This window comes from Choloepus didactylus, chromosome 4 (assembly GCF_015220235.1).
Source record: "Choloepus didactylus isolate mChoDid1 chromosome 4, mChoDid1.pri, whole genome shotgun sequence".
Taxonomy (NCBI): Eukaryota; Metazoa; Chordata; class Mammalia; order Pilosa; family Megalonychidae; genus Choloepus; species Choloepus didactylus.
In genome coordinates, this window is record NC_051310.1 from 190,181,146 (window position 1) to 190,253,234 (window position 72,089).

The 72,089-nt window shown below is 38.9% G+C and overlaps 2 long non-coding RNA genes and 1 pseudogene across 2 annotated transcripts; 1 reads left to right on the plus strand and 2 right to left on the minus strand.

Moving 5' to 3' along the window:
- Window positions 1-28,434: 28,434 nt before the first annotated feature.
- Window positions 28,435-33,161, minus strand: LOC119530823. The gene is made up of 4 exons (XR_005216147.1): window positions 33,095-33,161; window positions 31,915-31,985; window positions 28,618-31,548; window positions 28,435-28,528 (listed from the first exon to the last, which is right to left on the minus strand). It is a non-coding gene; the product is annotated as an uncharacterized LOC119530823 (long non-coding RNA).
- A 6,884-nt stretch (window positions 33,162-40,045) lies between these two features.
- LOC119531740 lies at window positions 40,046-58,004 on the minus strand. The gene is made up of 4 exons (XR_005216400.1): window positions 57,901-58,004; window positions 57,438-57,604; window positions 40,569-40,639; window positions 40,046-40,104 (listed from the first exon to the last, which is right to left on the minus strand). It is a non-coding gene; the product is annotated as an uncharacterized LOC119531740 (long non-coding RNA).
- An 8,920-nt stretch (window positions 58,005-66,924) lies between these two features.
- On the plus strand, window positions 66,925-71,509 carry LOC119533054 (annotated as a pseudogene).
- Window positions 71,510-72,089: the final 580 nt, after the last annotated feature.

Sequence of the window (72,089 nt, forward strand, 5' to 3'; positions counted from 1 at the left end):
GATCTGTGCCTGCTGCTGGCAGCCCCTCACCCCAGAAGATGCTTTTGAAACAAGAATGCTGGGCCAAGCACAGCACACTCCAAACAGAATTGATCCAAATAGAACTACTCCAAGACACTAAACAGATTTTCAGATGTCAAAGACAGAGAATTCTGAAGGCAGCAAGAGAAAAGCAATACATCACATACAAGGGAAGCTCTTTATGACTAAGTGCGGATCTCTCAGTAGAAAACCGAGGTAAGAAGGCAGTGGCATGACATATTCAAGATACTGAAAGAGAAAAACCATCAACCAAGAATCCTATATCCAGCAAAACTGCCGTTCAAAAATGAGGGCAAATTAAAAATATTTACAAATATTTTACAGACACTGAGAGAGTTTGTGAACAGGAGACCTCCTATACAGGAAATACTAAAGGTAGGAAAAGGCAGGAGAGAGAGAAGTTTGGAGAAGAGTGTAGAAATGAAGGTATCAGGAAATAGACGGTAGAAATCAGACTTTTGATGTTGAAGGAGTATGGAATATTCTAGACGGTTGATTGTGTAGATCTAGAAATCGATAGCACAATACTGGGTGATAGGACAAAATTGTAAGTGCACTGAACAAACATGACTGTGGATATGGTTGAAAGAGGAAGGTTAGGGGTCTGTATGACACCAATAGGAAAGATGAAAGATAAAGACTGGGAATGTACAACTTAGTGAACCCTAGAGTGGTCAATGAGTGTGATTAAATGTACTAATATAAGAATGATTTTGCATGAGGGAGCAGCAAGAAAGAATAAAGTTATAAGGTAGGCAACAAAGTGAATGGACCATGAGGACAGTAGGTTGAGTGAAATAAACCAGAAATGAAAAGACAAACATAATGCCTCACTAAAATGAACTAAAAACAATGTGTAAATTCTGAGAATTGAATTTGGGAGCATGGGCTAGAAGGGGAAGGCCTATGTAAAGGTTCCTAGATTGTAAGCTCTTACAGCAGTCACATGTATTCATGAGTTATAGTTATTTCTAAATTTTGAGATTCTGACATGTTTGTGTGTGACATGGTCAGTCCCTGGAGCTTCGGGTGTCTGTGTGGCACCTGGAACTCAGAGCCAGAGTTTGGCAGCTGGGAGTGTCAGCATTGCCCCATGAATCAACTGCTAAAGAGGCTGAAAAGGAGATCAGACTTCGATTGAAGATATAAATGCAATGGAATTGGTTGAGATTGGGGTAGATCTGACTAAAGGGTCCAGGATGATACTAATCATTTTTTAAAACATTGACTTCTGCATGCAACCAAAGGAAGAGATATTTATTTGGTGCAAAATCTATATTTTCTGTAGCATACTATATAATTTAACTTGTATGTTCAGTTTACTCAAATGGAAACTTGACTAGGGAGTGAGACCTTGTTGTTTGTACAGGTTAGCATGAAGCCCCAATAAAACTCAGAGTACTCTGGGCAGAGAATAACAAGTATTTCAAGCCCCCTTGAGAGACTATGAAAAAATGTGGAAATATTAAACTTTCCCAGCTGGGGAATTCCTGATATTCTCACAAGCATTGGGACCTACCAGCTTTGTAGGCCAAGTCCTTGGTCTCAGGGCTTTCCCTTATGAAGTTTGATACTGCAAAGGAGAGGCTAATCCTACTCATAATTGTGCTTAGGAGTCATGCCCAGAGGTCCTCTTCTGTTGCCGAGATATGGCTTCTCTCTCTAAGCCAACTCAGCAGATAAACTCACCACCCTCTCCCCTATGTGGGACATAACTCCCAGGGGTATAAATCTCCCTGGCAATGTGGAATGTGACTCCTGGGGATGAGCCTGGACCCTACCTGCTGTGATTGAGAAAAACTTTTGGGCCAAAGGGGTGGGGGAGAATTGAAAGAAAATAAAGTTTCAATGGCGGAGAGATTTCAAATGGAGTTGAGAGGTCATTGTGGAGGCAACTCTTATGCATTATATAGAGAGCTCTTTGAAATTTTTAGTTTATTAGAATAGTTAGGAGGAAATATCTGAAATTGTTGAATTGTAATCCAGTATCCCTTATTCTTGAAGGTGATCATATAACTATATAGCTTATATGGTGTGACCATGTGATTGTGAAAATCTTATGGTTCAAAACCTCTTTACTCATTTGTGTATGAACAAATGAGTAGAAGAAATGGAGATTAAAAGTAAATGAGGGAGGCGGGGCAAGATGGCAGACTGGTGAGCTGTATGTTTTAGTTACTCCTCCAGGAAAGTAGGTAGAAAGCCAGGAACTGCGTGGACTGGACACCACAGAGCAATCTGACTTTGGGCATACTTCATACAACACTCATGAAAACATGGAACTGCTGAGATCAGTGAAATCTGTAAGTTTTTGCGGCCAGGGAACCCGCGCCCCTCCCTGCCAGGCTCAGTCCCTTGGGAGGAGGGGCTGTCAGCTCCGGGAAGGAGAAGGGAGAACTGCAGTGGCAGCGCTTATCGGAAACTCATTCTGCTGATCCAAACTCCAACCATAGATAGACGGAGACCAGACACCAGAGAATCTGAGAGCAGCCAGCCCAGCAGACAGGAGACAGGCATAGAAAAAAAAACAACACGAAAAACTCCAAAATAAAAGCGGAGAATTTTTGGAGTTCTGGTGAACATAGAAAGGGGAAGGGCAGAGCTCAGGCCTGAGCTAAGGTCCTGAGGCGCATATGCAAATCCTGAAGAAAAGCTGATCTCTCTGCCCTGTGGACCTTTCCTTAATGGCCCTGGTTGCTTTGTCTCTTAGCATTTCAATAACCCATTAGATCTCTGAGGAGGGCCCTTTTTTTTTTTTTTTTTTTTTTAAATCCTTTTTTCTTTTTCTAAAACAATTACTCTAAGAAGCCCAATACAGAAAGCTTCAAAGACTTACAGTTTGGGCAGGTCAAGTCAAGAGCAGAACTAGGAGAGCTCTGAGACAAAAGGCAATAATCCAGTGGCTGAGAAAATTCACTAAACACCACAACTTCCCAAGAAAAGGGGGGTGTCTGCTCACAGCCATCATCCTGGTGGACAGGAAACACCCCTGCCCATCGCCAGCCCCATAGCCCAGAACTGCCCCAGACAACCCAATGTGACGGAAGTGCTTCAAATAACAGGCACACACCACAAAACTGGGCGTGGACATTAGCCTTCCCTGCAACCTCAGATGATTGTCCCAGAGTTGGGAAGGTAGAGCAGTGTGAATTAACAAAGCCCAATTCAGCCATCATTTCAGCAGACTGGGAGCCTCCCTACACAGCCCAGCAGCCCAGAACTGCCCTGGGGGGATGGCACTCACCTGTGACATAGCACAGTCATCCTTCAACAGAGGACCCGGGGTGCACGGCCTGGAAGAGGGGCCCACTTGCAAGTCTCAGGAGCCATACGCCAATACCAAGGACTTGTGGGTCAGTGGCAGAGACAAACTGTGGCAGGACTGAACTGAAAGATTAGACTATTGCAGCAGCTTTAAAAATCTAGGATCACCAGGGAGATTTGATTGTTAGAGCCACCCCCCCTTCCCTGACTGCCCAGAAACACGCCCCATATACAGGGCAGGCAACACCAACTACACATGCAAGCTTGGTACACCAATTGGACCCCACAAGACTCACTCCCCCACTCACCAAAAAGGCTAAGCAGGGGAGAACTGGCTTGTGGAGAACAGGTGGCTCGTGGATGCCACCTGCTGGTTAGTTAGAGAAAGTGTACTCCACGAAGCTGTAGATCTGATAAATTAGAGATAAGGACTTCAATTGGTCTACAAATCCTAAAAGAACCCTATCAAGTTCAGCAAATGCCACGAGGCCAAAAACAACAGAAAATTATAAAGCATATGAAAAAACCAGATGATATGGATAACCCAAGCCCAAGCACCCAAATCAAAAGATCAGAAGAGACACAGCACCTAGAGCAGCTACACAAAGAACTAAAGATGAACAATGAGAACATAGTACGGGAGACAAAGGAAATCAAGAAGACCCTAGAAGAGCATAAAGAAGACATTGCAAGACTAAATAAAAAAATGGATGATCTTATGGAAATTAAAGAAACTGTTGACCAAATTAAAAAAATTCTGGACACTCATAGTACAAGACTAGAAGAAGTTGAACAACGAATCAGTGACCTTGAAGATGACAGAATGGAAAATGAAAGCATAAAAGAAAGAATGGGGAAAAAAATTGAAAAAATTGAAATGGACCTCAGGGATATGATAGATAATATGAAACGTCCAAATATAAGACTCATTGGTGTCCCAGAAGGGGAAGAAAAGGGTAAAGGTCTAGGAAGAGTATTCAAAGAAATTGTTGGGGGAAAACTTCCCAAATCTTCTAAACAACATAAATACACAAATCATAAATTCTCAGCGAACCCCAAATAGAATAAATCCAAATAAACCCACTCCAAGACATATACTGATCACACTGTCAAACACAGAAGAGAAGGAGCAAGTTCTGAAAGCAGCAAGAGAAAAGCAATTCACCACATAAAAAGGAAACAGCGTAAGACTAAGTAGTGACTACTCAGCAGCCACCATGGAGGCAAGAAGGCAGTGGCACGATATATTTAAAATTCTGAGTGAGAAACATTTCCAGCCAAGAATACTTTATCCAGCAAAGCTCTCCTTCAAATTTGAGGGAGAGCTTAAATTTTTCACAGACAAACAAATGCTGAGAGAATTTGCTAACAAGAGACCTGCCCTACTGGAGATACTAAATTGATCTCTACAGACAGAGAAACAAAGAAAGGACAGAGAGACTTGGAGAAAGGTTCAGTACTAAAGAGATTCAGTATGGGCACAATAAAGGATATTAATAGACAGAGGGGGAAAATATGACAAACATAAACCAAAGGATAAGATGGCTGATTCAAGAAATGCCTTCACGGTTATAATGTTGAATGTAAATGGATTAAACTCCCCAATTAAAAGATATAGATTCGCAGAATGGATCAAAAAAAATGAACCATCAATATGTTGCATACAAGAGACTCATCTTAGACACAGGGACACAAAGAAACTGAAAGTGAAAGGATGGAAAAAAATATTTCATGCAAGCTACAGCCAAAAGAAAGCAGGTGTAGCAATATTAATCTCAGATAAAATAGACTTCAAATGCAGGGATGTTTTGAGAGACAAAGAAGGCCACTACATACTAATAAAAGGGGCAATTCAGCAAGAAGAAATAACAATCATAAATGTCTATGCACCCAGTCAAGGTGCCACAAAATACATGAGAGAAACACTGGCAAAACTAAAGGAAGCAATTGATGTTTCCACAATAATTGTGCGAGACTTCAACACATCACTCTCTCCTATAGATAGATCAACCAGACAGAAGACCAATAAGGAAATTGAAAACCTAAACAATCTGATAAATGAATTAGATTTAACAGACATATACAGGACATTACATCCCAAATCACCAGAATACACATACTTTTCTAGTGCTCATGGAACTTTCTCCAGAATAGATCATATGCTGGGACATAAAACAAGCCTCAATAAATTTAAAAAGATTGAAATTATTCAAAGCACATTCTCTGACCACAATGGAATACAATTAGAAGTCAATAACCATCAGAGACTTAGAAAATTCACAAATACCTGGAGGTTAAACAACACACTCCTAAACAATCAGTGGGTTAAAGAAGAAATAGCAAGAGAAATTGCTAAATATATAGAGACAAATGAAAATGAGAACACAACATACCAAAACCTATGGGATGCAGCAAAAGCAGTGCTAAGGGGGAAATTTATATCACTAAACGCATATATTAAAAAGGAAGTGTTCTAGTTTGCTAATGCTGCAGAATGCAAAACGCCAGAGATGGATAGGCTTTTATAAAACAAGGGTTTATTTCACTACACAGTTACAGTCTTAAGGCCATAAAGCATCCAAGGTAACACCTCAGCAATCAGGTACCTTCACCGGAGGATGGCCAATGGTGTCCGGAAAACGTCTGCTAGCTAGGAAGGCAGCCGGCGTCTGCTCCAAAGCTCCGGCCTCAAAACGGCTTTCTCCCAGGACGTTCCTTTCTAGCAAGCTTGCTTCTCTTCAAAACATCACTCCCAGCTGCACTCTCTTTCCTCCCCCGAGTCAGCTCATTTATATAGCTCCACCAATCAAGGCCCACCCCGAATGGGTGGGGCCACACCTCCATGGGAACATCTCATCAAAATTATCTCCCACAGCTGGGTGGGGCACACTCCAAGCAAATCTAACCAGCACCAAAACTTCTGCCCCACACAAGACTACAAAGATAATGGCATTTGGGGGACACAATACACTCAAACCAGCACAGGAAGAAAGAGCCAAAATCAAAGAACTAATGGATCAACTGAAGAAGCTAGAAAATGAACAGCAAACCAATCCTAAACCAAGTAGAAGAAAAGAAATAACAAGGATTAAAGCAGAAATAAATGACATAGAGAACAAAAAAAACAATAGAGGATAAATATCACCAAAAGTTGGTTCTTTGAGAAGATCAACAAGATTGACAAGCCCCTAGCTAGACTGACAAAATCAAAAAGAGAGAAGACCCATATAAACAAAATAATGAATGAAAAAGGTGACATAACTGCAGATCCTGAAGAAATTAAAAAAATTATAAGAGGATACTATGAACAACTGTATGGCAACAAACTGGATAATCTAGAGGAAATGGACAATTTCCTGGAAACATATGAACAACCTAGACTGACCAGAGAAGAAATAGAAGACCTCAACCAACCCATCACAAGCAAAGAGATCCAATTAGTCATCAAAAGTCTTCCCACAAATAAATGCCCAGGGTCAGATGGCTTCACAGGGGAATTCTACCAAACTTTCCAGAAAGAACTGACAGCAATCTTACTCAAACTCTTTCAAAACATTGAAGAAAATTGAACACTACCTAACTCATTTTATGAAGCTAACATCAATCTAATACCAAAACCAGGCAAAGATGCTACAAAAAAGGAAAACTACCGGCCAATCTCCCTAATGAATATAGATGCAAAAATCCTCAACAAAATACTTGCAAATCGAATCCAAAGACACATTTAAAAAAATCATACACCATGACCAAGTGGGGTTCATTCCAGGCATGCAAGGATGGTTCAACATAAGAAAATCAATCAATGTATTACAACACATTAACAATTCGAAAGGGAAAAATCAAATGATCATCTCAATAGATGCTGAAAAAGCATTTGACAAAATCCAACATCCCTTTTTGATAAAAACACTTCAAAAGGTAGGAATTGAAGGAAACTTCCTCAACATGATAAACAGCATATATGAAAAACCCACAGCCAGCATAGTACTCAATGGTGAGAGACTGAAAGCCTTCCCTCTAAGATCAGGAACAAGACAAGGATGCCCGCTGTCACCACTGTTATTCAACATTGTGCTGGAAGTGCTAGCCAGGGCAATCCGGCAAGACAAAGAAATAAAAGGCATCCAAATTGGAAAAGAAGAAGTAAAACTGTCATTGTTTGCAGATGATATGATCTTATATCTAGAAAACCCTGAGAAATCGATGATACAGCTACTAGAGCTAATAAACAAATTTAGCAAAGTAGTGGGATACAAGGTTAATGCACATAAGTCAGTAATGTTTCTATATGCTAGAAATGAACAAACTGAAGAGACACTCAAGAGAAAGATACCATTTTCAATAGCAACTAAAAAAATCAAGTACGTAGGAATAAACTTAACCAAAGATGTAAAAGACCTATACAAAGAAAACTACATAACTCTACTAAAAGAAATAGAAGGGGACCTTAAAAGATGGAAAAATATTCCATGTTCATGGATAAGAAGACTAAATGTCATTAAGATGTCAATTCTACCCAAACTCATCTACAGATTCAATGCAATCCCAATCAAAATTCCAACAACCTACTTTGCAGTCTTGGAAAAGCTAGTTATCAAATTTATTTGGAAAGGGAAGATGCCTCAAATTGCTAAAGACACTCTAAAAAAGAAAAACGAAGTGGGAGGACTTACACTCCCTGACTTTGAAGCGTATTATAAAGCCACAGTTGCCAAAACAGCATGGTACTGGCACAAAGACAGACATATAAATCAATGGAATTGAATTGAGAATTCGGAGATAGACCCTCAGATCTATGGCCGACTGATCTTTGATAAGGCCCCCAAAGTCACTGAACTGAGTCATAATGGTCTTTTCAACAAATGGGGCTGGGAGAGTTGGATATCCATATCCAAAAGAATGAAAGAGGACCCCTACCTCACACCCTACACAAAAATTAACTCAAAATGGACCAAAGATCTCAATATAAAAGAAAGTACCATAAAACTCCTAGAAGATAATGTAGGAAAACATCTTCAAGACCTTGTATTAGGCGGCCACTTCCTAGACTTTACACCCAAAGCACAAGCAACAAAAGAGAAAATAGATAAATGGGAACTCCTCAAGCTTAGAACTTTCTGCACCGCAAAGGAATTTCTCAAAAAGGTAAAGAGGCAGCCAACTCAATGGGAAAAAATTTTTGGAAACCATGTATCTGACAAAAGACTGATATCTTGCATATATAAAGAAATCCTACAACTGAATGACAATAGTACAGTCGGCCCAATTATAAAATGGGCAAAAGATATGAAAAGAGAGTTCTCTGAAGAGGAAATACGAATGGCCAAGAAACACATGAAAAAATGTTCAGCTTCACTAGCTATTAGAGAGATGCAAATTAAGACCACAATGAGATACCATCTAACACCGGTTAGAATGGCTGCCATTAAACAAACAGGAAACTACAAATGCTGGAAGGGATGTGGAGAAATTGGAACTCTTATTCATTGTTGGTGGGACTGTATAATGGTTCAGCCACTCTGGAAGTCAGTCTGGCAGTTCCTTAGAAAACTAGATATAGAGTTACCATTCGATCCAGCGATTGCACTTCTCGGTATATACCCGGAAGATCGGAAAGCAGTGACACGAACAGATATCTGCACGCCAATGTTCATAGCAGCATTATTCACAATTGCCAAGAGATGGAAACAACCCAAATGTCCTTCAACACATGAGTGGATAAATAAAATGTGGTATATACACACAATGGAATACTACGCAGCAGTAAGAAGGAACGATCTCGTGAAACATATGACAACATGGATGAACCTTGAAGACATAATGCTGAGTGAAATAAGCCAGGCACAAAAAGAGAAATATTATATGCTATCACTAATGTGAACTTTGAAAAATGTAAAACAAATGGTTTATAATGTAGAATATAGGGGAACTAGCAATAGAGAGCAATTAAGGAAGGGGGAACAATAATCCAAGAAGAGCAGATGGGCTGTTTGGCGTTCTGGGGATGCCCAGGAATGACTATGGTCTGTTGATTTCTGATGGATATAGTAGGAGCAAGTTCACAGATATGTTGCTATATTAGGTAACTTTCTTGGGTTAAAGTAGGAACATGTTGGAAGTTAAGCAGTTATCTTAGGTTAGTTGTCTTTTTCTTACTCCCTTGTTATGGTCTCTTTGAAATGTTCTTTTATTGTATGTTTGTTTTCTTTTCAACTTTTTTTTCATACAGTTTATTTAAAAAAGAAGGGAAAGTTAAAAAAAAAAAAAGAAAGAAAAGAAAAACAAGGAAAAAAAAAGATGTAGTGCCCCCTTGAAGAGCCTGTGGAGAATGCAGGGGTATTCGCCTACCCCACCTCCATGGTTGCTAACATGACCACAGACATAGGGGACTGCTGGTTTGATGGGTTGAGCCCTCTACCACAGGTTTTACCCTTGGGAAGACGGTTGCTGCAAAGGAGAGGCTAGGCCTCCCTATATTTGTGCCTAAGAGTCTCCTCCTGAATGCCTCTTTGTTGCTCAGATGTGGCCCTGTCTCTCTAGCTAAGCCAACTTGAAAGGTGAAATCCCTGCCCTCCCCCCTACGTGGGATCAGACACCCAGGGGAGTGAATCTCCCTGGCAACGTGGAGTATGACTCCCGGAGAGGAATGTAGACCTGGCATCGTGGGACGGAGAACATCTTCTTGACCAAAAGGGGGATGTGAAAGGAAATGAAATAAACTTCAGTGGCAGAGAGATTCCAAAAGGAGCTGAGAGGTCACTCTGGTGGGCACACTTATGCACACTTTAGACAACTCTTTTTAGGTTCTAAAGAATTGGAGTAGCTGGTGGTGGATACCTGAAACTATCAAACTGCAACCCAGAACCCATGAATCTTGAAGACAGTTGTATAAAAATGTAGCTTATGAGGGGTGACAATGGGTTTGGGAAAGCCATAAGGACCACACTCCACTTTGTCTAGTTTATGGATGGATGAGTATAAAAATAGCGGAAGGAAACAAACAGACAAAGGTACCCAGTGTTCTTTTTTACTTCAATTGCTCTTTTTCACTCTAATTATTATTCTTGTTATTCTTGTGTGTGTGCTAATGAAGGTCTCAGGGATTGATTTGGGTGATGAATGTACCACTATGTAATGGTACTGTAAACAATCGAAAGTACGATTTGTTTTGTATGACTGTGTGGTATGTGAATAAATCTCAATAAAATGAAGATTAAAAAAAAAAGTAAATGAATAATATGGAGGAGGGTGTTATGGGACATTTTTCGTGTTCTTTTTCTTTTTATTTTTATTCTTAGTTTTATTTTTTGGAGTAATGAAAGTGTTCAAAAATTGACTGTGGTGATGAATGCACAACTATATGATGAAACTGCGAACAATTGTTTTACACTTTGGATGACTGTATGATATGTGAATATATTTCAATTAAAAAAGGTAAATAGGGGAGGTGGGGTATGGGATGTTTTGAATGTTCCCCTTTACTTTTATTCTCATTCTTATTTTAATTTTTATTTTTTGGAGTGATGAAAATGTTCAAAAAATGATTGTGGTGGCAAATGCACAACTATATGATACAACTGTAAACAATTATTGTATACTTTGAATGATTGTATGGTATGTGAATATATTTCAATAAAATTACGTTTAAAAAAGGAAAAATTTGAAAAGCATATGATCTGAAGAAACTTTAAAAAAATCAAGTAACATAATTAGACAACCCTACTTGATAAAACACTAAAATAAAGTAGGCATAGAATGGAATTTCCTTAACATGATAAAAGGAATCAATCAAATCCAGGAATTAATGGTGAAAGAATGAAAGATTTAACCAAAGAACAGAAAAAAATACAGGTATATATGCTGTCACCACTTGTGTGCAATGTTGTACTGAGGATTCTAGCCACAGCTAATAGGCAAGAAAAATAAATTAGTAGTATCCGGATTAGAAGGGAAGAAGTAAAACCATCTCAATTTGTAGATGACATCAAAATTTAAATCATGTAAAATGTATAAATAAATGTTCATAGCAACATTATTCATGAAAACCAAAGAAGGGAAACAACCAAAATATCACCAGTTGATGAATGGATAATCAAAATGTAGCATATCCATATAAGGAATATTAATCAGTCATAAAAAGGAGTGAAGATTTGTACATCCTATAACATGTTTCAACCTGAAAACATTATACTAAGTGAAAGAAATCAAAGCACAAAAGGCAACATATTATATTATTCTGTTTTTATGAAATGACCATTACAGACAAATCTACAGAAACAGAACATAGTTACCTTGGCTGGGGTGGGTATAATTGGGGTTAACTAAAAATCACTACAGGGTTTCCTTTTGGAATGATGAAAATATTCTGGAATTACATAGTGGTTATGGTTGTACAATCTTGTGAAGAATATACTAAAAGCCTATAATTGCCCACTTTTAACAGGGTGAATGTTATGGTGTGTGTATTATATATCAATAATAAAAGAATATGCCTTAGCATTTTTCCAGTTTTTCCCTAACCCATTACAGTTGAATCAACTGAATGACTAAGTTTCCACAGTACCTTGCATGTGGCAGGTTGTAGGTTGTGATATTTGATGGCCTGTCCTTGGCTTTGGGCAGATTCCATTTTGATGCTGTTGAACCACCACTGGGGATGAGCCATCCATTTTCTATATGGTCAGTCAGTCCTTCTATGTATCCCATGTTTCAATCCACTAATATCAGTTTCTTTTCCTCTTGTGTCCTTGAGGCAAGGGCCTGGAAAATGCATTCATGATATGGAGAACTATTGACATCTTGGTAGCAGAATACCATGGGGGAAAATAATAATATATGCAAATGTCAAAACTGTAAAATCATTATTTAGAAACTGCCTGAATCAAAATTTGTATTAAAATTGTATTAAAAGGTAGATCTTTTACTTTGATGTACAGTGGGCAATAGGTGAAATAGATCAGATAATACAGGAAGGCTGCACAGCACAGTGACTGAGAGAATCCCACTTAGAAGCCACATGTACATGGGAAGGTACCTTAGACCCTCTGGGCCTCAGTTCCCTGTTCTGTGGTGTGGAGATGTTAATAAGCCTTCTATTAGTATTATCTTATGTGGCTAAAAATGAGTAAATATAGTTAAACTTTAAGAAAAATGACTGGCATTTCACACAGGCTCAGTAAGTTTGATTATAAATTGCCTGCAAGAATAAGCAAAAAACATGGTAATTGTTGCTTGCAGAGAGGGTACTTGGATGGCTTCAGGACAGGAGAGGTTAGAAACTGACTTTCAGCCTTTCCATGGGTGTTACACATTACAGCTCATCAAAAATATGTGTTATCAAAATAGCTAAGGACATTGATGTTTTGAGAAGTTAGGTGACTTCCCAAAATCAGAATGTTGATGTGTTTTGGATCTGGGGAAAGGAATGTGGCTGGATCCCTGGGGACAGAGATCCTCAATAACAATAAAAATTACTGCTCTGGACCCCTGGACTATGACCTCCCTTCACTCCTTTGGGGGATTTAATCATGTCCTCCCACAAAAGATATATCCAAGTCCTAATTCCTAGTCCCCTGGGCATAAATCCACTTGGAAATAGGACCTTTGGAGATGCTGTTATTAGTTGAGGTGTGGCCCAACTGAATGATGGTGGGCCTTAACCCAATATGTCTGAAGTCCTTATGAACAAAGGACTTTGGATGTGGAAGTAGAAGAGAGAAGTAGGAGAAGCCACAGAGAGTGAGGGAGCAAGACTGCCATGTGATGAAGGATTTATAAAGTCTTTAGATAAAGCATGGCTCTGCTGACACCTTGGTTTTGGACTACTAGCTTCCAAATCCATGAAAAAATTAATTACTGTGCTTACACCAGCCAGTATGTGGTATTTATCAAAGCAGCCCTGGCAAAATAAGCAGCCCTGGCAAACTTCCTTTCCTTGCCTGAACCAAATGAAAGACCCTAATCCTAACCCAATCTCATGCCTCTACATTTCTATCCCTGACCTGAAATACAAAGCAGTTCCCCCCAAATGAAGTGCCTCTGAAGGATCAGGGGATGTCCAAACTTGTGGCCATGAAGCATCTTCACACTGTCAATTGCCTCATTTGAGACTTCCTGGGGGATCAGGTGACCACACATAGTAACCAGTGGTCTGCTTAGCTACCATGTTGACTCAGAAATCAGAACATTCCAGACCAACTGCCATTTAACAGCTCCACAAAGAATTAACTTCACCTTCATCTGACCAACTCTGGGCCAGATGATTCTCATCACCTGGCAAAGTCACCTGCTTGGCTGGGACTTGCTAGTTTAATAAAAGTAATCCACTGCCCCACCTGTCGCCCTAAGGTCTGCACACCTGTCTGAGCTGCCTGGAGTGAGAGAGGGCAGTGGCTGCAGGAGCACTGAGTGTGCACCTTCCCTCCTGAATGCCTTCCTCATCCAGATTGTGTGCTTTCTGTAAGATATGGGGGTGAGACCTAGTTTTAATATACATTTTACTAATTACTGATGACATTGAGCACATTTTCTTTCCCTCGCTTCTGCTGAACTCACTGTAGATACTGATTTGTGGCTTTCACAAGAGGAACCTGGTGGATTATTTTTCTCTTTCAGAGAGCTCCATATCCTTTGAGAACCCCAGCCTGCTCTCAAAGTGATCCCAAATCCCTCAAGGGAGACACACACCCCTGTTCTCAGAGATTTTCCACAGCTCTGCTTCCCAGTCCCCATGTGACTTATTAGAGACATGCAGCCCTCCATAAGGAGAATTATATCCCTATGCTGAAAAATTAAAAACAAAAGCAACAAAAACAAAAAACATATCCCTTAGAGGTCACAAATACTTACATAATAACTTCATCCAAAGCTCAACCCAAATGCTGTTATATAAATTAAGCAATCAGAAAGTCACAAGAGTGAAAGTTTCACCACCATGAGTTTTCACAAGGCTTTCCCTCTTTTAACAGAGATGGCAGCAGTGGGGACATAGTCAATGAATGCAATACTAAACAGAAGGGAACACAAAAATACACACTATGTAAAGTGGGACAAAAAGACTAATTCCTTTTACTAATCTCATTGCAGTCTTTGTGATTCAATTGTCCCATCCATTTCCTGTGTATTCAGAAAATAAAGTTACAAGTATGCACAGACGGGAATTACAATGAACTCAGTTGAAGTGGGCTGGAACTTTTTGAACTGGCATGAATTCAGGTGTTTAGTGAATCAATAGATATAGGATTAACTATAACAAGGGCGAAAGACCTGGAAGACTGTCTGGAACTGGAGTCTGAGATGGTCTCAATCTTCCTCACTCCCCAGTGCATTTTGTTGCTCAAAAACTCTGCTTCTTTTCTACTCTATATCCTCAGCAGGGAACTCCATCCCCTCTGCAGCCATGACAAGTCTCCAGTGGAGATGCAATAGCTCATGATAGCATTTTTGCTGCATGAGCTCATGGGAGATGGCTGGGAATTCTGGGTAGATCTTCCTTCTGGGCTCTTGGAATGGAGGTTTCTCAGAAGGGGCTCAGGCCTACAAAGGAAGGAGGAGAGGCCTCCAGGGGCCTAAAGGCAGAGTGAACTCTCCTAGGTCTGGGTGTATTCTCTGATTATCCTGACAGGTCCTGGAGAGATGGGGAGGTCAAAGGCATGAAGGGGCCTTGTATGATGCAGCTCTCATATTTTGTAAAGAGAGATGCCAAAAGAAGATGTTATCCATGCAGTTGTGAACAGGCCACACTGACTTCCACAAAGGACCATCCACTCAGTGAGCAGCAGAAGGTTCCCAGGGTAGAGGAAGCCTGCAGTGCATTTCTGAAATCCCATAATTTACCCATTTGTAGGGGTCAACTTTTTAATGGTTTCAATCCACAGAATTCTTACTAATATACTTGTTTTCAAGAAGCTTAGTAATAGAGTCATGGTATAATGTAACTGATGGGATTTTATATGTACATAAATGTTTTAAAATCAGTACACAGAATTCAACCAGTTCATTCTTTCTTGAAGTTATTTCTAAAATCATGCTTTCAAATGCAGTATGGACAAAAGTTATTATGATACTTTGGATGATGGGCTATACACAAGTTACTTTGGGGGATCTTGGTGTATATGCCTGACAATAGGAAAGCCTTTTGATGGTAAAATCACAGGTCCAGTTGAAATTATTCTGAACCTATGTGATTAGCAAAAGAAATAAATTTTAAAAAACAAGTAAATTGGATATCCATATCCAAAAGAATGAAAGAGGACCCCTACCTCACACCTTATGCAAAAATTAACTCAAAATGGATCAAAGATCTCAATATAAAAGAAAGTACCATAAAACTCCTAGAAGATAACATAGGGAAACATCTTCAAGACCTCGTATTATGTGGCCACTTCCTAGACTTTACACCCAAAGCACAAGCAACAAAAGAAAACATAGATAAATGGGAACTCCTCAAGCTTAGAAGTTTCTGTAACTCAAAGGAATTTGTCAAAAAGGTAAAGAGGCAGCCAACTCAATGGGAAAAAAATTGTTGGAAGTCATGTATCTGACAAAAGACTGATATGTTGCATGTATAAAGAAATCCTACAACTCAATGATGATAGTACAGACAGCCCAATTATAAAATGGGCAAAAGCTATGAAAAGACAGTTCTCTGAAGAGGAAATACAAATGTCCAAGAAACACATGAAAAAATGCTCAGCTTCACTGGCTATTAGAGAGATGCAAATTAAGACCTCAATGAGATACCATCTCACACCAATTAGAATGGCTGTCATTAAACAAACAGGAAACTACAAATGCTGGAGGGGATGTGGAGAAAATGGAACTCTTATTCATTGTTGGGGGGCTGTATAATAGTTCAGCCACCCTGGAGGTCAATCTGGCAGTTCCATAGAAAACTAGATATAGCATTACCCTTTGATCCAGCGATTGCACATCTCAGTGTATACCCAGAAGATCAGAGAGCAGTGACACGAATGGATATCTGCATGCCGATGTTCATAGCAGCATTATTCACAATTGCCAAGAGATGGAAACAACCCAAATGTCCTTTAACTGATGAGTGGATAAATAAAATGTAGTATAGACACACAATGGAATACTATGCAGCAGTAAGAAGGAATGTCATGAAACCTATGACAACATGGATGAACCTTGAGGACATAATGCTGAGTGAAATAAGCCAGACACAAAAAGAGAAATATATGCTACAACTAATGTGAACTTTGAAAAATGTAAAACAAATGGTTTATAATTTAGAATGTAGGGGAATTAGTGATAGAGAGCAATTAAGGAAGGGGGAACGATATTCCAATAAGAACAGATACGCTATCATGTGTAAATTTAACTTTCTGGGAATGCCGAGGAATGACTATGGTCTGTTAATTTCTGATGGGTATAGTAGGAACAAGTTCACAGAAATGTTGCTATATTAGGTTACTTTCTTGGGGTAGAGTAAGAACATATTGGAAGTAAAGTAGTTATCTTAGGTTAGTAGTCTTTTTCTTACTCCCTTGTTACGATCTCTGAATTGTTCTTTTATTGTATTTTTTAATTTTTTTTAATTTTTTCTATTTTTAATACAGTTGATTTAGGAAAAAAATTTATTAAAAACCAAGGAAAAAATATGCAGAGCCCCCTTGAGTACGTGGTGGAGAAAGTAGGGATATTGGCCTGCCCCATCTTGATGGTTGCTAATGTGCTCACAGACATGGAGGACTGGTGGTTTGGTGGGTTGAGCCCTCTACCACAGGATTTGCCTTTGGAAAGACTGTTGCTGCAAAGGAGAGGCTAGGCCTCCCTATAATTGTCCCTAAGAGCCTTTTCCCAAATGCCTCTGTTGCTCAGATGTGGTCCTCCCTCTCTAGCTAAGCCAACTTGAAAGGTGAAGTTGCTGTCTCCCCACTATGTGGGATCAGACACCCAGGGGAGTGAATCTCCCTGGCAACATGGAATATGACTCCCGAGGAGGAATGTAGACATGGCATCATGGGATGGAGTACATCTTCTTAACCAAAAGGGGGAAATGAAAGGAAATGAATTAAGCTTCAGTGGCAGAGAGATTCCAAAATGAGTTGAGAAGTCACTCTGGTGGGCACTCTTATGAACAATATAGACAAATCTTTTTAGGTTCTAATGAATTGGGGTAGCTGGTGGTAGATACCTGAAACTATCAAACTACAACCAGAACCCATAAATCTTGAAGATGATTGTATAAAAATGTAGCTTATGAGGGGTGACAAAGTGATTGGGAAAGCCATAAAGACCACAGCCCCCCCTTGTCTAGTTTATGGATGGATGAGTAGAAAAATGGGGGAAGGAAACAAATACCCCAGTGTTCTTTTTTACTTTAATTGCTCTTTTCCACTTTAATTATTATTCTTGTTACTTTTGTGTGTGTGGTAATGAAGCGGTCAGGGATTGATTTTGGTGATGAATGTACAACTAAGTAGTGGTACTGTGAACAATCAAATGTACAATTTGTTTTGTAAAAAAAAAAGAGACAGTGATAAAAAATAACAGAAGTAAAAATAAATTGCCATCACTAAAACGAAATTCCTAAAACTTAAATAGAAAATTAAACTCTGGAGAAGCAGGGGGTAAGATGGTGGATTGGTGAGGTGTATGTTTTAGTTATTTCTCCAGGGAAGTAGGTAGAAAGCCAGGAACTGCATGGACTGGACACCACAGAGTAACCTGACTTTGGGCATACTTCATACAACACCCATGAAAACGTGGAACTGCTGAGATCAGTGAAATCTGTAAGTTTTTGCAGCCAGAGGACCCACATCTTTCCCTGCCAGGCTCAGTCCCGTGGGAGGAGGGGCTGTCAGCATCGGGAAGGAGAAGGGAGAATTGCAGTGGCAGCTCTTATCGGAAACTCATTCTACTGATCCAAACTCCAACCATAGATAGACTGAGACCAGACACCAGAGAATCTGAGAGCAGCCAGCCCAGCAGAGAGGAGATAGGCATAGCAAAAAAACAGCAAGACAAATTCAAAATTAAAAGCAGATGATTTTTGGACTTCTGGTGAACATAGAAAGGGGAAGGGAAGAGCTCATTTGCAAAACCCTAAGAAAAACTGATCTCTCTACCCCCTGGATCTTTCCTTAATGGCCCTAATTGCTTTGTCTCTTAGCATTTCAAATGCATTAGGTCTGCCAGGAGGGCCCCCTTTTTTTTCTTTTTCTTTTTTTTTTTTTATCTTTTTTTCATTTTCTAAAACAATTACTCTAAGAAGCCCAATTCAGAAAGCCTCAAAGACTTGCAATTTGGGCAGGTCAAGACAAGAGCAGAACTGAGAGCTCTGAGACAAAAGGCAATAATCCAGTGGCTAAGAAAATTCACTAAACACCACAACTTCCCAAGAAAAGGGGGGTGTCTGCTCACAGCCATCATCCTGGTAGACAGGAAATGCTCCTGCCCATCACCAGCCCCATAGCCCAGAGCTGCCACAGACAACTGAATGTGATGGAAGTGCTTACAATAACATGCATACACCACAAAATTGGGCATGGACATTAGTCTTCCCTGCACCCTCAGCCGGTTGTCCCAGACTTGGGAAGGTGGAGCAGTGGGAATTAACAAGTCCCATTCTGACATAATTTCAGCAGACTGGGAGACTCACTACACAGACTGGCAGCCCAAAACCACCCTGGGGGGACGGCACTCACCTGTGACATAGCACAGTCATCCCTCAACAGAGGTCCAGGGGGTGCAAGGCCTGGAAGAGGAACCCACTTACAAGTCTCAGGGGCCACATGCCAATACCAAGGACTTGTGGGTCAGTGGCAGAGACAAACTGTGGCAGGACTGAACTGAAGGATTAGACTATTGCAGCAGCTTTAAAACTCCAGGAACACCAGGGAGATTTGGTTGTTAGAGCCGCCCCCCCTCCCTGACCACCCAGACACATGCCCCTTATACAGGGCAGGCAACAACAACTACACACGCAAGCTTGGTACACCAACTGGACCCCACAAGACTTACTCCCCCACTCACCACAGAGGCTAAGCAGGGGAGAACTGGCTTGATGGGAACAGGTGGCTCGTGGATGCCATCTATTGGTTAGTCACAGAAAGTGTACCCCATGAAGCTGTAGACCTGACAAATTAGAGATAAGGATTTCAATTGGTCTACAAATCCTAAAAGAACTATACCAAGTTAAGCAAATACCAAGAGGCCAAAAACAACAGAAAATTTTAAAGCACATGAAAAAAACAGATGATATGGATAATGCAAGCCCAAGCACCCAAATCAAAAGATCAGAAGAAATACAGTATTTAGAGCAACTAATTAAAGAACTAAAGATGAACAATGAGAACATGGTATGGGATATAAAGGACATCAAGAAGAGCATGGAACAGCATATAAAAGACATCAAGAATAGCCTAGAAGAGCATAAGGAAGACATTGCAAGACTAAATAAAAAAATAGATGATCTTATGGAAATTAAAGAAACTGTTGACCAAATTAAAAAGATTCTGGATACTCATACTACAAGACTAGAGGAAGCTGAACAACGAATCAGTGACCTGGAAGATGACAGAATGGAAAATGAAAGCACAGAAGAAAGAATGGGGAAAAAAATTTTAAAAAAATCAAAATGGACCTCAGGGATATGATAGATGATATAAAACGTCCAAATATAAGACTCATTGGTGTTCCAGAAGGAGAAGAAAAGGGTAAAGGTCTAGGAAGAGTATTCAAAGAAATTGTTGGGGAAAACTTCCCAAATCTTTTAAACACCATAAATACACAAATCATAAATGCCCCGCGAACTCCAAATAGAATAAATCCAAATAAACCCACTCCAAGATATATTCTGATCACACTGTCAAACACGGAAGAGAAGGAGCAAGTTCTGAAAGCAGCAAGAGAAAAGCAAATCACCACATACAAAGGAAACAGCATAAGACTAAGTAGTGACTACTCAGCACTCACCATGGAGGTGAGAAGGCAGTGGCATGACATATTTAAAATTCTGAGTGAGAAAAATTTCCAACCAAGAATACTTTATTCAGCAAAGCTCTCCTTCAAATTTGAGGGAGAGCTAAAATTTTTCACAGACAAACAAATGCTGAGAGAATTTGCTAACAAGAGACCTGCCCTACTGGAGATATGAAAGGGAGCCCTACAGACAGAGAAACAAAGAAAGGAGAGAGAGACATGGAGAAAGGTTCAGTACTAAAGAGATTCGGTATGGGAACATTAAAGGATATTAATAGAGAGAGGGGAAAAATATATATGACAAACATAAACCAAAGGATACGATGTCTGATTCAAGAAATGCCTTCACAGTTATAACATTGAATGTAAATGGATTAAACTCACCAATTAAAAGGTATAGATTTGCAGAATGGATCAAAAAAAATGAACCATCAATATGCTGCATACAAGAGACTCATCTTAGACATAGGGACACAAAGAAATTGAAAGTGAAAGGATGGAAAAAAATATTTCATGCCAGTTACAGCCAAAAGAAAGCAGGTGTAGCAATATTAATCTCAGATAAAACAGAATTTAAATGCAGGGATGTTTTGAGAGATAAAGAAGGTCACTACATACTAATAAAAGGGGCAATTCAACATGAAGAAATAACAATCATAAATGTCTATGCACCCAATCAAGGTGCCACAAAATACATGAGAGAAACACTGGCAAAACTAAAGGAAGCAATTGATGTTTCCACAATAATTGTGGGAGACTTCAACACATCACTCTCTCCTACAGATAGATCAACCAGACAGAAGACCAATAAGGAAATTGAAAACCTAAACAATCTGACAAATGAATTGGATTTAACAGACATATATAGAACATTACATCACAAATCACCAGGATACACATACTTCTCTAGTGCTCACGGGACTTTCTCCAGAATAGATCATATGCTGGGACATAAAACAAGGATCAATAAATTTAAAAAGATTGAAATTATTCAAAGCACATTCTCTGACCACAATGGAATACAATTAGAAGCCAATAACCCTAAGAGACTTAGAAAATTCACAAATACCTGGAGGTTAAACAACACACTCCTAAACAATCAGTAGGTTAAAGAAGAAAGAGCAAGAGAAATTGCTAAATATATAGAGATGAATGAAAATGAGAACACAATATACCAAAACCTATGGGATGCAGCAAAAGTGGTACTGAGGGGGAAATTTATAGCACTAAACACATATATTAAAAAGGAAGAAAGAGCCAAAATCAAAGAACTAATGGATCAACTGAAAAAGCTAGAAAATGAACAGTAAACCAATCCTAAACCAAGTAGAAGAAAAGAAATAACAAGGATTAAAGCCAAAATGAATGACATAGAGAACAGCAACAACAACAACAAAACAACAGAGAGGATAAATAACACCAAAAGTTGGTTCTTTGAGAAGATCAACATGATTGATAAGCACCTAGCTAGACTGACAAAATCAAAAAGAGAGAAGACCCATATAAACAAAATAATGAATGAGAAAGGTGACATTACTGCAGATCCCAAGGAAATTAAAAAAAAAATTATAAGAGGGTACTATGAACAACTGTATGGCAACAAACTGGATAATGTAGAGGAAATAGACAATTTCCTGGAAACATATGAACAACCTAGACTGACCAGAGAAGAAACAGAAGACCTCAACCAACCAATCACAAGCAAAGAGAACCAATCAATCATCAAAAAGCTTCCCACAAACAAATGCCCAGGGCCAGATGGCTTTACAAGAGAATTCTACCAAACTTTCCAAAAAGAATTGACACCAATCTTACCTAAACTCTTTCAAAACATTGAAGAAAATGGAACACTACCTAACTCATTTTGTGAAGCTAACATCAATCTAATACCAAAACCAGGCAAAGATGCTACAAAAAAGGAATAGTACTGGCCAATCTCTCTAATGAATATAGATGCAAAAATCCTCAACAAAATACTTGCAAATCGAATCCAAAGACACATTTAAAAAAATCATACACCATGACCAAGTGGGGTTCATTCCAGGCATGCAAGGATGGTTCAATATAAGAAAATCAATCAGTGTATTACAACACATTAACAAATCAAAAGGGAAAAATCAAATGATCATCTCAATAGATGCTGAAAAACCATTCGACAAAATCCAACATCTGTTTTTGATAAAAACACTTCAAAAGGTAGGAATTGAAGGAAACTTCCTCAATATGATAAAGAGCATATATGAAAAACACACAGCCAACATAGTACTCAATGTTGAGAGACTGAAAGACTTCCCCTTAAGATCAGGAAAAAGACAAGGATGCCCGCTATCACCACTGTTATTCAACATTGTTCTAGAAGTACTAGCCAGGGAAATCTGGCAAGACAAAGAAATAAAAGGCATCCAAATTGGAAAGGAAGAAGTAAAACTGTCATTGTTTGCAGATGATAAGATCTTATACCTGGAAAACCCCAAGAAATCGACGATACAGCTTCTAGAGCTAATAAACAAATTTAGCAAAGTAGTGGGATACAAGATTAATGCACATAAGTCGGTAATGTTTCTATATGCTAGAAATGAACAAACTGAAGAGACACTCAAGAAAAAGATACCACTTTCAATAGCAACTAAAAAAATCAAGTACCTAGGAATAAACTTAACCAAAGATGTAAAAGACCTATACAAAGAAAACTACATAACTCTATTAAAAGAAATAGAAGTGGACCTTAAAGGATGGAAAAATATTCCATGTTCATGGATAGGAAGGCTAAATGTCATTAAGAAGTCAATTCTACCCAAACTCATCTAAAGATGCAAAAATATTCCATGTTCATGGATAGGAAGGCTAAATGTCATTAAGAAGTCAATTCTACCCAAACTCATCTATAGATTCAATGCAATCCCAATCAAAATTCAAACAACCTACTTTGCAGACTTAGAAAAGCTAGTTATCAAATTTATTTGGAAAGGGAAGATGCCTCAAATTGTTAAAGACACTCAAAAAAAGAAAAACCAAGTGGGAGGACTTATACTTCCTGACTCTGAAGCTTATTATAAAACCACAGTTGTCAAAACAGCATGGTACTGGCACAAAGATAGACATATAGATCAATGGAATCAAATTGAGAATTTGGAGATAGACCCCAGATCTATGGCTGACTGATCTTTGATAAGGCCCCCAAAGTCACTGAACTGGGTCATAAAGGTCTTTCCAACAAATGGGGCTGGGAGAGTTGCATATCCATATCCAAAAGAATGAAAGAGGATCCCTACCTCCCACCCTACACAAAAAATTAACTCAAAATGGACCAAGGATCTCAATATAAAAGAAAGTATCATAAAACTCTTAGAAGATAATGTAGGAAAACATCTTCAAGACCTTGTATTAGGTGGCCACTTCCTAGACTTTACACCCAAATCACAAGCAACAAAAGAAAAAATAGATAAATGGGAACTCCTCAATCTTAGAAGTTTCTGTACCCCAAAGGAATTTGTCAAAAAGGTAAAGAGGTAGCCAACTCAATGGGAAAAATTTTTGGACACCATGCTTCTGACAAAAGACTGATATCTTGCATATATAAAGAAATCCGACAACTCAGTGATGATAGTACAGACAGCCCAATTATAAAATGGGCAAAAGCTATGAAAAGACAGTTCTCTGAAGAGGAAATACAAATGGCCAAGAAACACATGAAAAAATGTTCAGCTTCACTAGCTATTAGAGAGATGCAAATTAAGACCACAATGAGATACCATCTCACACCAATTAGAATGGTTGCCATTAAACAAACAGGAAACTACAAATGCTGGAGGGGATGTGGAGAAATTGGAACCTTATTCATTGTTGGTGGGACCGCATAATGGTTCAGCCACTCTGGACGTCAGTTTGGCAGTTCCTTAGAAAACTAGATATAGAGATACCCTTCGATCGTGCGATTGCACTTCTCGGTATATACCCAGAAGATCGGAGAGCAGTGACACAAACAGATATCTGACGCCAATGTTCATAACAGCTTTATTCACAATTGCCAAGAGATGGAAACAACCAAATGTCCTTCAACAGATGAGTGGATAAATAAAATGTGGTATATACACACGATGGAATACTACACAGCAGTAAGAAGGAACGATGTTGTGAAACATATGACAACATGGATGAACCATGAAGACATAATGCTGAGCAAAATAAGCCAGGCTCAAAAAGAGAAATATTATATGCTACCACTAACGTGAACTTTGAAAAATGTAAAACAAACGGTTTATAATGTAGAATGTAGGGGAACTATCTATAGAGAGCAATTAAGGAAGGGAGAACAATAATCCAAGAAGAACAGATAAGGTATCATCGGTAAATTTAATGTTCTGGGAATGCCCAGGAATGACTACAGTCTTTTAATTTCTGATGGGTATAGTAGGACCAAGTTCACAGAAATGTTGCTATATTAGGTTACTTTCTTGGGGTAGAGTAAGAACACGTTTGAAGTAAAGCAGTTATCTTAGGTTAGTTGTCTTTTTCTTACTCCCTTGTTATGGTCTCTTTGAAATGTTCTTTTATTGTATGCTTTTTAATTTTTTAATTTTTTTTATTTTTCATACAGTTGATTTAGAAAAAAAGAAGTTTAAAAAAAAAAAATAAAAAATATTCAGAGCCCCCTTGAGGAGTTGGTGGGAAATGTAGGGGTATTGGCCTGCCCTACCTCAATGGTTGCTAACATGCCCACAGACATAGGAGACTGGTGGTTTGATGGATTGAGCCCTCTACCATGGAATTTGCCCTTGGGAAGATTATTGCTGCAAAGGAGAGGCTAGGCCTCCCTATAATTGTGCCTAAGAGCCTCCTCCCGGATGCCTCTTTGTTGCTCAGATGTTGCCCTCTCTCTCTAGCTAAGCCAACTTGAAAGGTGAAATCACTGCCCTCCCCCCTACGTGGGATCAGACACCCAGGGGAGTGAATCTCCCTGGCAACGTGGAATATGACTCCCGGGGAGGAATGTAGACCTGGCATTGTGGGATGGAGAACATCTTCTTGACCAAAAGGGGGATGTGAAAGGAAATGAAATAAGCTTCAGTCGCAGAGAGATTCCAAAAGGAGCCGAGAGGTCACTCTGGTGGGCACACTTATGCACAATTTAGAGAACCCTTTTTAGGTTCTAATGAATTAGAGTAGCTGGTGGTAGACACCTGAAACTATCAAACTACAACCCAGAACCCATGAATCTCAAAGACAATTGTATAAAAATGTGGCTTATGAGGGGGGGGACAGTGGGATTGGGGGGGCCATAAGGATCACACTCCTGTTTGTCTAGTTTGTGGATGGATGAGTGGAAAAGTGGGGGAAGGAAACAAACAAACAGACAAGGGTGCCCAGTGTTCTTTTTTACTTTACTTGCTCTTTTTCACTTTAATTATTATTCTGGTTATTTTTGTGTGTATGGTAATGAGGGTGTCGGGGACTGATCTTGGTAATGAATGTACAACTATGTAATGGTACTGTGAACAATCAAATGTATGATTTGTTTTGTATCACTGCATGGTATGTGAATATATCTCAATAAAATGAATAAAAAATTTAAAAATTAAAAAAAATTAAACTCTGAAATCAAATTCATCAAATATAAATGATGAAAATCAAGGAAAATGCTTCACAAAAATATAATCAGAAACAAAAATGTATTAATTTTAATAATAAATATATTCATAAACTTAAATTCAGAAACCATATGCATTTTAGGACATATAACTGAAAATATACTTAAAGGAAAATTGATACTGGATGTATACACAATTAAAGGTAATGACTTTTTGGCAAGATAGTGGTAGTTGTTTCCTTCCAAGATAAGACTCTAAACAAGGAGCAATGATCAGTGATCGGATGGGGAAACAAAATAGAGAAGGACAATTGCAGCAGAGACAGTGAGAGTGAAGACCCAAACTTAAGAGTGGATGAAATACAGAAGCAAGAATTACCAAGAAGTAAGCTGCCATAAATTTTAGCATTACCTAGAAGTAACAGGAGAGAAGGATAGCTCATAGGTTGGGAAACCTACCCTGAATCATACTGTGTATAATTTTGAGAAAAATTTCATATAAAATAATCAACAGGAAGAATATTCATGCCAAGTCCCATGCAAAATTAATATAGGGGAAAAAAGTAATAAATGCAGTGTACAAACATTACAAGTAAATGAAAGGTCTTTATCTTGCTCTATTTTATATAGTGTAATGAAAACAGATATGAAAATCTCTCATAAACCAGACAGAAAAACCTTAAAAAAGTGATGGCCTTAGCTCAAGAAATAAGAAAAAATAAAATGAAAAAACCCTTGATAAATGAAATGTAAACAAGAAGAAACACAATGACAAGGTAATGCCTTCAGGAAACATAAGGTGAACAAGGTGACAATATTAAAGATATCAAACATAGATTGTAAAAGATTGGGAAGAAATGGCAACAGTTGAAGATAGGACTAGAACATCCAATATGTGAATCACTGGAGCACCTAAAAGAGAAAACCAAAGCAGAGATAGAGAAAACATTAAAAATTACAATTCAGTTTTTTCTGGAAATGAAAATGCTTTAAGCTGCATATATGAAATGAACATTAAGCATTGACTAAGAGTGAATAATGACATGGAATATTATAATAAAATTACTGGGTATTAAAGAGAAAAATCCCTTGTATATCTAGAAGAAAGCAAGTGGCCTATTGGAAAAAACACAAGAATCTCATCAATGATTTTGAGAATAATACTTTGTGCCAGAAGAAAATGGGTAAATATATTTGTGTAAAGAAACTGTGGGTCATGACTTTTATCCCCCAAAAAACTGACTTTTATTTTAAGTCAAACAGGCATTGCCATCCAAGTTATCCTGTTTAAAATTGTTCCCAATGTCCCTTCCAGATGAGTGAGCAGATGCAGGTAAAGAAAATGTCTATAAAGACATTGGCCTCAGGACAGATTCTAAGTACTAAATTTGAGTCATTTGTTCAAGAAAGAGGGAATGAGGGTTCTTATGAGAGAGGCAGTGACCTTGGTTGTAGCCCCAAGGGGACAGCCTTACAATCATTCATTAAGATCTAACTGTGTTCATGGTGCTTTCCTATTTATGTGTTTATTTCATGGAAAAATATTAAGAAAAACAACTACTGGTAGCATAAAAGTGTTTACTATACTAAAATTAAAAAATAAATTTAAAACTTATTTCTAAAATTAACACTAAATTTATACAATTAAAAAACTAAACTCTTATTTAATTGTTTGACTAGGGAATGGGATATAAGGGAATGAGCATGAGGTGGCTGTTTCCTTTGGATGGTGTCTGAGGGCAACTGCCAGACACCATATGATGTCAAGATGCTTGAAGACTTAGACTGAGGTCTCCAGCTCACCATCATTCCTACTTTCAATGGTAGGATCTGCAACACAAAGGTTCTGGAATCACTGGGGTGGCAGAGATGTGGACAGAGGAGGAAGCTTACTGGGGTGGGTTGCATGACCCAGTAGGCACCTCATACTCTGGAGGGATGACACTGGGCCCCTGGCATCCCCAGGGATCAAATCCACAGGGCATTGAGACCCCTTTGCTGCTCTGTGCTGAGGGAGTTGTCTTTTGGCATAGACTGGCTATAAATGCTGCTTGACTGGGCTGCCTTAAGGTAACATTCCCCTGAAGAGTGAAACTGATGCAGAGGAAAGGGGAGGGCTCCAGGAGTCTGGGATGAAAGGCAGATGCCACATACTTGGGCTGTGTGATGAGCTGGAGTTGTGAAGGAACATGGGTGGAAGTGGTGACCCTGCCTCCTCCACCCCTCCCTTCATCACAGTCCACTTATGACATCTACACATTAAAAATGCACAGCTTCCTGGAGCTCTTCCTTTTACTCTCTTAATAGTCATTTTTCTTTCTAAATCCACTACTGAACTTTGCCTATGCCTTTATATTTTTAAAACAATCATTAAGTTTGATAACAAAAATGAAAATATCATTAATTTACTATATTCTGAGGTATAAAGTCTACAAAAGAAACCCCTTCTAAAAGTATAATAAAAGCCATACAAGTACTAGAGTGCTCTCCTCCAAATTAAGAAGCCAGTGGAGGACATGGATGATTAAGTTTAGGGGCTTATATTGAATGGGTTTCTGGTCCCAGGAGAAAGGTTCTCAGAACATCATTCACTTGCCTGCATGTATTTTAACCATCTAGTTATTGTCTCCACATCCAAGTTCATGCTCAATGGCAGCAACCCCTGTGAGCTCAGTAATGCTGATTTTCCTGAAGTGCCAAAAAGAAAGTAAGGAGGCAATACAGTGCATGTGAGCTAGTCTCCCTTCCCCTCTTCATCCTACCCACTTCACACTCACATTTCATTTTCCTCATTTTCCTCTTGTTTCTCCTGGTTTATGTTCTTCTCCTCCTGATTGAGAGTAGACAGCTGTAGGAAAGAGAAAAAAACTTGCATGTCATGAGCTACCACATGTAGTAACACATTTGTAAGGGGGACCCCAGCCCAGAATGAACTACACAGGTGTCTCCTCTACAGGGTGTGGCCCAAGGTATCTGGCTTGCAGCACAGCTTCTTGCCTGATCCGTTCAGGATTATGTGAGAATGTGCAAGGTGTAAAGTAGATTTGGAAATCAAGGCAATGCTAGAAAAGTAGGAGAGGAGGGAGGAGAAAGTTTTATAAATATTGTCATTCCCATGACCTAAGTTTCTTTGGTGAGACCATGGCCTTCAAGGTGGCCATCAAATAAATATAGGAAGATGGAGTAGGGAAGAGGTACAAACAGAAGCTTAGAGATAAGAAACAGAGTGATTAATAAAGAGACAAAAAAGGAAATAAATTACATGGAAATTGCCTTCTCTGTCAGAATCCTCAGAATCAGTAAAGAATGCCTCTGAATGGATGAGGGTGGTAACAATGATTGGGTGGCCTTGGTAAAGGAAAGAGTTGAGTTAGAGTTGAGGGGAGAAACTGAGCCCTTTTGTTGGTGTCAGGGTGTGATCAGATCCCCGGAAACAATTCTGTCCTCACTGCTATACTCCTCTCCCAGTGCCTTGATTGCTTCACCTCTGCCATGAGGGAGTGGGTCTAGGATCTCTAAGGTGCCTTTTCTGGGCTTCAAGAACCTTAAATATGGACAGGAATAAATGCCTGTCTTCCCTTTTCTCTAAGCTGGCAGACACTGTCTCCATATCTTTCTGTTCATGATGGAGCCTTTCTTCCTCTTTACCTCCCTCAATACCACCTTGCTTCTTTCCCTCCTAAGTATTGCCGATATTCTTTCTCTTTTCCCACTTCCACTAAATTTTTTTCTCTGACATGAGGTCATTAAAGGAACAATCAAGAGTGTACTGTGAACCTCTCCAGTTAAACAAGTGATCAATTATCCAATCCATCATTACACATGGAGCAACTGTCAGAGGCCTGGAGTTGAATTAGGTCCTATGGCAGAGAGTGACCACCAACCCCACCAATCAAATGATTGTCCTGTACCTGTAGGTTCATGGGAGACACTTTGTCCTCACAACATCCCTATAGGTTTTCTAGCTCATTAGTGAGAATGAACATGAAATTAGAGATAAAGTAACTTCCCCAGATTCCCTGTCTTCAATTCAGACAGTAATTGTACAGGAGGTATAACCACTTAAATCAGTGGAAACTTCCAGTGTTTTATCAAGCCTTGGAAGAATTGGGAGGGAAGGGCACCTGGAAAAGACTGAGGAAAGATAACAGGAAGAAGAACATCTGTAGTGTGGCAACAGGGAAGAGCTATCTAGCTGGTTTTGTGGGTTCTAAGAGGAGAAGTTTCACCCTGTCCCTGCTGCCCAGAGGCACTGTCCTGGGCCTGGTCAGTTCCAGGAGGCCAGGACCATGGGACTGTGTGAGCCAGTGTGTGAAGTGGGCCAGCAGCCCCTTCACACTAGTCCTTCAGAAACTCTGCCAGGCCTTGGAAAGTATGGAGAAGCCAGCTAGACACAAACCACTGTCAATTGAGAGAAAATTCTGATTTATTCCTAATCCCAGGATTTATATTTGGGTCATAAGTGGATACTACAAGTTTGTTCAAGTATATACTTCCCAGCACACCTCTCCAGGACATGGGAACATGGGCAGTAAGCCTAGGAAACCAAAGGTTTTGATCTTTGATGATGGTCAAGGAATGCAAAGAACAGGGCTAGTGGGAAAGCAAAGCAAGAAAAGATGATGACAAACACAAAACCCTTAAAGCCCAGGTTCTAAGACCTCTATTATGTGCTCAAATATGAAAATAACAAAAGTAGCCCTCCAGATATATTTCCTCTACTTTCAAGTTTCTCCTCCCTTTGCTCAATCTAGAAATTAGCAGGTGGAATACAAATGGCAGGTGGTCCTGGCACTCCTTTCCTATTGGATCCTTCCTTGAGAAGTTTTACCCACATGGATTGTCATCTTCTTCATGGCTGGAATCATATCTTTTATCTGCCATCCAATATTTAGGAATGAAAAGATTGACAGAAAGTTATTAGAGTGGCACACCCATCCCTCTGTTATACACTTGAGGCCTTACTGGACAGTGAAGATCACTGTGATTTTCCCCTTTGATCTCAGACCTTCCCTGGGCTCCATGAAGTCAGAAGTCTCCAACAGGACACTGCAAGCAGTTTCCAAGTGAAAGGAGGTGAAGAAATCCCCTCACAACTTCTCACTTCCCCATTTAGCTGGACCATCACAACACTCATGTCCTATCTTAGTCTGGATTTCTGACTGTTGTGGACATGCTGTGTGCCAGGTGAGTTCAATGAACAGACCCAGTGCCAGACTCTAAGCACCTGCCCAGAGAGCATTTTATGAGGATGGAAATGTTCTCTCTACATTGTCAGTACCCCAGATAACTAGTAGAAAAGCCTACTGGGCTTTTGAAAAATGGTTACAACTAAATTGTGCTGCAGATGCCCTGTGTGGTGCTCAGCAACAGCAATTTAAATCACATTTTCCCCAAACATTAAACACATGCACAATGAGTATCACATCACATATGGATACACATCCCTCACATGTACACAGACTCATGCTACCTAAACAGAACACAAGTACTCAAGGAATATGACCCTAGTGCTTACCTGGAATATTGGTTTCCTTCACCAAATCCCTTCTTATTTCCCCCAGACAGCTGAAACTGTGAGTGAAAGTGGGGAAGAACCTCTCTAGACTAAAGCCCACAAGTAAGACCCACCTTTCTTATCATTTAGGATTTTCCTCAGGAAGTTCTGATCTTGAATACCTACCATTGTTGGCCATTATCCAGGCCACCTGCAGTTATGGAAAAGAAAACCATTTGAGAAAGAGTGGTGAACTCAAGGAAATCCAACAGCAGGTGAAGCAACATCTGGGGAAAGTACATGAGATTTTCCTGGATGATGTTTCTCTGGTCCAGGAGAAAATATTGTGCTAAGGAAAATACACTTTGCCATAAAATATAAGTGATGCCATCATTTGTAATTTCCCTCCTGAATCACAGATCAGGTAGTAAAAGACTCCCATTGAACACTGCCCCCCCCCCAACAAAATTGTATATGTCAGCTTTAATGTACATGGTTATTTCCATATCTGAATTGGACTGAAGAAGGAAACCAGGAAAGGAAAAATTCTATCTTAGACAAAGAAAATCAACCTTACCTTCAAATTACATGGGACCTCCTCTACTGCCATAGCCTGTATAAGTTCTTCCAGCAGGCCTTCAGGAGGAGCTAAGAGGAGACAGATTAACAGTCAGTACATATGGTATGTTGCTGCTGGATAACTCAGGGCACTTTGCTTGATTGGGACAAGACCAGAGTAATGTGGAGGTGAGTAATTAAGAAGCATAAAAGGATATTCTGTGGGATGGAATGAGGTTGGCAAAGAGGAGGAGCAGGAGAAAATGAGAGGTAGTCCTTGGTTTTGTAGTTAAAGATATCACAAAGCAGTGGGAAATTGTCAATCTACAAATGCTATGAAAATACATGCTATTTTTCAATGTCAGATGTTTGTCACTCCTCCTGCCCATTTTGAAACCCAATTAAAATGCCATTATCTCCTTGATATGTCCTAAGACCATCTCAGCCTCCATAATTATTGTGCTATGAAGGTGGGAAATCTTCTGGGGAAACATACACACTCACCCTCATCACCACCTTCACAATCACACCACATAGACTCACATACATATGCTTCCCAATTCCTGTACACACCAACATTCACCACCTAAATGAACACAGCTGCTTATGTGGACTGCAGAACATGACTATTTTTCTTTACCTACAAGATAAATATGTCCCATCCTCATTCTAACCTGGAAGCTGGAATCTGGGTGCCTCTCCAGCCTAAGTCAAGCCCAAGAGCCATGGTTTTTTTTTAATATCCCAGAGTTTTTCTCTACAAGGGATTCCAAAATACATAACATTTTCACTCACCTTTGAGTGAATAGAAATCACTCTGAGAATCAGAGCACACTGTGGTGTCTTTGCCTTTAGAGAAGCAGATGGGGAACAGCTTTTGAGTCAAACACCCCATAAACAATTGTAGCAGACACATGTGGGAATGAGCAAGCTTTTCCTGTATGATGTATCTATTTAGTTTGGGAATTAAGAAATTAATAACCCAAGGAGGAAAACCTGCTGGTGAAGAAAAGGCCCCATGTCATAGAGCTGACTCCCTGCCTCTTCCCTGTTCAATCAAGGATATGTAATTGGCTCCCAGTAAACATACTCCTGACCTTGGAAATAATTTATATTTCTGTAATTACATAGACAGATCTTTCTAAATGAACTCATATGAAAAAAATAATAGATTTTATCTCAAAGTAAAGCAACCTAACCATGGAATTAGATGGAACATCCTCATCTGCCATGTCACCATGAGTCTCCTCTAACAGGCACTCAGGGGGTTCTAGGAGGACATAAAGTGTTAGTACACCAAGGTGTTGCTCATGGGTTATTTGGGGAGCTGCACATATCTTGAGAAGGGGCAAGAGAATAAGGAGGCAGGAGGATAAAAAGCCTGGAATGATCTTTTGCTGGGCCATCCTCCTTGGAGAAAAGAATGGCAAAGGAGAGGAGCAGGAAACAAATGAGAAATGAGATTCTCTGGTTGTGTTGCTAAAGCCATTCATATGCAATTTGAAATAGTCCATCTACAAATAGTACTTAAAAAGATGTTACAATTCATGACATAGTCCCACCACTCCTCCCACTTCTGTTGATGTTAGATTAAGTGTCAGAGTCCTAATAAAATTTCTCAGATCATTGCAAACTCCATGGATCCAAAGAGCTGTGGTGTAGTGCTTTTCTCTTTATTACAAGCAACTTCTTAGGTGGACTGGATTTAAGTCTAGGAAAATTATCTTCCATTGAGTCACTAAGATTTGTGATAAAGACAATAACTATACAGGTTTCCATACTACTGATGCATTATTTCTTGAAAATAACCAAGTTCTCAACATAATATTTTTTCTTTGTCTTCATTTCATTTCCACATATGTGTACTCACTGAGTGGTGTGACTCTCTGTGCGCACAATAATCAGCCCATAGTGGGACACTTCTTAGGACAGAGGAACAGGTTGAGCACTGAGCACTGAGGCTGTGAGCCAGGTCTATGAGAGAGATGCATGAGGGTGATGAACATTAGGTTAATGAATAAATGAGCATTTCAGATCATAGTGTTTAATGTCCCTTGAAAGTGTAGCTCAGAGGTTTGATCATTTGTAGTGCCTGAAATCATGAAGTTATCAAACAGATGAAAATATCTTCCAGATTCTTGTCTGATTGCACCATGCACTGAAAAGTGACCCAGCATGGGAAGAAGGTGACCAGTTGTCCTATTGATGCCTCTCAATTCTCAAAACCTCTGAGTTTGCCAGAAACATATGGGGATTTCAATGTGTTTCTCACGGTAATAACTATGTCTAAATATCTGGTACACTGCACATATTGCTAACCAGCAGTTTATGACCCCTGGTTGTCCACCAAATATAGTAGAGCACTGTTAAGGATCCCTGTAAACTTGAGCACTTTCTGCCATATATAGACATTACATAAGTAACTTTTATGGTTAGTGATGGCCCATAACTGTGATATAAGTGCAATTCAGTAGCTCAGAGTATCAGCAGAGGGGCCAAATGCCTGGGTTTGCATTTTGGCTCTTCCACTTAGGGACTTGAGATCTGGGGTCACTAATCTCCAAACCTCAGAACCTCTATGTAAAGGATTGGGAAAGTAAACATAATGAGGGGGGAAATGTCTGTTCTGAGCATTTTATGAATGACATTATATACAATGTCTCAGGGGTCAAGGGATTATTAGTGAGAAAGTTCACAATTGCAGTTATATGAATTGAACAAATCTCTTGGGTTAACACACACACACATTAATACCTTCCCCCACCACATTCACAAACACACCATATGGAGTCACACATAAATATCCCATAACCCCCATTCTCACAAATTCAGGCCACCTAAAGGCAGCACAGCTGCTTTCAGGAGTGTACAGCAAGCCCATAGTCCTTCACATGGAAAATACTTTTATTGAAGACATCTCCAATCCTCATTCCTATCATTAGCTGAAACAATGATGGCTCTTGAGACAAACCTGCTAATAATGCCTTGTTTGACTTTATCCAGATGTTTTCACAGTCAGTAATTCTAGATATGTACTATTTTCACTTGTTCCAAGCTGCACCTGCAATTAGACAAGACCCTATGAAGATCAGATCATGCCATGTCCCATCTGAACAGGAATTTTGCTTCCCTGGCACCATTAGAAAAGCAGATGGAGACAGTGGTGTAGCAAATTCCCTTTAAGCAAACATAGGAGACACATCTGGAATTCACAAACTTTTTCTAGATATGTACCTGTGAAGTCCAGGTTGGTTAGTGATTATAAAATTCTTAAACCAAGGACAAAAAATGCAGCTGAGAGAAGGCCACATACCATGTATTTTATAACCTGCTGCTACCATTTGTGGATGCACTTGTGAATCATGGATCATTTGGAAGAGGCTCCTACTCAATACTTTCTGACCCACAGAAATTGTATATGCTATATATAATGTATGTGAGTAGACATCCTGACCTGAAATCAATTGGAAAAGAAAGAAACCCAAAAAACAACCTCTCTGCCTTAGACAAAGAATAGCTACTTCACCTCATCATTAGGTGAGGTCTCCTCATCCTCCTGGTCACTTGGAACTGCCACCATCTGCTGCTCCTGGGGAGCTAGGAGGATACAAAGGAACTCTCAGCACATTGCTGTGTTATTCTTGAATTGTCAAGGGATAATTCTGGCTTGGAACAACATGTGAGTGTGGAGTTGGTAGTTTAACAAGCATGGTGTGAGCTGCTGAGTAGCCATCTTCCAAAATGAAAAGGGGGTGGCAAACAGAGTAGCAGGAAAGAAACAGAAATCAAAGCTTTGGTTTTGTAGCTACTGGCAAGCTAAAGCAACTGGCCATAGTCAGTTTGTAAATGCTACTAAAACACACAGTATGATTCATTGATGCAGACCCATCACACCTCTTGCTTATTAAGTATCTCACATAAATTGTCAGTGTTTTCTTGACATTTCTAGACCAATTCACCCACCAGTGGTCCACATATACTGACACTACAGTACTGGCATCATTTTTTCTTATCTGTTCTGTAGGTTTGTTTAAAAATTTTAATGAGGTAACATATATACTATAAAATGTGCCATTTTAACCATTTTATGTGGATAATTAATTCAGTGTCTTTAATTACCTTCACAATGTGCTTTCATCACCACCATTTATTTCCAAAACATTCTTTATTCAAAACAGAAGCTTTATATCCATTACTTATTTATGCCATTCCTCTTTCCCCCATCCCTTCCCAACCTCTAATCTCATTTCTCTGAGTTTTCTTATTCTAGATATTTCATATAAGTGGAACCATACAATATTTGTCCTTTTGCGTCTGTTTTTTTTCATTCAGCATGATGTTTTCTAGGTTCACCAGTGTAGTGACATGTATCAGAACTTTATTACTTTATATGCCTGAATAATTGTGCCTATAGTGCAGATAGACCACTCTTTTTAACCCACTTATCTGCTGATGGACACTTAGGTAGTTTTGACATTTTGGCTGTCATGTATAATGCTGCTATGACCATTGTTTTACAAGCATCTGTTGGTTCCCTCTTTTCAATTCTTTCATATGTATACCTGGTAGTTCAATTTCTGGTCATATGGTAATTATGAGTTTTGCTTTTGAGGGACTGCCAAACTGTTTTCCACAGTGTCTGCTACACTTTATATTCCTACCAGCCATGCTTGGGGAAATGGAGAGGTAGTTGTGAGGGGACTGTTTTGGAGAGATATAAGGAATCTGACCAATATTTTAACACAGTTGGCTCATGTAACTTGGGATACAAGATGGTTCACAGAGAGATTTCAATATTTACTAAATAATTATAAAATGACACTTCTTAAAAAGTGCAGTAAAGAAGTGTTTATCATAAAGTTTTAATCCTCTTGACTAGAACTTGAAGAAGAAAACAAGAAAAGAAAGAAGAAATCAAAATAGTTCACAGGAATTATTTTGGAGAAAGGAAATTAAATTAGACCAGTGCAGAAACAAGAAGTGTTTCCCTAACTAGAACAGTTCATTGATGGAGAGATAGGAACTTAATCCCATATTCTAATTCCATGAGGCCACTTGTCCCTACAGAATGAGAAGGGACACAGGAATGGACACAAAGGGAAGAAGGCCAAGTGAAGGAATTCTTGAAGCTACAATCCAGGGAACCCTAAAGTTTGTCCTCCTCCACCAGAAGCTAGGGAAAGGGAGAGAACACTTCCCCTAGAGCCTTCACAGACAGCATGGCCCTGTGACACCAGGGTTGCAGGCTTTTAATACAGAATAAATAGATATTTACTCTCTAATGGATAAATATCTGTTTTCTGTTTATTTTTTTAGCCACAAAATATTAGCAATTTTTATGGAAGCCCTAGAAAACTAACACAGTGCCTTTCAAGGTATGGGATGCTACTGTACAAATGTCCATCACTGTTTCACCACAGATTTTTTCAACTAATCAATCAGGTTGTTGGTGAGCAAGAAAACTCATTAACATAAATGGTGCCATATTATCCCTAGTGCTTACGTAAGTGAGAGGAATGTTTGAGCAAGTTTAGGAGTGAAGAGATACACTAATATCTTAAATGGTCCCCAAGTTGATAGAAATATAAGAAAAATATAGATTGAGAACAACAAGAAGTAGAAAATGGGTTGATACTTCTGAATGCCATTTGGAAGACAACTGTAAAAGGATTAGGAAACATGTTAAGAAAGATACAACCATCCAATTGGTGGAATGGCATTCAAAAGACTATGTTATGACCACTGTACACACTTCCCATTTTTGGAGAACATTTGGAATGAAGCAGAGTATGACCCTCCCTGCTGCCTTCTTGTGTAGTCACATAAATGGAGACCAAATAATAAATAAAGGTAAATCCCTTAAAAACAATGGTGCAGTGCCAAATGTGAGAGTTCAATTACTAAATCTGGAAGGATGTGCAAAAACTTAGAAGTTGTTACTTGAAAGGTAGAAAGTAGAGGCTGTAAACAGGGAAGGAAGGTGAGTCAGATTTCAAAGTGCATTCTTGTGTACATTTTTAAATTTTCTACAAGTGTGTTATTCTTTTTGCTGTTGTTATACAAAAAAATCCTATCTTCAAATTAGTTGTATATAACAACCTTTTAACTTTGTACTTGTTTCATGGGGTAAGTATTCAAAAGAGAGCAAGTGGGGATGGCCATTTGTGTGTTTTGATATCTGGGGTTTCAATGGAAAGATTCACTGGCCAGAGTTGGCTTGACAGGGAGGAGTTGGAAACATTTTTGTTAGCTTCACCCATGTCTGTGGGTTGAAGCTGAATTTCAGTGGGAAGACCTACATGAGACTTCTCTGCTTATTTGTAAGAGCAGCACCCCATTTCCCCTTACCAAAACATGTTTACTTTCCAACAGATGACATAATAAATTGCCACAAGTTGGGTGGCTTAAAACAACAGAAACTTATTCTCTCACAGTTCTAGAGATGAGAAGTCCAAAATCAAAGTGTTGGCAACACCATGCTCTCTGAAGTCTACTGTGTGTTATTATGGATACTTAAAAAAGATTTAAACAAATTTGCAATGAAATCTGCAAAGAAAAATGTAGACCATTATTGACAAATTTGATAACCAGAAAGACACAGAGAGGCAAAATAGGGAATTAAGAAAGAAATGAGAAAAGGATTCCTTGGCTTTCCCACCAAAGCAACCTAAAGTGACTTGAAATAGTCCATCCACAAACTGGTACATACTAAAATATACACTATGATATAAAGACCAAGTGTCTTCATTCTTTCTCCCCATTTTTGAAACCCAGCCCAAGTGCCTGTACTTTCTTAAGAGCTTCCAAAACCATTTTATCCTTCATGGATCCACAGATGTTGCTCCTGCATTTGTGATCTCTTTTATGAGATTTTGCACTCTATCAAGTAATCTGATTGAATTCTAGGCAAAATATCCTGTTGAATTTAAACACTAACTTGTTATAAATGCAATCAAGTACTGAAAATCTGAAACTACTGAAACCCTACTATTTAAATATAACCACAATTTGATCACATATTTCCTTCCAGTCTTCCTTTTCTAGTCCATGTGTGTTTTCTTGAAGAGAGCTGGCTCTCTTTGCTCACACTAACCAGCCCACAGTGGGAGAGATCCTTAAGGAGAACCACCATGGATTAAGCACAGATGCTTTCTAATCAGGTCCACACGATTTTTCCAAAGGGGTGGTACAGGCCAGAACCCTAAGTGGATTTTGAGTTCTTATTGTCACTCTACATAACACAGGCAGCTTGCAAGACAGGAGTATTTCTAGAGCACATGGTAATAATGAAATACAATACATTAAATTTTACCCCAATTCTAATCAGATATTGCCCAGGTAATCTATCAGAATTTCTCTATCAGATTTTGACTTTCTTGTCCAAATTGTTGACTTTGAACCCTGAGGTCTGTGGCTCACAAAAGCATGTAAAAGTAGCAGTGAGATGGACTGATAGGTGTCCTGGATGATGTGACTACTGAGGTTACCTCCTAAGGATAGGCACTGTTTGGGAACACTGCTGGTTTGGGAAATTTCAGGCACATGCATAGAGACTACACAGCCATTGTACAATGTCTAATATTCCTATGGCTGAGTTTTAAGTGCAGGTCAGAGTATCAACACTGGTCTCACATGGTTGGGTACACACTTTATCTCTTCCACACAGAAGCACATGAGATTGGGATACTTATCTCTATTCCTCCATTACTCCATCTGAGTCATATGTATAGTAAACAATCCCACCTCATATACCTCTAAGGATTGAATGAGCTATTATACATAAACTGTGCTGTGCTCAGATGGGATTATTTTCTTGTCATCATTGACACTGGCAATTGTCCTGTGGTAAATGAGTCCTACATAAAGTATAAATACATACAAGCACTTGTGAATACACACATATACATTCACAATCAGACCACAATGACTTACCCACTGACACCTCTGAAATGCAATTTATGCTACTTCACACCATCCATGGAGAACCTAGCTCTTTCCACGGACTGTAGAAACAGGGATACAGTTCTTAACCTGGAAATCAGTTTCTCTCACCACACAGCACATTCTTACTGCCACATGAAATTGGGAATCACTGTGGCTCTCCACTCTAAAGCTAGTAAAGAAAGCTCACCATACTCATGTAGGTTTCTTTCCTTAGCCAGTGAGTAATTCCAGAATACACCCTTGTTTCTCTTGTTCTTGAGGTCACCTGCAATGAAGAAAAAGAAACACTGTGAACATCAGATCATGCTGTATACTTGTGGCTTAGGATTTTGCTCTCTTAGTTGCCTAGAATACCAAATGGGAAACCACAGTTGAGTCAAAGAACACAAAAACAAGAGGAGAAGGCATCTACAGAAAAGGCACAAACTTTCTGAAAGGATTTTTTGGTCAAGTCCACTTTATCAAGCAAGCACAAAATTATTTATCCAAAGAATAAAAGAATCCCACTTAAGGAAAGTCCCTCTACAATATAGTTTCCAATCTGATGCTACCAAGATTGAGAGACCTTCTAGAACAAGTTGACAGTTGGTCAAATATTCTACCCACCCCTTGCCAAATAGAAAGTCCCTAAATTGTATAATCTACATGATAAATTTTCAAATCTGAACCTGATTATAAAATAAACCAAGAAATAAATACATTTATTTCAAACAAAAAGGACAACCTTACCTTGATGTTTGTTGGGTCCTCTTCATCTGCTTTGACATGAGAAATGTCCTCTTACAGTTTCCCTGGGGGAGCTGAGAAGATACAGAAGAACCTTCAGTATACTGCTCGTGTGGCTCATGAATTTCTAGGGAAAATGAGTTGACTAGGATAAAAGACCACTGTTTATGAATGTTATTGGTTAATATTCATGAATTGAGATGTTCCTGGGCCATTAATAAATTTTATTACCCTTCACATCTATGTACATTCCCTATTTTCCTGTGTATGTAAATAACTGTCAATGTATTTGGTTATTTATCACCCCCTATAAGTTCATTGAACTATATTTCTATCTAGTTATTTGCTGAAATATGGACACTCTTTGGTTAAATGGAAAAAAGTTTCTCTCTTTTCACCATACTTGTCTTTAGGGAGATGAATGGGTTGGGTGAAAGTATGCAGTTATAGCTATAAAATGTGTGTTGGGGTAACCACCAAATATGAAAGGTTTGGGCTCATAAATTAGACATACACATTCTTAAGATGCTCTGGAATCCTAGTTATAAGAATGGAAGCAACAGGCACCCACTATACTAAAATAATACACATTTCAACTTGAAAAGTAGCAGGAAGGCATAAGACAAAGATAGGAAGCCTTCATTGTGTGAAATACATTCCTACTCATCTCAACCTATACAGTTCACTCCAAATTTCTGAAATTAATAATTTGCTATGACCTTCATGAGTACAGAACAGTAAAATAGATATCAATATATTCTCCTGGATGAATAACGATTGTGGAGGCAGTGAGGGGTGCAGAACATCATAAGAAAAACTAAATTTTTCTAAATGGAAACTAATTTTAATAGCCATCAGCTTGTTAGTAAAAATAAAATATAAACAAGTAGTAAAATAAAATTATAAAGTATATTTAAAACTGTTACAAACTTTAGAGGAGAAATTGATAAAAAGATGAGAAACAACTTTAGAAGAGTTTTCTTAGTGATTTGGGGGCAATGAATTAATTAAGCAGTTCAATATGAACATACCTTTTGAGCAGCAATTGAGATTTCCCATCTCTGGACTGAAGCAGAGAGCTTCTCGTCCTGCCACTTAATTTGAATCTCTCTCCACAGAGTTACAGAACCATGAACCATATGTGCATCATCTGATAACCATGGTGATGGTTCATGACAGAATTTTCAGAGTGCATGTGTTCTCCACAATGCAAGGTCCAACAGCTACTTTCTAGACATGAGGTTTTTTTTTTTACATGGATACATGTCAATTAAGAATGTTTTGTTTTAAAAACTGAATCCTGTACCCACACATTATTTTTTGTATTTGATAATAAGTTATCTGAAAGAAAGTGACATGCTCTCCCACCATATATAGTAAATAGTGAGATTGCAGAATGAAGAACAAAGCTGACATACTCAGAATATATAGAGGTTTCATTTCATTTGTAATACCACACTTTACCAAATTTTATAATTCCTTAGTCACCAAACATTTCTAGAAGAAATAATTAAAACTTTTTCAATATTAAATAAAATCAGCATTTTAATATAAATACAGTTTAAAAGGTATTATTCTCTAAGAATCATCAAATTATATATATCCTTCTCTGATCATCTCTGCATATTACCTAGTTTTCCCCTTCCTGCAACTAAGTCTATATACCTGGCTTTCTCTCACTGTGAATTCACTAAGCAATGCATCTTGTTGGGCAGTTTAATGGCTGGCTTTTAACTAAGTAATTAAGAAAACAAATCACTATATTTTCACCAGAGCATTCCTGTTGTGGATGAACAAGATGGGTGAAAATGTACAGCTAATATAAATGCAGGATTGTGGTTGTGGTCTCATATATTGACATCCAATCACACAAATTCTTAAACATCTCTCTATGAAAACTAGCTCTATGAAGGGATATGATCTGTCCCAAAATATAAGCTAGAAGTGAAAATTTTAGAATGAAGAGGAGATCCCATGTGTAAAACCAAGTAGATAACCCTTATTGTATAAAATGCTACTCTTCAAATGATCATCACTGCTGATTCTTCTCAAACTGTTAGAATCAATAAACCAAATAATTAATTGAACTTGTATAAAAACTGCATTATTACAGCTGCTGTAATTTTCTCCCATGATTTACCCATCTCAGGGATTTGGTTGAATGGATGTCAAAGAACCAGTAATACCTTATTTTTCTAAACAAACTTCAAAGATACCTGGCTTGACAAAAATTATAAATGTATTGTTAAAACACAGCAAAACTGGAAACCTGTTTCACAGATGAATGTCAAACTGGGAAAGAAAATGAAAAAATGACTAGAAATATGTAAGATAATATAACCATCCTAGTGAAGGAGTAGCATTTGAAAGGCAAGCAGTACAAGATTCTCACTTTTTGGAGAAAAGTTGGATAAAGATGAGCACTTTCCCTCCTCCTGCCACCTATGACTACAGTAAGTGAAAAATAAATGAGTACATATAGGGAAATCATTATAAAATTGACTTTCATGTTTTTGATGCAATGGGAATTTTCAATTAATATATCTGGATGGTTATGCATTAATGTAAGGGTTTCTATTTCCAGAGGCAGACCTGGATAGCTGCAGAAAAAGGAAGGAAGGAAATTCAAATTTTCATATGCATTCTTTGTAAATTTTCACTTGAATACAAGTGAATTATGCTTGTTGCTATTACTAGACAGAACCTTACTCTATAAAACAGTAGTGTAAAATAACCATTTTACTTTGCTCATGTAAGAATACAACAGAGCCCAGTAGGGTGGCCATTTCTTCTTTATGAAGTCTGGACTTCAGCAGAGAAAACTCCCTGGCTGAGGAATTTTCTACAGCCAGAGTTTTTAATCCTGTGGATTGATGTCACTCAAATGTCTGTGGGTTGAAGTTCTGCCTGGAAGACCTACATGAGCAATTGCCATGTCACCAGGGATTCCTGGCAGCAGGGCAGCCTCAGGGCATTCAGATCCTTCCCTGGTGACTGAGGTCTCCCTGATGAGTGACCCACATGAACCAGGTGGAGTTTCCTGGCCTTGTCAACATAACCATGGATGTTACAGCCCCTTGCTTCCATGGCATTCTGTGAGTGACAAGTGACAACTAGTGTCAGCCCTGCTTAAAAGGGAGGAGCCTAAGCCCTGCCTCTCAATTGGAGGTAAGCCAAAAGAACTTGCAAACATGGTTTCAACCCACAACATGCATGGAGCAGTTTAAAAAATACTCAGTAGGAGGATGCCACTTGAAAATCTGTGAGGCAGGAGATGCTGCCTATGGCATAGGAGCATAGGTTTGTATAGTGATTTTCCCTGTAGCCTTGAAGCCCTGTGATGACAGAGGCCACATGTCTTTTTCCCTTCTCAGTTTTTGACTCAGAAATGAGCACAGAGAAGAGCTCCACAGGTGGTACCATGTCTCTACTGCTCCAGTTCCAGATTTAAGAATTTCCCTGCCCAGAATGCAAGGTTCTCTTGTAGACTTTGAGTTTCCTTCAGATCTATTCCATGCTTTCACCATCACAGGAGGCCTTTTTCCCAGAGTCTCCATAGGGCCTGGATAACAGCTATGTCTTCAAGACAATTCCAGATCTTCAGGCAGTGTCCCTATGACACACATGTGGCTGTGGCTGTGGCACACATTTAGTGAATAGATCAATGAACACTCCCAAACTGAGTCAACTGCATGTATTTGATATGTAATAAAAATAGCTGTAGAGAAGTATAATTATTCAATAAAAATTATTTGAAGAAATGGCCATAATATGAAAAATATGTTCCCACTTCATACCATCTACCAAAATGTCTAGGTCAGTTGCAGTTTAAATGTAAAAATGAAAATATGCAAGATAAATATTTATATATTCTTGTAGGAGGGAAATTATTTCTTAGGAAAATAGTGATGGCATGAAGCATAGCACAAAAACATTTATTAGACTACCTAGATAAAATTATCTGAGCCACAAAAACCCAGTCCCATAAAAGAAATAATAATTACATTGTACCTAACTAAAAAAATTAGATTAAATTTGCAATGACTGTCTCTTTTCCATATTTGGCACTAAACTCTTAAAGTATAAACCTAAAACATCTAAATTTTATTGTATGTAAGTGATTTGCCAATTATACCAACTTAAAAAAAGACATACCATTATAATCATTTTTTTTTACCAAGGAGTACAGCTATATAAATGTATTCTTAGGAAGGAATCATGATGAATTTGAAGACTATGCTAACAGATGTGCATATCAGCCACTTGCTTCCTGTGGCTATCTCTCTCTCCATCTGAATTCCATTATGTTTATAAAGGACCCCAGTAATATGACTAAGACCCATCCTAAGTGAATTTGGTCAAACCTTAGCTGAAGTAATTTCATCAAAAGGTATGACTTCAATAAATTTACACCATAGGAATAAATAAAATTTAAGAATTTGGGGAGTTGTGGGTGAGGGGTGGGTACATATAGTACCAAACACCACAAAATGAAAGCCCCATCTAAATTCTCAGGACCTTTTTGGCAGAAATTTTGATCCTGAATTCCTATAAAATTGCAAGAAATTCCAGATAGCCAAAATAATCCTAGAGAAGAAAACTCCAACCACCCAATATTGAAATTTACTACAAATTCCAACTACAAAAACAATATGATATGGCAGCATAGAGAGGAAAAGAATAGTTTGTCCCCCTGGAACAACTAACAAACAACCAGACACAACTAGTAAATAATCTGGAATAACTTCAGGGGTACAAACATGACTGTACGCACATCATACACCAACCTGAATTGGGAGGAATGCCTGAGATAGCACCATGTAATATGTAAGTAAAACCTACAGATTCAAGCCAGGAGCCCCTCCCCCTATGGCCCAAACTGCAAAGCCTCATGGTGCTAAAGAGCTGCACTCTGCCAGCAAGTGAATATAGCTCAGCTGAGCTCCAAATGTGGGTTTAATTAACAAACATGGACTGCTCAATACAAGACACAAATCCCCAACAGGCAGAAAGAGGCTTTTGGTGATAACTGACCTTGGAGAGCCAGAGGGTGGCTATGGACTGTCCCTGAAGGGGGATTTCAGTCCCTTTTTTGGCTCTGTGGAGAAAGCCTCAGCCATTTTCAGTTCCCATTTTTCTGACCCAGACAAGGGTGGGGATAGCACAGGCAGAAATTATTCAAATGCTAATGACCACTCCCCAGTGGGTGCACATTCCCCAAGAGGAAGAAGGTGATGCCAAGCTTTACTACCCACCTTCCATTCAGAACCAGACCCCAGAACCTGGGGAAAAAAAGCCACAGGCCTCATGTCCTTACAGCAGTCTGGAGCTACAGATGACAGGCACCATTTGCTGGGCAGAAAAGCAAAGTGACTTGAGGCCTCACAGGGTGTACCAGTCTTCTAAGACAGCCTCAGGGAAACCAGATGCTATTCCCTCCTTCCAAGACCTGAGCCCATTCTGGTCTGGGAAAACCTGATTGGGGTAACCAAGGAAACCAGATGCCTAGACAACAGAAAACTACAATCTACACTAAGAATAATGAAGTTATGGCACAGTCAAAGGAAAAATTTAAACTTCACCTTAGATACAATAATTTAAACAACTAATACGAAACCAATTCAAAAAGTTCAGGGAAGATATGGCAAAAGGGATGAAGTGTATAATGAAAACACTGGGTTTACATAAAGTAGAAATTGAAAGTTCAAGAAAAACAACTGGCAGAATCTATGGAAATGAAAGGCACAACACAAGGGATGAAAGATATAATGGAAACACAATGTTAGATCTCAAGAAGCAGAAAAAAACACTCAAGAACTGGAGGACAAGGCACCTGAAAGCCTATATACAAAAGAACAGATAGAGAAAAGACTGGAAAAGTATGAGCAATGTCTCCAGGAACTTAAGGACAAAATGAAATGCAGGAATGTACATGCCATGGGTGTCCCACAAGGAGAAGAGAAGGGAAAAGGGGCAGAAGCAATAATAGAGGAAATAATTAATGAAAAATTCCCATCTCTTATGAAAGACATAAAATTACAGATCCAAGAAGCACAGCATACCCCAAGTAGAATAGATCTGAAAGGCCTAGGCCAAGACACTTAATAAACAGATTATCAAACATCAAAAAAAAAAAAAAAAAACCAACAACAACAAAAAAAAAACAGAGAATACTGAAAGCAGCAAGAGAAAAGCAATCTGTCACATGCAAAGGAAGCTTGGTAACACTATATGCAGATTTCTCAATAGAAACCATGGAGAGAAGAAGGAAGTGGGGTCTACTGAAAGAGAAAAGCCAACAAGCAAGAATACTATATCCAGCAAAACTGTCAATCAAACATAAGGGAGAGCTTAAGGTATTCTCTGACAGACAATGACAGAGTTTGTGAACAAGATACCTGCTCTGCAGGAAACACTAAAGGAAGTACTGGAGACAGGAAATGACAGGAGTGAGAGGTTTGGAAACAACATTGGAAAATAGTTCAGCAATGTAAGTACACAGAAAAAAGATGACTGTGAGCATGGTTGAAAGAAGAAGGTTAGGACCATGTTGGACACCAGAATGAAAGATGAAAGATAAAGACTGGGACTGTATACTCAGTGAAACCTAGGGTTCTCAATGATTGCAATGAAAGGTATAAATATGTTTTTTATGTGAGGTAGAACAAATTAATATCAACATTGCAAGGTGTTAAAAATAGGGTGGGATTGGAGGGAAATAGAATCAATGCAAACTAGAGAACATAATTAACAGAAACATTGTATTATGCTTCCTTTAATATAACAAAGGCAATAGACCAAATATAAATGCATATGGGGGGAGGCAGATACAGGGTAAGTGTATGGGACTCCTGGCATTGGTGATGTTATCTGACTCTACTTTAGTTTAGTGCTATCTTTCCTTTTGTTGTTTACTAGCTTTCATGTTTTTCTTTTCTTTTCTCTCTCTTTCTTCTTTTTTGTCCCTATATCTTCTTTGATTCTTCCTCCTTCTTTGTGGAAGAAATGGAAATGTCTTTATGTAGATAGTGGTGATGGTGCTGAATACATAAATATGTTACTATACAGAGAACCAATGATTATTTAGGATGGAATGTACGGTTTGTGAACAAAACCATCTTTAAAAAATGAGTTGATGAATATTTCACTATATTGAGTGAAATGTCAGACACATAAGGACAAATATTGCAGGGTCTCACTGATAGGAACTAATTATAATATGTAAACTCATAGACTTGAAATGTAAGTTACCAGGATATAGAATAAGGTAAGAATTGGGGAATGCCTGCTTATTATGAACAGAATGTTCATCCAGGTTGAACGGAAACATTTGGAAATGGACAGAGGTGATGGTAGCATGTTGTGAGAATAACTAACAGTGCTCCATGGTGTGTGAAGGTGGTGGAAAGGGGATGCTCAGAGTCATGTATGTCACCAGAAGGAAAGTTGGAGGTAAAATGATGGAAATGAATAAAACAGTGAATCTTGTGGTGCACAATGTCCATGACTAACTGTACAAATATTAGAAATCTCTCTCATGAACTAGAAGAAATGTATGACACTATAACTAGAAGTTAATAGAGGATCATACAAGAAAAATATATACACATATTGCAAACTATATACTACAGTTAGTAGTATTTTAACATTCTTTCATCAACATTAACAAATGTACTATACCAAAACTATGAATCAATAATGGAGGGGGGGTGGTTAGATGACTTGAGTTTTCTTTTTTTGTATTTCTTTTCTGTAGTAATGAAAATGTTCTAAAAATTGAAAAAAATTTATTTGTGGTGTTGGATGCATAGCTATATGATGGTACCTTGGGTAATTGTACACTTTGGATCTTTGGCTAATTGTATGGTATGTGAATAATTTCAATAAAAAATAAATAAAAACCTATGGTACTGACATATGATTGACATATATATCAATAGAATAGAACTGAAAATTCATAAATAATTCAATACATCTATAAATTAATTTATGACAAGTGTACTAAGACCATTCAATGGAGGAAAGAGACTTTTCAACAAATGATGTTGAGACTAGTGGATATTCACATGGAAAAGCAGGAAGCTTGACTCTTACCTCAAAGTCAGACAAAAAATTGTGAATCTATATCAGCTATTTGCTCATATCAACTACAATATAGAAGTGCTAAAGCTAAACAACTCTAGAAAGAAGCAAAAGTGTAAATTTTGTCTTTTTTCTTTTTATTTCTTTTCTTGTGTTGAAATGATTCTAAAAGTGGTCATGGGGATGTATTTATAACTATGTGATGTTATTGTGAGCCAGTGACTGTAAACTTCAGATTGTGTGAATGGTGTGTGAGTATATCTCAATAAAATTGCATTTAAAAAAATTATACCACAGACACAAAAGAAGAGATATTGTATGTTATCACTAATGTGAACTCTGTGAACAATGTAAAATAAATGTCTTATAATGTAGAATATAGAGGACCTAGAGATAGACAGAAGTGAGTGAAGGGAGAATGATAATCTAACATGTACAGATATGATAAAGAGGGTGAACTTCATGGTATAGGAATGGACAGGTGTGATTATCATTCTTTAATAGGATAATAAGTATTAGTGCTGCAGTGAAGGGGAACATATGTGAAAGTGGTTGTTTGAAGGCATGTAACCCACAGAGTAACACTACAAACATAAATAACCATTAGCATGATATACTTATAAGGTATGACACTGGAACAAAGAGTTAACAACACAATGATAAATGGGAAAACTACCCATTACATATTATAGACTATATTTAATAAGAGTATCTTACCAACACTACACGAATAATAGGGATAAATAACTAGCAGCTGACAAAAAGTCTTCAATGCTGTATGTATGACAATTTTTGAAAATTGAGAGTGATGATTATTGTACAATTAAGTGAATATAATGTGAGAAACCATTTATCTTGGGACAGAATATATGTTATGTGAATTAGGAACCCACTCCTTTATAAATCAGGCCTTCAATCTTGAGGCTTGCTCTTGTAAAATTTAGTGCTGTACATGGGAGGCTAAGCCTTCAGATAATTATGCCTAAGAGGCACCTCCAGAGAACCTCTTTTGCTGCTCAGATGTAGCCTTTCTCTCTCTAAGCCCAACTTGGCAAATAAATTCATTAACCTCCCTCTACAATTGGCATGGCTCCCAGGGGGATTAATCTCCCTGGCAACATGGGACACAACTGCAGGGATGATCCTGGCCCTGGAAGCAAGGCATTGAAAATATCTATGTGACCAAAAGGAGGAAAATAATGGTAACAAAATAAGGTTACAGTTGCTAAGAGATCTCAATTAGAGTCCTGAGGTTATCTTGGAGGTTTCTCTTGGGCAAGCTCCAGCTAGGTATCCCAAATGGTCACAGTATGCCATGGCTTTACCAACAGCAGTTCCAAAACACCTAGATCCTTATTTGATAGTCTATAAGAGATTCATTCACTAAGATTTGTCTCTCAGATATTTAAATTCAACAGAGTGTTCCTATGCCAGACAAGTCCTAAATCCCAGAGGCAACAGCTTCTTTAAGAATAAAAATGAGATGCATTCCCCATAGTGTCAACACCCCTTTTCAATATGAACAAGTTAGAGTGCTCACTGCTTAAACACCCTTAAAAATTTAGAAAGTGATTAAATGAGAGGAAGTGATGGCAACAGACAAGATAGGATTTAAGAAAGCATTATGAATACTGAAACTTTTATAAATATATTAGAATAGTGAGAAGGAAATAACTGAAATGGTGGAACTGTAACCTATAATGTTCTTTGAAATTTGCTGTATAGATATTTACTGAATTGTGCTTTGAAAAGTTAGCACCTTTCTCTATATATCCTATATTTCACAATAAGGAAAGAACAGAAACTGTGGAGATATAGACCATAAATTTTTTTGAAATTAGTTATATAAACACTGATTGAAGGGTACTTTGAAAATTAATGCATTTCTGTATGTTACATTTTGCAATAATAGAAATAACTGAAATTGTGGAATTGTAGCCCATAACATTCTTTGAAATTTGCTTTCTAACCACTTGTTAAATCTCACTTTGAAAGTTATCACAGTTATGTATATATGTTAAAGTTCACAATAAAATGCATTTTTTATAAGGGGGGTACCAGAAGGAGCTTTCAAAAGGAAAGATTAGGGAGGGAATAGCAGAATCTACTACTTTCCCAAAGCAGCAAGGAACCACACAGAAACAGACTGAATCAACTCTTTGCAACCTGGGAGACTGGGGAATAAATTTCAAGGCCCAGGTCAGTGTGGGAAGAAGGGTCTGAAAGAACATAGGCAGACCCTGAAAGTGGCCATGGCTCCTGGTGCCCATCCCCCACCCTTGAGGAAAGCAGCTAGAGGCATGATTCTTGCCTAGGGGGTTGCTGTAGACTGGGCAGGCTGCAGAAGTCCTTTGTCCCAAATACAGAGGCATACACAGCCCAATACTGAGGCAGAGATTGGCCAGTGAAGTGAGAGCACAGGACAATTCAGCTCCTCTGGGTCAGCTGCTGCTGGGTTCCATGAGGTAAACACATTTTCAGGATGAATAACTGAAGAGTGCCATCTACTGGGCTGGCCAGAACATGGAGGGGGAAAAGCAGAGCTTTTCAGAGCCTCTCCAGTCCCTTTCTCAGACCCACTGAATGGATACACAGCATTGTTTTGGCTGGGAAATACTGATGCTCCCACTGGCAAAGGATGTCCTATACAAACACAGGCAGTAACTAAACCCTAGACAAGAGAGAGAAACCAACCTTCAAAACAGACTCAGGAAGATAATCAAATGTCCAAGTATCAGCAAAAATTCATAATACATACTAAAACAAGCAAAGATGACACCCAGTCAAGGGAAAAAATAAAACATCAGAGGAGATGCAGAATTTGGAAAAAGCAAGCAAAGGTTTTCAAAAAACTCTTCAATCAATTTAAAGAGATGAAGGAAAATATGCATAAGGAGATAAAGGTTAATAAGAAGACATTGCAGAGAATAAAGTACAATTTAAAAAAATAAATAAAAAGAAACCTATGTCATAGAAATGAGAGACACTGTAGATGAAATTAAAGCATACTAGAGACACACAATACCATATCTGAAAAGGCAGAAGACAGGATCAGTGAGTTAGAAGATAGAGTAATCAAATTCAAACAAACTAGAGATAAGATGAATAAAATTGGACAAAAATGACCAGGGCCTCAGGAAAATGACTGACAATATGAAGCACACAAACATACAAATCATGTGTGTCTCAGGAGAAGGGAAGGGAAAAGTGCTGGGAAGAATAGTCAAGGAAATAATGGCTGAAATTTTCCCAAACCTAATGAGAAACATAAATGTGCAAATCCAAGAACCTCAACATACTCAAAACAGAATGAATCTGAACACACCCTCTCCAAGACAAATAGTAATCAGACTCTGAAATGCCAAATAAGGAGAAAATTCTCAAACAGCAAGAAAATAGTGATTCTCCATCTACAAGGCAAGGCAAATAAGACTAAGTGCTGATTTTGCATCAGAGAACACTTAATCAAGAAGTCAGTGATATGATATATGTAATACACTGAGAGAGAAAAATTACCAGCCAAGTATTCCCTGTCCAGCAAAGCTCTCTTTCAAAAGTGAGGGAGATGGATGGAGCAAAATGGCAGCACAGGGAGGTGTGGAATTTATTTAGTCCTCTACAGCATCCAGTAAACACCAGGAAGAACTAGTAAATAGTCTGGAACAACCCTTTGAGGGACATCTGTGACCAGACACACATCATACACAAGTCTGGAAGGGGTGAAAGTTGAAACACAACACAGAACCATCAGTAAATCCCCTCCAAAAGGCATTGGCTGGCACCCCTCCTCCACTGGCATGGCAGGCTGAGTTGAAACACTTCTCTGTGGAAAAGAAGCAGTTTCTACTAGGAGTAAGAGAAGGTAGGTCAACCAAGCTTCACTCATGTTTTAATTAACACACTTGGACTACTGTTACAAGCTTCAAGCAAAGATAAACCCAGGGTGAGCACAGATAAACCCAGAGCAATCAAGAAAGGAAGCCTGAAGTCTCTTTCAGCATAGAGGAGGTGGGGCTGATGGAAAAAAACAAAAATAGATGATTTTGGAGTTGGCCAAGTTCAGAATACTGGGAAAGGGCTATGCCCTAAGGAAAGGGGGTACACAGAGCTGGGTACCAACCCATGCTGTTGACACAAAACTGGGGGTCTACAGATTGGTTCTGAACAGGGGATTTTTTTCTTGCTCTCATTTTTTAAACTATTCTAAGTACCTCTTTAAAGAAAGCCACAGGTCTTTTCAATTATCAGTGCTGACCCAGGCAAGAGTGGAGTTAAGATAGCTTTGACAGACAAAGTAAGGAGTCAAGTGAAGGAGATAATTCCTTGAAGGGCATATCTTCCCCAAGAAAAGGGGGTTGGGGGGCCCAGCTAAGGTGGTGGTCTCCTTCATAGAATTCAGACCAAGGGGCTGGGGAAAAAAAGAAAGAGAAACAGCTTAAGCTTGGCTTCTGACTCACCCTCATTCCCTGGCAAGGAAATTAAAGGCACCACACCTTTTATGCTGGTGAGGGGCTGTGGTATGACAAGCAACACCTGCTGGGCAACCTATGAAATTCACAGATTCTAGATCCCTCATAGGAAAGTCTGACAATATGTTGAGTCTCATCCTCAAGGAAACTTGATCCTGAATACACCCTCTTCATGAAACCTGGCTCTGACTGGTCTGGGAAAATCTGTGTGGGGTTGATTATATCTCAGTAGACCCTCCTTAAAAAAAGGTTCAATCTAGGCAGGACAAGTATCACAATAACAGCTGAAAAATTATAAGTTAAACAGAAGCTATGCTAGAGGTCTAGAAAAAGTTGACCTGAATACAAAAGAACAGATAGAGAACAAAGCCAACCAACAAGTAAACCCTAGGTAAAATAGTGAAAACAACCTATAAAATAAACAAATGAAGGAAACTGGATGCCTAGATGTCAAAAAATAAAATTATGCGTCATACTAGGATAATCTAAGACATGACCCAGTCAAAGGAACAAACTAACACTTCAAAGGAGTTAGAGGACATTAAACAACAAACATGTTTAAACAAACATATTATATCAACTTAAAAATCAAATCAACAAATTGAGGGAAGACATGGGAAAAGTGATGAAGGATATAAAGAAGGCATTGGGCAAACATAAGGAAGAAATAAAAAATTTGTAAAAACAATTAGCAGAAATTATGGGAATGAAAGGCAAAATAGAAGAGATGAAAAACACAATAGAGTTTATCAACAGCAGGTGTGAAGAAGCAGAAGAAAAGATTAGTGAACTATGGGACAGGATATCTGAAATCCTACACATAAAAGAACAGCTAGAGCAAAGAATAAAAAACTCTTGAGCAGGGTCTCAGGGAATTGAATGACAACATGAAGCCCATGAATATAAATGCCATGGGTGTCCAAGAAGGAAAAGAGAGAGGAAAAGAGGCAGAAAGAATAGAGGAAATAATTAAAATTTCCCATTTCTTATGAAAGACATAAAATGACAGATTCCAGAAGCACAGAATACCCCAAACAGATCTGAATACACCTACTTCAAGACATTGCTAATCAAATTGTCAAATGTCAAAAACAAAGAGAGAGTTTTGAAAGCAGCAACAGAAAAGGAATCCATCACATACAATGGAAGCTCATTAAGACTATATGTAGATTTCTCAGCAGAAATCATGGAGGCAAGAAGGCAGTAGTACAATATATTCAAGATACTGAAAGAGGAAAAACTGCCAACTGCCAACCAAGGATTCTATATCTGGCAAAACTGTCCTTCAAAAATTAGAAAGAGTTAAACATATTTTCAGATAGACAGACACAAAGATTGTGAACATGAGATCTGCTCTACAGAAATACTAAAGTGAGTACTACAGGCAGATAGGAAAAGATGAGAGAGAGAGGTTTGGAGAATAGAGTAGAAATAAAGATTATCCACAAGGTAGAAAGACAGAGAGAAAAAGTAAAAATAAAATAAGATAGGATGTATAAAACCAAAAAGACAAAACAGTAAATGGTAGCACAATGTTGTAACTTCACTGAACAAAGCTGAATGTGAGAAGAGTTGAAAGAAAAGACCAGTGGCATGTATGACACCAGAAGGAAAGACAGAAGACAAGGATTGAGACTGTATAACATAGCAAAACCTAGAGTGGATAATAAGGGTGATTAAATGCACAAATATAAGAAGGTTTTTATGTGAGGGGGAACAAATGAATGACAATATTGCAAGGTGTTAAAAATCAGATGATATATGGAAAAACACAATCAATGCAAGTAGAATCTATAGTTAATAGTAAGATTTGAATATACTTCCAAAATGTGACAAAGGAAATATACAAAATGTAACTGTCAGTAAGGTGGGTTATAGGGAGAGGTATTGGATTCTTGGTGTTTTTTTGTTGCTTCTCCTTTTCATTTTACTTTTTTGTTTACCCTTCATTTTTTTCCTCTTTCTGGAAGAAATGGAAAAAGTCCTCATGTAGGTTGTGATGGTGAATGCATAACTCTGTGATTATACAAAGAACCATTGACTGTTCACTCAGAATGGACTGTATGGTGTGTGAATAACACTGTTTAAAAACAAAAAGATACAAGTGCTGGACAATATGTGGAAAAAGGGGGTGAACATATTCACTGTTGGTAGGGGAACAACAATATTACAGCCCATCTGGAGGGCAGTGTGATGGTTCCACAGAAGGCCAAGTGTAGGGTTCTATATGATCCTGTATCCCTGTTATTAAGTATATACTTGGAAGAACTAAAAAGAGGGACATGAAAGGACATAAAAACACTGGTAATTATGGCAGCAGTGTTCACAATCTCCAATGGATTATGGTGGCCTAAAAGTTCATTGGCTGATCAAATGGAAGGGTGAAATGTTGAGTATGTATATAATGGAATACTGAAGAGCTGCAAGGTGGAGTGAAGTTGTGAGGCATGCAATTAGATGAATGAACATTTAGAACAGTATGTTGAGTAAAATAAGCCAGACATGAAATGACTAATATTATAATGCTTCACTAAGATGGACAATATGATGTGTACTCTTGAGAGTTGAATTCAAGATGATAGGTTATCAAGAGAAGTCTAATGGTAAAGTTTCCTAGATTGTACACTCACAGCAGTCACATCTATTCCTGATTTTTATATTTTTTTCTAAATTCTGAAATGCTGGGCTCCTTGTGTATAACTTGGTCATTCCCTGGAACTCAGAACTAGACTTATGCAGCTATGAAAGTCAGTATCACCCCATACAGTCACCATTAAAAAATCTGAAATATAAGTCAGACTTCAATTAGAAACATGAATGAAGATGATCAGGATAGAGCTAAGGCTAATTAAACTAAAATGTATAGGATGATATTTGCAGTGTTTTAAAATGTCAACTTCTGTAGGAGACCAAAAGAACAGATGTTTGCTTGGTGCAAAACTTATTTTCTGTAGCACACTATCTAATTTAACTTGTATGATCATTTTATTTGAACACTATAATTACATGGGACCTTGAATAGGGAATGAGATCTTATTGGTTTGCACAGTTTAGTGTGATGCCCTGATACATCCCAGAGCACTTTAGGCAGAGAATAAAAAAGTATTTGAAAAGCCCCCCTTGAGTGACTGGGGGAAAATGTGGAAGTATTAAACTTCCCCACCTGGAGAATTCCTGTTCCTCTCACAAGCATTGGGACTACCAACTTAACAGGACATGCCCTTCATCTTGGGCCTTGCTCTTACGAAATGGATTCCTGCAAAGGAGAAGCTATGCCTACATATAACTATGCCTAACTTTCATAAAAGTCAAAAGAGAACTTCTTTTTACTGCTCAGATGTGACCTCTGTAAGCCAACTCTACAGGTAAACTCACTGCCCTCCCCACTATGTGGGACATGACTCCCAAGGGTCTAAGTCTCCCTAGCAATGTGGAACATGACTGCTGGGATGAGACAGGTCCTGGTGCTGTGGATTTGAGGAAGGATTCTTGGATCAAAAGGGGGAAGAGAAATGAGACAGAATATAATTTCAGTGATGAGAGGTCATCCTGGAGTTTACTCTTTTGCATTATATAGAGATCCCTTTGTAGTTTTTAGTGTATGAATAGCTAGAAGGAAGTACCTGAAACTGTTTAAATGTAATCCAGGACATTTGATTCTTGAATATGATTGTGTAAGTATATAGCATTTAAGATGTGATTTTGTAATTGCAAAAACCTTAAACTCCCTTTATCCAGTGTGTGGACAGAAGAGTAAGAAAAAAAATCAATGTATATCAATAAAATGGGGGATAAGGGGTATAGGGTATTTGGGGTGTTCTTTTTAAATTTGTTTCTATTCTTATTGTTTTATGAAGTAATAAAAACATTCAAAATTGGATTGTGGTGATGACTGCCTAAATGTTTGTATCATCACAGTATGATACTGTGAACCATTGACTGTACTCTTTGTATGATTTTCTGGAATGTAAATATATCTCTACAAAGTTTTATTAAAAATGACAGCTAAAGCACTATAATCTCCCATTGGAAAGGCAAAAAAATTCATGCCTTCTTTGAGAATTATTCTCATTTCATAGTCAATTTTAACATTCGATTGAGTCTTTGAAACCTTTCCTCAAGTGGGTTATTCTCTTCAATACTGATTCCTTTTCTCTTCATTACCTGCACAATCTCAAATAAATGAGAAAAATTGCTCCATTCAAGAAAAGCATGATAGAATCATTTTAATTTTTAAAAATTTGATGCACATGGTTGTATCATCATATCATTTACATACATATACACAGGAAAAATAGTTTTATATGAAAATATTACTCACTTGACACTTTGATATGCTGGGAAAACTTCTCAAAGTCTATTCAGTTCAGCTAGTTTGAGTTTGACCAACTCCCTGCTGGAGCCCCCTCAGGCATTCATCAAAACAAGGACTTGGCTGTGGACCTTCTCTACCTGGAGGCCAGCATCATCCAGTTCTGACAGTAAATGCTAGATGTAAGAGAACACAAAGCCACCACATGGGGAAAATCAAAGCCCAACATGGACTGACACCCACCCAGAAATAAAGGTAGTTTTAATATATGCTGGGTTTCAGCACCTTCAACACAAGTTTGAGAATTGTCATCACCTCAGACCCTTACACCTACACAAATGCCATGCATCTGTGTGGGAAGGATGTGTCCACAAGTGGATACCCCCAGAGGTGGCCCCTGTCAGCACCTGTTCCCAGAGGCACTGCCATCCACTCTGCTGGCTACCCACACAATCCCTGCATGTTTACTCACTGGTTACTTTTCAATCTTTTCCAACAGAGCTTCCACTTGATAAAGTCAGGTGCTTATGGGAGCCATGTTTCTGTCAAATATTTCTACCTGGTTCTGGAAGTTCTACAAAGGAATTGATAAAATGTTCATTCAATGCCATGAAATATTTAAGACAATAACCTAAGAGACTAAAAATGCCTACAAATAATAGCACTAGATGCTGAATTTAAAGAAGGGTTTCCTTGCAAAACTCTTCTCCTGTGGATGAAACTCATTCTTAAAAATGCACCACTGTGGTAACTAATTTTTCAAATTTATTTGATTTAGAGCATGAAACAATAAAACTCTTAAGAATAATGAAAGGTCAGTTTATCTCCCTTACTGCTCATTTTGTATTTGAAATGATTTCATTTGGGACCCCACACCACATTTTGATCATGTTTTTAAAATCTCACTTAAGTAAGTGTTCTGGTTTGCTGAAGCTTCTGATAAACAAAATACCAGAAATGGATTAGCTTTTATAAGGGGGATTTATTATGCTACAAATTCATAGTTCTAAGGCCAAAACAGTATCCAAACTAAGACATCAACAAGGGGATATCTTCATTGAATAAAGGCTGATGGCATCTGGAACAACTCTGTCAGCTGGAAACACAGAAAGCTGGGGTCTGCTGGTCATTTGCTCCTGGGTTCTTGTTTTAAATGGCTTTCTCCAAAATGTCTCTCAGCTTCTCTGTCTCAGCTCCTGTGCATCCTTGCTTGTTCTACAAAGGCATTTCTCTCTTTGTGTCTCCTCTTATCTTCTCTGGGGAAAACTCTGGGCTTCAATTTTTAGCTTAACATTTCCAAATATCTTTCTGTCTGAATCTCCAAGCATTTGTCCATGTCAGCCCCTGAGCTCTCTTAAGGACTCCAGCAAACTAATCAAGACCCACCTTGAAAAGCTGAGGTTCCCATTCCCATGGAAATAATCTAATCAAAAGATATCACCCACAGTTGGGTAGTTCTCATTTCCATGGAAATAACCTAATCAAAAGATACCAACAATAGGCCTGCCTCCACAAGACTGCATGAAAAAACATAGCTTTTTGGAGATGGAAAAAGATGGCAGCATAGAGAGGAATGGAAGCTAGTCAGCCCCCCTGGAAAAACTAATAAACAACCAGGAACAAATAGTCAATAATCTGGAATAACTGCAGAGGAAAAAACATGACCATCCACTCATCATACACAAACCTGAATTTGGAGGAATGCCTGAGATCACAGCATAAAATCTGTAAGTAAAAACTGCAGATCTGAGCCAGAAGCTCCCTGCCCCCACAGCCTGAACTGCAGTCTCATGGGACTAGAGAGCAGAACTCTCTGAGGAAGTGAATATAGCTCAGCTGAGCTCCAACTGGGGTTTCAATTAGTAAGCATGGACTGCTCAATTAAAGCAACAAATCCCCAAAAAGCAGACAGAGGCTTTTGGTGATTACTTTCCTTGGAGAGCCAGAAGATCTCTCTGGGAGGGAGGGGGAGAGTAGAGGACTGGGTGTTGTCTCTGGCTGATGGGTGAAACTGAGGAGGCTGCAGACTGACCTTTAAGGGGGTCTGTCTGTTCCTTTTTTGGCTCAGTGGAGAAAGGCTCAGCCATTTTCAATTCCCACCACTCAGACCCAGACAAGGGTGGAGATAGAACAGAGACTATTCAAATGCAAATTACCTCTCCCTAGGGGTATATCTTTCCTAAGAAGAAAGAGGTGGTGCCATGCTCTACTACCCACCTTCCATTCAGAACCAGACCCCAGAGCCTGGGGTTAAACAGCCACAGGCCTCACCTCCTTACATCAGTTGGAGTGAAAGGCTGACAGGTGCCACCTGCTGGGCAGAAAAACACAGGGACTTGAGGCCTCACAGGGTGTACCAATCTTCTAAGATACATCCTCAGGGGGACCTGAAACTATTGCCTTCCTCCAGGACTTGAGCCTGTTCTGGTCTAGGAAAACCTGATTGGGGTATCCAAGGAGGCCAGATGCCTAGACAACAGAAAACTACAGCCTACACTAGGAGGAGCAAAGTTACATCCCATCAAAGGACAAACTTACACTTCAACTGAGATACAGGAATTTAAAAAAATGTGGATCAGAATTATATAGTTATCCCTTTGTAGTTTTTAGTTTACTGAAATACGTAGAATGAAATACCTGAAACTGTTGAACTACATTCCAGTTTCCTTGATTCCTGAAGATTATCCTATATATATATATAGCTATATATAGTTATAGTGACTGTGTAATTTTGATAAACTGTGGCTCACACTCCCTTTATCCAGTGTATGGATAAATGAGCAGAATAAAGGGGGACAAAAAGTAAATGAATAATAGGGGGAAGGAGTATGAATTTTTAGAAGTGTTCTTTTATACTTTTATTCTTATTTTTTGCTGTAATGAAATATTCAAAAATTGTAGTGATGTATGCACAACTATGTGATCATCTTCTGAACCACTGATTGTGTACATTATATGTTTGAATGATATGTGGATCTATATCAATGAAATTGCATTAAAAACAAGGACGAGGGGTCTAGCTGAATAAGTCATAACTCCAGACATCATCCTCCAACCACTCTCTCCCTCATGCCACACACCTGAACCTCCTGCAACCTGACAATGCCATGACACCTCCCCCATCTATCCAATTCTGTGGCCCTTTTTGACTATGCTTTGTTTGAGCCTGGATGACAGTCATACATGCTCAGGGTTTTCCCTTCTTCCACAGCAGCTCCCTTCCAGATTACTGTAGTGAGCTATAAAACATGAATAAGCTCATGAAAAAGTCACTGAATCCTCTTTTCATTTAGATAAACACCCAGCCCTCTTATCTCTTCTGCAAGATGTGTCTGCTTCCCTCCCTGCCCTTCTCATCTCCACCCTCTCTGACCTTGTTTCCATGGCATCTTCCTGTTCTCTAAGTGGCCAAAGGCTTTACACCAGGACTTGAGAAGCATGTCTCTGTGTCCAGAACATCATCCCCTGAAGCCCTCCTGCCTTTGCTAATTCCCATCTCACCCTGCCTGCTTTAAGAATTAGATACAACTTGCTACTTTAAAACCATGGTCTTCTTGGCTTTTTGGGTGTTTTCTTGTTTTTTTTTTTTTCTGTGTTCTCAACTAAACCTCACCAGTCACAGCCAGTGTGTTTTGAGCACTGTATCCACAGCCAATCAGGGACAAATGTTTGTTGAATGACTCAAGGAGGGAGAAGGTGGCTGAACATCTCCATCCAAAGGAGACACAAATGGAGGTTTTTATATGAGCACCATAGGTCTAATGGGGATAAATGCAATGATCTCTTTTCTATACATGTATACATTCATTCATTCATTCATTCAGTAGCTGGGACCCTGAAGCTCTGTGGCTAAAAAGATGGAAATGTCTGTGCAACTTTGCACATCCACAAAGATAAGCTAGCCTGACAGCCCTGCAGTGACTCTGAGGCACCAGGACCATCTTTTGCCCTGTGGTAAAAGATCTGTGTCACATGAAATGACAGGGACATATAGCAGACACACTTCCTTCCATCTCTTTCCAAAAACACAGTGCACAGACCAACCAGGCTGAGTCTTTCCCAAGCCAAAGTGATCCAAATAAGATCCCAAAGAAGTCCCTTATACTGGCTTGAATGGCAGGGCTGGGCCATCATTTTTCTCCCACTCCTGCCTTGTCTCTCTACAAGGGAAGGATTCTTACCCATCTTGCTCCACCCATCTGTCCTGAAGCACAACTTTCCTCCCCAGGTCACATCTAGGGAAGCAGGTGCCAAAATCCAACCCACACCAGTTCAAACAGGCCTGGTTCCAGCACAGTGGGGCCCCAGTGGATATACATGTGAGGCCTGATGGTGAAGGGAGCAGGTATGAGACCCTGCTTTGGCCCCAGCTCATGGCCTCTCCCAGGTCAGCATTCCCTCTGGCTGTACCACCCTGGCACCATCCTTGGCCCATGCCCTGCAGCTCATTAAAGTTCCCAGTTTTCCAGCTGGGATGTAACTCTGTGAGAAGAGGTTTGTTGGTCAGGTAAAAATAGGACAAGAGACATTTGAAGTAATCATTAAGGTTGTGGGAGGCTGAGTTAAGCAAGGAAAGGAAGTTTTGACTTCTTTTGAAACCTTAGAAGAAAAAAAGGCCATGGATGGCTGAGGAAAGAACATTCTGAAGAGAAGCAAACCTAAGGGCCTCACTGTTGGAAGAGGGGTCTGCTTCTCCTGGGGTGACAAAAATGGGATAAAAAGCAATGAGCAGTGGTTGTCTGTCATGACCAAGGGTGGGCAACCCCCAGGAATAGGGAGAGGGACTCTGGGTTTGACCTTCACTCATTGCAGGCAAGCTCAGTATCCCTGCACCCTGAATCTGAGGGAATAAAGTATTCATCTATAGAGTAGGATGTAGGGGTGGGCCCTGGCCTCATCCTCTCCCACCTTATCCCAGAGCCCTGCAATTTGGTTTGTGTGGTCATGGGGTAGTGGCCCAACCCCCACCTCCCAGCCCCCATGCAGGCCCATCATTCAGAGCAGTATCAGGCTGTTCCCTCATCCAAACCAACCTGAATCCCCTCCCACCACCTAAGCCCAAATCCTCCCCCATCCCAGGACAAGCCCAATCCCCTTCCCCAAACCCAGGACCAGGCCCACTCCCACCTCACCATCTTCACCCAACATTTCAAACCCAAAAGATTTGAGATGAAAATAAAATTTCTAGAATATCCTGGAGAAGTAGAAACAAATTGCATGTGAATTCATAATAATCTCAAAATAAAATGACTAAAAATTTCTAAAAGTGGATCATAGATATAAACTTAAGACTAAAACTAAATCTCTTCTATGGAAACATAGGAATAAATCTTCCTGACCTTGGATTAAGCAATGGTTTCCTAGGTATTTCACTAAGAGCACAAACCACTAAAGAAAAAAACAAATAAACTGAACTTCATAAACAGTTTAAACTGCTGTGTTTCAAAAGACATCATCAAGAAAGTGCAGAAAATCCACATAATGGGGAAAATATTTCCAAAATTTATGTACATGATAAAATTTTATCTAGAAGATATAAAGATCTCTTACAACCAGATAAAAAATACAACACAATAAAAATATGGGTAAAGGACTTGAATAAACAGTTTTCCAAAGACAACATACATATACTCATTAGGTACATGAAAAGATGCTCAGTGTCACTAGAGAAATAGAAATCAAAATCACAATGAAATACTACTTCACACTCATTAAATTGGCTGTAATAAAAAAGAAGAACAATAACAAATGTTAGCTAAGCTAAAATATGGAGAAATTGGAAGCCACGCAGACAGCAGGTGAAAATGTAATATGGTGCAGCTGCTTTAGAAAACAGTTTTGGCATTCCTCAAAATTGGAACAAAGAGTTACCATGTGACCTAGCAATACGTCCACACAAAAACTTCTATGTAAATATTTGTAGAAGTATGCTTTATAAAAGCCAAAGAGTAGAAACAATCAAAATGTCTATTGATTGAGGAATGCAGAAACAAAATGAAATGTTATTCATGCAATGGGCTATTATTCAGCCATAATAAAGGAATGAAATGTGTGCTAGTACATGGATGAAACTCAAAAACAATATGCTAAGTGAAAGAAGCCAGGCACAAAACCCTACATATTGTCTGATTCCATTTATATGAAATGTCCAGAATAGGAAAATGCAGAAAGATTGAAAGTGAACTAGTGGTTTTCATGGGTTGGGGAATGGAAGGAAAGGGAAATATATTAGGATGAATAATGGCCCCCAAATCCCTGAAACTTGTAAACATTACCTATTTGCAAAAAAAAAATGGTCTTTGTGGATGTGATTAAGGAGCTTGAGATGGGGCAATATCCTTGATTTTCCATGTGGGCCCCAAATGTACTTATAAAAGACAGGAAGATTTCCAGAGGCTGGAAGATGTAAGGGACAAATTCTTCTTTAGAGTCTAGATGCAGGATGACTCTGAGGAAAGGTATGATCTGATTTTCATATGAAAAGGATTACACTGGCTTCTGTGTGAAGAACACAATGTAGAGAGTAATGGTGGAAGCAGGAAGAGAAGTTATAAAGATATTGGAATGATACAAAAATAGATAATGGTGTTATCAAACAGTGTAGAAAATATTTGCACTAAGAAGAGGTAAGTTTCTGAGTCAAAATCTTGTAGGCATTCCCAGAAAATTTAGTGATGGATTGGATCTAGGATGTGAAAGACAGGAGGATGATACACAAAAGGTGATGCTTAGCAGGTAGATCTATGAGAATAGAGATCAGCAAAGGTCTTGGCTAGGTATATATATTTTAAAGTCTTAAGTAAATAATATTTTAAAATATTTGAAATATATTTATTTTAAATAAATATAGTGTTATTTAAAACAAAAGACTGGGTGAGATCACCTAGGGAAAAAGTTAGATTGAGAAAAAAGAGCCCCAGAATATGCCAGCAGTTAAATATCAGGGAGATTAGAAGGAGACAGAAGAGGAAATCAAGAAGGAACTCAGAGCTACTGAGACAGCAGGCATCCTGGAATCCAACTGAAAAATGATCTTTAAGTAGAAGGAACTGAACTTTGACAAATGCTGCTAATAGATCAAATATTCTGAAAACTAAAAATAGACCACAGGATAAACCAATATGGAATTTGTTGTTGAACTTGACAAGAGTGATTTTCAAGGAAAATGAGAAAAGAATTGGAGACAACAAATACAGAAAAGTGAGAAATTTTTCTGTAAGCACAAGAAAAAATAAACAGGACAGGGATGTGTCGTATGAAGAGGGACATTTAATGAGGTGATATGACAATCAATGTTTGCTGATGAGATGATCCAGAGAGACAGAACACTTAATAATCCAGGACAAAGAGGAGACTTCCTGGAATGATATCCTTGAACAAACAAGAGTACTTGGGTTTAGTGAAGAGGCAGAGGGTTTTACCTTAGCTGGAAACCAAAGTATTCACCAATAGTAATGGTACAATGCTGAGATTTTATGAAGAAAGGTTAGAAAGGTGAATAAATGGCTGTGGTAGCCAGTCCCCAATATTCCCTCCACCACCAATGAATCCCACTTCCTGGTGTTCATACCATGTGTAGTCATCTCCCCCAATGTACCAGGGTTGGTCTGTGGGACCAATCACATATAGCAGAAATGATGTCATGTCTATTCCAAAATTAGCTTATGAAAAGAGTCTCTGATTTTGTTCATCTTGGTTGCAAGATCCCACTCTTGGAACACTTTCTTTTGGGGGAAACATGACAGGAACAGCTCCAGGGAGAGGTTTAAATGGTAAGGAAATGAGGCTTCTTACCAACAGCCAAGTGAGTGAGCTTAAAGCAGATCATCAAACCTAGCCAAGTCCTCAGAGAGTACAGACCCGGCCAAATTCTTGTCCATAGTCTCAGGAGAGAAACTGAGCCAGAACCACCCAAGCTAAGCCACTCCATATTCCTGACCTTCAGAAACTGCATGAGATAATAAATGTTATTTCAGGCTTCCAAATTTTAGGATAATTGTTACACAGCAATAGATAACTAATAGATTCAGACCTCACTAAGCTGTATCCTTAATTGTTGGGCAAGAATTCACCTATAATCTCACCTACCGGCATGTAATGAATTCAGATACCCCACCCCCCATCCAGTGGCATGCAGTTACCTCACAAAAGAAAGCCTTAAAGAAAAGGGCAGAGAAAGAAACAAACTAACCCCTGTAACTTTTTTTGGCTTAACAACAAGAATTTATTGGCTCGTGGTTTCAGAGTCTTGATGTCTTGCTTCCTTTCAAGGTTGGTATCTTCTGTCTGGTCAGCAGTCCTTGGGCTCCTTGGCACTTCCATCACAACCCATGTAAACTCTTAAAAAATACACATTTCCTTTGAATGAACTACTTTAATTCATTAATGGAAATCTTAGGGTAAAAACTATATATATATATATATATATAATCAGCCCATTTTAGCCCCAGAACATGGTAAAAAAAACATGTCAGAGCTTTATTTAACTTTCACCTTTCTGGTACTCTTAATTACTCAACTTATCTTTCAAAAGACTGGGTAATAGAATGCCATCTTCCTCTTCTTTTAAGGAAGCAATTTGGAAATTTCTGGATTAATGAGTGGGCTGAATTTATCATGTACATTCAGTTTCCCACAGGGAACACTGTGTAGATAGCAGTATTCTAGCACAGAGATATTAGAAGGAAAAAAACAAGAATAGAAGTTATAACCTTATTCCTTATTATAAAAACCTCTTTCACCTTACCTCAGGTATACACTGATATTTCTAAAGCTCTTGAGATATTTCAGGCAGAGAGACAATCAGAGAGAAGGTATAGTAATACATAACATTAGCTAGGGATATTTTACAGCACACTACCTAAGTGGCACTGCCATTTGGTTGTCGTAGGGAGCATTTCACACTTATCTGAAAAAAGAATTGATCTGTTTCCTAAAAACCTGTTCCTCCAATCTACCATAAGTCAGTAAATAAAACAATTCACTATTGAACCACCCACATCAAAACCCTGGTCCCGGGTCTCAGAGGCTTCATTAGCGTCAAGGGAGCTGCACTCAAGTTGGGGCCAAAACACCCAGGAAACAAGAAAAAAAAAAAAAAGAAAAGTGTACAGTTGAGGAAAGAGATAAAGAAATGAATTTTTAAATGTTTTAAAATGTATTAAAAGGTCTGGGGTGGAAAGGTGTGGAGTGGAGGTGGGTGAGGTTATAAAAATGGCTTAGGATTTTTAAATGCATTAAGCCCCTCAAGAGACAATGGCAGGCCCATTGGCTGTTCAGGAAATAGATAACTAATAGATAACTAATAGACTGGGATCTCAGTGAGCTGTATCCTTAAATGTGTTGGGCAAGTGTTGTTCCCTGGGTGGCTCCCTGTTCCCTCAGTCCCCTCCATCTCAGGCTGCTGCCACCGCGGACCCAGCACCTTTTTTGTCAGAGTCCCTGAACTCTCACTTTCTTTCTAATCTGTTACATCAGATCACCAGTGTGCCCCAGCATGTCAGACACAGCCATGGATACTAGCCCTGAAATCACCACCAAGGATGTAAAGGAGAAAGAAGTGGAGGAGGCAGAGAACAGAAGGGATGCACCAGCTAATGGGAACATTAACAAAGAAAATGCAGAACAGGAGGCTGACAATGAGGTAGATGAAGAAGAGGAAGAGGATGTAGAAGGAGATGGTGAGGAAGAGGGTGGAGATGAAGATGAGGAGGCTGAGGCCACCACAGGCAAATGGGCAGCTGAAGATGATGACGAGGAAGATGTGGACACCAAGAAGTAGAAGACTGTGATGGTTGGGTTCATGTGTCAACTTGGCTAGGTGGCCTAGCTGTCTGGTCAAGCGGGCACTGGCCTGACGATTCCTGTGAGGCTATTTGAGGCTGGTTGGTTTGTCGGATCATCAGTCAATTGACTGTAGCTGACTGATGACTCATCAAGGGGCGTGCTTCCACAGTGAGAGAATGCAATTGGCCGGATTTGGTCCGGGTGATCAGTTGGAGGCTTATAAGCCGGACGGTTAGAGAACCTTCACTTCTTCTTCAGCTGCTCAGTGAAGCTTTTCCTGGGGAGCTCGTCGAAGTTGCCAGTTCGTTTCCTGAGGAGTTCATCAAAGTTGTTGGTTCGTTTCCTGAGGCGTTCTTCAAAGTTGCCGGTTCGTTTCCTGAGGCGTTCTTCAAAGTTGCCGGTTCGTTTCCTGAGGAGTTCGTTAAAGTTGTCGGTTCGTTTCCCGAGGAGTTCGTCGGACGTCTTCCTTGGAGTTGACAGCTTGTTGACGGCTCTGCAGAATTTGGACTCATGCGCTCCCGCAGTTGCGTGAGTCACTTTTACAATTTGATAATAAGAGACATCTCTCATTGATTCTGTTTCCAAGGAGAACCCTAACTAATACAACTTGGTACCAGGAGTGGGGTTGATTGCTTGCCCTTTCCTCCAGTGCCAACTGCATTCTCCAGAACTCAATTTTCCTCCATCATCATCAGACTACCCTTCTGGTCTTAGAAGAAAGGAAAGGGGAGGCTGGCCCCTTTTGCAGCAAGAGGTGGGGGGACAGCTACTTGGAAACTTTTGGGGGAGGGTGTGACCCTGACAAATGTGCACCTCCCTTTTCCCAGAAATAGTAGCACACTTCAAGATACATTTCCAAATAGTCTTAGTTAAAATTTCTCAACTTCCTGACTATAGAGTTGGCCCCAAAACTTCAGGGGAATGTGTCACTGCCAGGCCTCCTTCTCTAGGTGATTGCTCTTAGGTGTCCAGAAGGACCATGTCATCTGACAGTAAGCTGTTCTCTGTAAACCGAGCTGGGTTTCTTAACACCCATGTGTGTGAATGGATCCCTAGGACTCCTTTCAATCTCACAAAAGTTGCAAAGGAGAACATGTTGCAAGGCTGGCCCATTTCCTGCAGGTGATTTATTTTTCTTTAATTTATTGACCAATACTGCCAAAAGTTTATCTTAATAATCTTGTGAAAGAATCTGCTTTTTATTTTGTTAATCTTCTGTAAAGCTACTTTCTTCTATATTACATTTATATTTACCCATTCTTCATAATTTCTTCCTTCTTGACCCCTGTGGGTGTGCTCTGTTGCTACTCTTTGCAACTTTTAAGCAAGAAGCCTAGCGGATTGTTTATTACCTCCCCCCATGTGTTTAATGCTACAGATTTCCCTTTAAGTACTGATTGAGCTTTGACTCACAATTTTGACTGTAAAATGTAATATTTTCATTATCATTCAATTCAATGTATTCCCTAATTTCCCTAGTGCTTCTCTTTTATTGCAAGCATTATGTGGTATATTTTATTTATTTCCAAACTATGTGGGAATTTTTTTAAATGACTGATACTTTGCATTTGAAGATTCCTGTTCATAGCCAAAATTGAGATCAAAGATTTAAAGATATTTGTGATGTCAAAAATGTATATATGTGAAATGACATTCTTAGGCCTAACAATAACTGCAGTGTTGGTATATTACTATTAACTCAACTCTAATCTTTATTTGGATTTCATGGCTTTTCCATTAGTGTGCTTTGTTCTGCAATTCCATCCAGGATACAACATATTTAGTCATCACATCCCTTAGCTTACTCTGGTCTGTGACAGATTCTCAGACTCTCCTTGTTTTTCATAACCTGGACAACTTTAAGGAATAACTAATGTTCATGTATTTTGTAGACTGTCCTTCAATTTGGGTTTATACACTGTTTTTCTCACCATCACACTGGAGTTATGGGTTTTTAGGAATACCACAAAAGTGATGAGCCCTTCTCATCACTTCACAGCAGGGATACCTGCTATCAACATGACATCACCGGTGAGTTAGTCTTGAACAACTGACAAGGATTGTTTGACAGGTTTCTCCACTGTAAAGTTATTTTCCCCTTTTCATATACACTGTTCCTTGGAAGCAAGTTACTAAATCCGAACTAGACTCTGATAATGGAGGGGGGTTGGAAGTGGGGAAGGAAGGGAGCTAAATTCCTCCTCATTGGGGGAGTGTATCTACATAAGTTATTTGGTATTATTTTGTAAAGAAGATCAAAGTTAAATGAAATTTAAAATTCAGTACAGCAATCACACTAGCCACAGATCAGAGGATCAAGTCAATAGCTAGTGGCTATTATACTGGAACAAAATATAGAATATTTTCATCATCTCAGAAGGTTTTCTGGATAGCACTGATTTGATTTTCTGATATTTCTTCTTTTCAAACATATGCATTTAAAGATACAAATTTCCAAAAACTGCTTTTAACTCATTCACAAAATTATTTTCATTTCCAAAATAAGGACCTATGAATTATTTAGAAACAGGAGGAGGACTAGAATGGGGAAAACACAGCACAAAAATAAATGAACCACTCTCTCTCAGGTCTGTGAAAATGCATGGGCAAGTGGCTCTTTGTACCTTAGTCCCCTTGCTTGCCTCATCCTATTCCCAGCTCCATTTAAAAATATGTATTGCTTAATTTCCCAAATATTGTTTGTTTTCTTGGAAATTATCTGTTATTTAGAAAACATAGATCATACACCAAATAAAAATCTCTTCCCTTGTTCTCACATGGAAATTGAAGTTTTAACACACAGTCAGTTTCAACATTGTGTATAACCTGATTAGTCTCTGGAACACTGGGTATCTGTGTTACACCTGAAACTCTGAACTAGAGCTCAGCAAATATGAATGCAAGTATCAGTGTGTACAGAAATTTTTAAACAAAAAAGCTGAGACTCCAGACTTCAATTAGAGATATGAATGAAGCAGATCTGGTTAAGACTAGGGCAAATCAGGTCAAAGGGTAAAGGCTGAAACTGATTGTGAGTTAAAACTTCAACTTCAATGTGACAAGGGAAGAGATGTTCATTTGGTGCAGGATCTATGTTTTTTAAACAATATAACTTTTACAGTCAGTTTAATCAAACACCACAATTGCATGGAACTTTGAATACAAAGTGAGATATGGTAGGTTTGTATAGGTTAGAGTAAAATAGCAACACATTCCAAAGTAATTTGGGCAAAGAATAAAAATATATATACAGGGCTCTTCTGGGGAGCTGGGGGAAGTGTTGGGCTTCCTCACCTGGATTGTTGCTGATGTTCACACAAACATTGAGGACTGATGTCTTCATATGATGAGCTCACTGTCTTGGGGCTTGCCCTTATGAAGCTTGTTACTGCAAAGGAGAGGCTAAACCTTCTTATAATTGTGCCTTAGAGTCTCCCCCTGTGTACCTCTTTGTTACTCAGATGTGGCTCTCTCCCTCTAGCTAAGGCAACTCAGCAGGTGAACTAACTGCCCTCCCCAACATGGGACCTGACTCCCAGGGGTGTAAATCTCCCTGGCAACACAGGATATTCCTGGGGATGAATTTGGACACAGCAGTGTGGAATTGAGAACATATTCTAGATGAAAGGGGGATGTGAAATGGAACAAAATAGTTTTAGTGGCTGAGAGATTTCAAATGGATTTGAGAGGCCACTCTGGTGGACATTGTTATGCACTATATAGATAACCCATTTTAGGATATAATGTATTGGAATAGCTAGAAATAAATACCTGAAACTACCCAACTCCAACCCAGTAGCCTTGACTCTTAAAGACAATTGTATAAAAATGTAGCTTACAAGGGGTGACAGTGTCATTGTGAAAACCTTGTGGATCATACTCCCTTTATCTAGTGTACGGATAGATGAATAGAAAAATGGGGACAAACACTAAATTAAAAATAATATGGGATGGGGGATGATTTTGGTGTTTGTTTTTACTTTTATTTTTTATTCTTAGTCTGATTCTTTCTGCGGTAAGAAAAATGTCCAAAAATAGATTGGGGTGATTAATGCATAACTATATGATGGTTCTGTGAAAAGCTGATTGAACACCATAGATGACTATATGGTATGTGAATATATTTCAATAAAACTGAATTAAAAAGAAAAGATCCAGAAGGAGACAAGAGTGAGAAGGTGCACACACAGGTGCCAGGGAATCCAAAGGACTGGAGCCCAGCCTGGAAGCCAGGCCAGAGGGCCCGAGACCCCTGATGCTCATGTGGGCCCTGTGCCCAGGCAGAAGAGTTTTGAACCTGAGCTGCACATCCACTGAGCCAGTGAGGTGATCCAGGTTCACCTTCCTCTACTCAGCTCTTGTCCCTCACTGGATGAAAGCCTCCTGGGGCAGTGGCCAGGCCACTGTCTGCTCAGTGGGCAAGGCTTTCCCTCTGTGGGAACTGAGGGTCAAGTGCTTCTCCCCCTGGACCCACAGGGCTAAGGGCAGCCCCTCACAGGAGAGAGGAGTGCTGGCTTGAAATCTCACATTTTATCATAAAAATATGATTTTCTATTCTATTCTGTAGCAGAAAATATCAGCCATTTCTAAAAGGAGTGTTTTTTTTTTTCTTTAACTCCCTGAGTAAAATGGATGTTCCAAAATACATCATGATTATCAAGACTCTACCACATACTTGGGGAGGGTGGCAGCTTCAGGAGGGTAGTGGAGGGGTCCAGGACAAGCCAGCAGAGGGCTGCAGTCAGCACCTCCCACATGATACATGACAGGACTTTGTCCCAAGTGTGAGGGTTCCCCTCCAGGGACACTGTGGAGACACAGGAACTCTCAGGAATAAAGGCCCTTTCTAACTCTACAATGCACCAAAAGTGTAAT